Raw genomic sequence first — 71,588 nt, 5'->3', positions numbered from 1 at the left:
TTTGATCTACAAGTACATTTTTCATACGGTGATCATGTTGAACGGTTCAAAATGACTATTTTAACTTTGTAAACAATGATATTGATTCATAGTATGGACCAATGTGTGCTGTGCACAGTGCCATAGCCTCACTCAACTGTAGCTTTATACCTTGAGCCTTTGACTCACCATGCCTTTTTAAAATGGCAGATGATCTTTGAAGATTGTATACCTTTTCTCTCTTTCTTTACCTTTTCTACTTCACAGTTTTGTCAGATCTTTTTGAATCTCAGCTATGTTTTAGTTTTTTTCTTTTGGATCCCCTTGGTCACTATTGAATTCGCATCTCCTGAGAAATCTCAAACTTCGAGTTGATCCGTGGAAAATCTTGACCGTTCAAATCCTTTCTGCATGAACCTAAAAGTACAATAATATTAGCCCCTGCATTCTGAATAGGTACCAAAAATTATTTTGACCGGCTTTAGATAAACTGAAAATTTGAGATATCTCATAGGATACGGACTTGGCCATTATCAGCACTTCATTTTTGTCATTAGGTTCCTTAAAGCTACTATAAGTTTCTTTCTTTCCTTTTCCTCTTTTTGTTGATTCCAATGTTCAGTTCACGGTAAGTTTCAAAACTTAACCTGATGGGCAATATGAGTTGCACCTTATTATCCTAGAATTAAAAATTGACCCCTTCAGTTACTTTCTGTTGCAGTCCAGTTTAACTTGGGCAATCTTGGATTGTTTTTCATCTTCTCTCTATACCTCAGTTAACAGCAAGTGTTGAATAGGAAGTTACAGCAGGGTTTACTTTTGAATTCCTTAAAGTAGAGGGGCTTTTTGAAAATTCCAGCATAAGAGTCTTTCTGCAATTTTGATGTGTGAGGGGATTTATTTGAGAATCTGGTACCATGTTGAATTTTGAGAGGAAAAGAACTATTATAAGTAAAATATTTCCTATTTATATGATTTGCTAATTGATACTATTAAAGGCTACAGCTATATTTGCTAATTAATACTATTACATTGATCTCTAATTGATACTTTATCTTCTTTTAACTCACATAATTTGGTCTGTAAATATTGTAGGCTTTCCCGCGAGAGTCTGAGCTAGCAGTAGACCTCTCGACAGCAATTCTGAAACTGTCAGAGAATGGGGACCTCCAAAGGATCCACAACAAGTGGTTCACCCGACCCCCATGCAGTACCCAAATCGACATGCTCGAAGCGAACCGGCTCGAATTCAACAGCTTCTCTGGACTCTTTCTAATCTGTGGCATTGCATGTTTAATTGCTCTGGCAATATATTTTATCACTTTATTGATACAATTCTGCAAACATGCACAAGAGAACGAACCGGACTCATCCAGGTCAGCGAGCTCAAGCCTCAGTACACCGAAGTGCAGCCTTCAGGCGTTTCTTTCATTTGTGGGTACCAAGGATGAATCAGTGACCGGTGGATCGAGAAAGTCACAAGCCGATGCATCGACTGACGTGCATCATATCGAAATCTAAAAAAAAAGGTTTGAAATTACAATGCAAAATGGGAAAGAAATTGAAAAAAAAAATGTTATAATTTTGTTATTTATTGGGATAATTGTGCGTAATTGAAAGAGTTGAGGCAATGAGGCATGTAGTATAGCGTGTGTATATATATATTTTAATGTAGAAGGCAATATCTAAATCTATTTTAGAGGAACTGGCAGTATATGTAGTGATATCTAATTAAAAGCAGGTTCTGTACTCGGAATCCCTTGGTTTTTGTTTTATAACATTTTTTCATTGATTGCATGACCTTGTTATTTCTGTTACTGGTCTTAAATTCATTTCACAGTATCATCTACTGCGAAACATTGCACGTCGAGAGTTCAAATTTATATGTTTACAATTTATACAAAAATTAAACAATTGGAGCTATTTCCGAGATATTTGTATGATAATATATTCACATTTTTTATTATTAGAAAATATATTCTTAATTCTTTTTTTAATTTTTTATTTATTCTGACTACAAATTGCTGATGATTCTGTATGTTGAGTTGCCCTTTAGGCTATCGAGAGATCCATTTTGAAAGTTTATTTTTCAAGCTTCATTCTCCCAAAAAAAACACGTATTGAAGAAGGAATTCAAATTTTAAATTAAGACATATACATAAAAATAAATAAATAAATGATTAAATTTGGTAATCTCACATAGTCACTTATTAGTAAAGTTTTAACTAATTTTCAGCCATATAATATATTTGATGACATAATATGTTTTAGGGGTCTTGATATTTAACTATTTTTTTAGCAAGTATCAATTTTGATTTAGCACAATGTTATCAGAACTTGATCGGAGGTCGACTCAATAAAGCTTCGGGTCAACGGTTTACCGATTAAACTAGTGGGTCAACTGGTTCAGCCGTTGATTTTTTTTTTATATGTATATATTTATGATATATAAGTATTATAATAAAAAAAACATGTTTTATATAGTGAAAATTCACACATATATATTGAATAATGTAATATAAAATAAATTTATGAATCAATTAGAAATTTCTCCCACAATATAATAAAACTACTCAGTTTATCAACAAATGACAAAATGATATTTTTAGGGAGAGAAACATATAGCATTCCACTATTTTAAATTTTTGTACGATAAGTTTACTAAAATATTAGAGATATATAAAATTTAGGGCTTTCAATACCAAGTACCGTAGAAATATAAATATATAGATAAGTTCAAGTTCAAGTTCAAGTTCTTCAATAAATAAATTGGACTTTCCATGACAAATTTTATAAAAATATTAATAATAAGATAATAGCAAATATTTGTTTCAAATTATGTATGTACACATTTTATTTATATGAATAATTGTTGTGTATATAATATTTGATGGACTTTGTTTATCTCCATTCTTATATTATGCACATAGTTGTTCTGATCCGCCAACGGCTGAGATTGAAAGATAAATTTTTGAATTTAATATCAACCGTCCAATCACATAATTTGTCTTCTTTTGATTAAAAACGTCTATTTTACGTATAGAAGTCTAAATTTAGTTAAAAACATACTCGTCATATAGACTGCTACATGGTTTGTCATAATTAAAATTGAAGGAATCCCTAGCGATCTGTTTCCTTATTTCTCCTTACACCTATATTTGATTTCTATAATTAAATTATTTCCTTATTTCTCTGTTTTCTCCATTTCATTTATTCTCTTCTTCTATAGCTTCGACAATAAAAATTGAAGCAATCATATTTTTCCGAATTTTGTTTAGGACTATTGTATCTTTGTGAATAGATGGATAGCAGATCTTGTGTTGATAAATACAATCATATATTTTTGATCTGGAAAGAAAATGAAGAATATCTATAACTTTTGTGTAGAGAAATGATTTGTAGAGAAATTTTCATTGTTAAAATAATTTCCATCAATAATATATATGTAGAAAAAATTCTTATTTTAATTATTTAATCATATCTTTCTCAATTTTGTTTCTTTACAGATCATTTCTCATCTAAATCGTTTAATGACCTGCCTTGCTTATGAAGAAAATTAGATATTAAATCGCAATGATACTTCAAGAATTTTTTTTCATGTTATATTTGATCCTTTTTTTTCATTTGTTGTTTCTTTTATTATTATTTATTGAATTTTTTTTCATTTGCTTTTATTTTCATTTAAATATATTTTTTCTTAATTTTATGTGAATATCAAATAAAAAAGTCTCTTCATATTCTATTCAATCTTATAAAATGTTCCATTGCAACGCACAGGTACAATACTAATAATATCTAAAATAATAGAGTATTTTATAAAAGTTATATTAGATGAGAAAAAAAATATGCGTTTTTGTTCTCCTGACATGTGATTAAAAAAAATAGTCAGTTTAATTGAAAATATCCGGTTTCATTGCACATTCGATCTTAACAACTAATCAAACCGGAAACAAGTCCGGTTCCGATTTATTCCGACTGGACCACTCAGTCTGATCCGGTTCTAACAACACTGCTTTAACAATTTGTTAATAACATATAGAGGAACTTAAAATATATATACAATTTTGAAACACATTAGCTCTACCTTTTCTTTTTTTTTATTATTAACACCTTGTGCTAAAAATGTTGTCAAGTAAATTTATATTTCTACCTCTGCTCACAACTTGAAATAAAAAAATCACTTGCTCTGTGCTAGAAATATACACTGCATTTACATATCACTATCAGAGTTCATTCAATCTTTGATCAATTCTACATCAATCAAACTTCAAAGAACTACTTTTATTTTGCTAATTGACATTTCTAACACGTCTTGTTCTCTTTTTTTTTTTTGGTTATATAATTAAATTCATCGAAAAAGATGGTTTGGTATTTAACTCCTTATAATTAAATTTATATTCAACTCAAATTAGTTTTTGAATTTTGTTCCGAAATAAAAATACACATAAGAGATAGGATTTAATTTGTAAATTGAGATATATACTATACAAATAATCCAACATAAAAATATATAATATTTTAGAGAGTTCTCCTTTGATTTGAGATGTAGAGAAGGTGAACTCATCCGCATCTCTCCTGTTTTTTTTTTTTTCTGGTTCCTTTATAAAGCACTGCTAATTGTGAAGTTCATTCTTAATAAATCTAATATTATGTATAATAAGTATTTCCTATTAAATCCAAAATATTATGCTCTAATTTATTGGCGATAACTCCTCCTTGACAATTCAAAATACTTCTTTTTTAAAGGTTGTCGGCAAAGCGCCGATCAACAGATGTATTGATAAAAAGAATTATTTACATAGTATAGTAATTACATCGCACTATTTATGAAATAAAACCTCTAGTAATGTACAATAGACTCTCGTGTGGTCCTCTATCCCAATTCTACCTCTAATGTTACTCCAAGTTTTTCCAATTGTAAAAATCCATTGTCGTCTCATTTATTAATAGATTCGGTGGTTTTGTCTTCCCAGAGAAAGTTCTCCTGTCTCTTTCTTTTCATAGTGTTCATACCCCGACTGACCATACTAGACAATTCAAAATACTTAACAAAGTAGAACACAGAAAAATAAATATAGCCGCACTCCAGATAAACTGATTTGTCATTAACATACGAAGCATTACAAATATATGGTGCGTTAGAAACTCTATTTGTTTTGACAACAAAAGTGTGCCATCTATTAGACAAATATTCGTACTAATTTGCTCTTTATTGCAATATTGGTCAGGGGCTAAAAGGAGAAAGGTGCAGATTGTTATTTGGACTCCTGAGAATTTGGACATGGTACCAATTCAAAGCTTATCCCCTTTGTCGCCGAGTTACCTAGAACGGCACAATGCTAACACCACTCCAATGGTGCCGCTGTTGATTGCTAACTAAGCACTTGGGCATTGATTGTTTCATGAGAGATCACTTGCACATGCAATAATTGCTTAGTAGTACTTTTATTTGCTTGCTTTTAACAAGTATGGAGGGTTTTCCATGACATACCTGTTGATTGGCTCTCTTGTTAGAGCTTTTTAGTTATTTTTGTTTGTCGGGCACATTTGTGGATTGCCTGATGACACATTGCATGTTTTACTGTTGCACGTCTTTGTGTCAGTTCTTATTATAAGACTTTTTTTTCTATTAATGGATGGGCATTTCTACCTTTTTTCCAAAAAATACGAAGCATTAGAAAAATTTATATTCGTAAATTATAAATTTATAATCAATGTATTAAACATCGGATTCTCCCATAAAAGTTGGTATAATTGCTCCATTTAAGAAAAAAAAATATGTGAAGAAGAAAATAGATCAGGTCAAAATCCACATGAAGACAGTTGACCATAGAGTGAACGCCAACGCAGCGATCAAGTAGGTCCAGAGGAGGATGACTGAGCACTCTTCCTGGCCCACCCCGAATAGTTGCGTCATTGTACCTGTTTTTTAGTATCACTGTTAGTTCCTATAATGAATTTACAATAGGGTGTGAGAAGAATCCGTATCATTTCATTTGACACGAATCTCAAAGGAGACCCCCTACAACCTCAACCGTTATCAGATTGAGTTTGGTCTGAATGAAATTAATCTGGGCCATCCATTTATTTTAATTGCACCTGAGGTATCTGGGGGGACACGGACTCGTGTGAGAGATGGTATGATGTTTGGTCGGAACCATTCCAGTTGTGCGCACATGATCAACGCAATTTTTTAAGTTTTTAGTACGAATCTTGATGTAAATTGAACTATCTTGACCTAACATTGGATTAAATTGGGCCTGATCCGCATTATAATTCATGTACATTTGATTCATACGAATTATGATACTGATGGAATGGTCTTAACCTGGCACCAGACTAAATTTGGTTTGATGCTTCCTTATAATAGTCCAAAATCTTTTCATTGGGCTTTTTTCGGGTTTATTGGGCCTTTAATTGTTTAGATGCTTTTGTTTAGGGGTGGCAAAAAGGTTAGTAGCTTGTGTCTCGATCGTGGCTCGTACCTGACTCGCTCGCTTGTTAACGAGCCAGCTCGCCACTAGCTCAGTTCAGAATTAACAAGTTCAAGCTGAGGCCTAGCTTGCTCGTCAGCACGGCTAGGTATCAATTTGTGAATTTGTATGAATTTGTGTGCATTTTATACTCAGCTCAATCCAAAAATATTGTAAAATTTATTTTCTTCTTAAAATAAGATCCAGCCAGACCCAGTGAGCCAGCTCGTCAGCTAGCTCGTGCTAGCTTGTCACGGGTTCAAGCTGATGTTTTAGCTCGGATGTCCTAGATCCAGCTCGCTCGGCTGTAACTCGGTTCAAAATTAACAAACTGAGCTAGAGCTTACCTCAGACCGAGCCAGCTCATTGACACCCCTACTTTTGTTAACGTGTAGATGACAAAACTACCTTAATTGTACAGTTTATTTTTGTTCATTTAACTAAGCTATTCATAAAGATAAAGGAGAATGGTGATTACAGGAATCTGACTCAGCTATTCCCAAAGTGATACCACGATTTAATTTTAAAAATTTGGTTGCTAACCGTAGCATATGTATACAGACTAGAGAGCATCTTACCTAGGCTCATGCCTGGTGGTACAATAAACTGTATGAGCAGTACATATTGAAAAAGTGGAGATTGCGGTACGAGGCCGAGCTTAGCTGCAGAGAGTACTGTACCGATACCGATGATCGGAAGGAGCACATAACGCACTGATACAATTGCCAAGATTGCTGATGGCTTTACTTCTATTTTTCTTAATCCTATAATCAATTAACAAATGAAGAATGAGAAAAAAAAATTATGAATAAACTGATCAATTATCTAAAATAATGTGCTTAATTTGCCATAATATGAATACCTCTAACTAGATTTCCTCCTAGTATGAGAGTAACACAAGGTATGGCAGCATTTCTGCATCAATAAATTTGCACACAAAGTCAGAATATGTTTTATTTTTCTAATTTTTCTTCATATTTAGAAACAAGATTGATGAAGAATGGCACAGAAGTTTAGATTTTTGTTTTTAGAAATAAAAAATTTAATCCTTCGGAAAAGGAAATGATTTTTTTCGGAAAATAGATAACATTGCACCCATGGTATGGTTCCGCCAAGTGCAGATTTGGTGCGTTTCCATTATTTTTCACACGCTAAATCACATCTTGATCATAGATTTATTCAAATATTATTGGGACCGCATTATTGGTGCAATTCCATCTATTTTTTGAAGAAAAAAACAATCAACCTCTTTTCGGAAGATTTATATATTTTTTTAATTATAAAAAAAAAGGTATACATACCCAAGGAGTACAATTGAATCTTGAATTGGCCCAAGTATAGCAGCTTCTCCTACCAGAAGCTGTTTTAGCCAAGGAACTGCACCAGTTACAAGTCCTAGTACCTGCATCTCTCAGTAACAGTATACCTGTTATGTTACTGGCATTTCACTGTAAAAAAAGAAAAGAAGAAGAAGCTAAGTTTATAAACTTGAAAATGCATGTGTACCAGAGCTACCATCGGTGGGGTTAATAAGACTTCCTTCAATGGATCGATTGTTTCTTTCACAATTTCTCGAAATCTTCGGTAGATTTCCAACATCTCAGATGTCTTGTCAGATCGTAAAACAAGTGGAACACTCTGTATCAAGATAATCCAACAATTGTTGAACTAATCCTTATCTTAAAAAAATAAATAATTTATTTCTTCGGTGAGGCTATGGTAATATGCATATTAAACGGTGGCCTGTGCTATGGATATACATCCTGTTTTAAAGTCCAAACAGTCGATCTAAACCATTCAATGTTCAGATCATGTTTAACTGTTCAGATTGATTGTTTAAACTTTGAAAATAAAGAAATGAGTCCATAACACATTTCCATCCATAATATGTTTATTATCATAGCTAGCCTCATTTGTTTTATCAATAATATTGAAAGTTGAAACTCAACACTCACCATTTCACATTTATCTCTATTCAAGGAGCTCGAAGAGAGAAGCAAAGCCTCCTCAATGCAACTGCCATCCTCATTTTGATCTAAATTTTCATCAGTTTTCTCTGGTAAACTAGCATCAGGTTGAGTTGTTTCAAATGACATAGCTGATTTTCTCATGATATGGTAAGAAAATGTCCATATGTAGAAACCCCCAAGCTATATCAATGTAAAAACAATTAACATCTTCCATTTATTTCTTGATCAGAATATAGCTAATAACAAAGTATTCATATTTGTCATTTTAGAGTGCGGCTGGGATACTATGCATAGCGCATATTAGTTCATACTATGGATCAATATCTTTATTTTTAAAGTTCAAACAGTCGATCTTAAACCATTTAATATGATCTCCAGATGAAAATGTATTCGTGAATCAAATTTTACATTTTCTGAAAAAAAAATTACTAATTTTTGAAGTAGGTAGAAATCACTTCATCTAAAAGATTCTTAATCATTCAAAAAAAGTAATTTTCTACCTATTTAAAAAATAGTAAAACAATTCTAAAAAATGTAAAATTTAGTCTGCATGTACATTTACATATGAAATCATGTTGAAAAGTTTAGATCAACTATATGAGCTTTCAAAATGAAGATATAAATCCATAGTACGGACTAATCTGCGCTATGCGTAGTGACATAGCCTCACTCTATAATAACTTATCCATTTATTTGTTGATCAGAATGTAGGCTCAGAATAAATTATTTAAATTTGTCAACAATATTAGTTCCAAATGAAATGTCAAGTATTGAAACATCACTTACTGCATGAGAGAAGCATGCATAAGCAAGCCCATTTGTATAACATGTACTCGAGTCTCCGAATGGGTTATCTTTCTCATTGCACAATGCCGGTACTACCATCAATGGCAAGTACCCAAAGTTACCTGCAAGTGGTTTTACAGGATAACCAAACTTAAGGAGAAAAGCTGTTCAAATTAACAAATAGAGGCACTTGGGATGTAAAATAGTCACGCCGTGATTGGATAATTAAGTCACGGCACAGCACAACACCTGTGTCAGACACGTCTTGTGACTCGCGCATCTGTGTTGTAACCATTTACGTGACGTGACCATCCTTTGAAAAATTAGCACGGCACAACACGTCATGTGAACTGATCTGGTCACGACTCACGACACAGCATGCAGTCACGCGAGTCACATGTGATCAAATCGTTAGATCTTTGATCGAATAGTGAATTTACTATTGAAAAAAATAGTTAAAAGTGAGCAAACGTGACTGTGACTCTTCCTTAGAATTTGGTCACGACACCACACTTAAAAATATGACTTGGTCACAGCACGACACGACTAATCTCAGCAAGGCACGTATTTACATACCCGCAGTAATTATTTGTAGAAAATGCCCATCCTGTCTTATATGAAGCTCAATTAAGCCAGCTACTTGGTTGTACTTTTTTTGAAGGTTTACTTAGTTGTACTTAACTCAAGGCATAACAAAATAGTCTTAGAAATTAGGATCAGAGCGGTACTGTCCAGCAACTTGTACCAGTTGGTGTGATGATTATTTTCTTACCTGTTGCACAAGTTGCAACAATGAGGCCTTTGATATTGCTTCTTGGCCTCAATATTTTCACTGCAATCCATCCAAGAAATGCTCCCACAAATACTATAATTCCAAGATTTACCACCATAAACCACCTTAACAGATTAAGAACCAGAGAATGTATAAGTTCATCTAGAAAATACAATACATCATTTTATAACTACAGAAATAAATGCAGTTGCAACTTGATAAGTTACCAGGATATGAGATCTGCAATTGTGACCGACTTCACCAGGGCTGCGAAACCAAGCGCCGGTGCAAATACAACAAAGACCATCTAAAATAATAAAAATGTTGTTATCTTACTTGCTAAACTAGCACCTAGCTAGAAAGAGATAAAAAGTTAAAAATATTTATATACCTTGTTCATGTTTGTCAGAACTTCGTTCGTAAGAATATTTATCCGTGAAGACGCGAGCAATGATCCGAGAAGGCATATGATTAGTACTTGCAATACTGGCATGGAAGCAACCATGAACAAAGACCAAAACTCCATTTTGATATTTCTCTTACTATTTTACTTTTCTTTTTTCTTTGATTATTTCTGTAGATGCAACTGTAGCTAGTGTAGTAGAAGTTCCTTAGTTCTTGATACTGAGCACTATATATATATATATATTAGGAGATCTCTGTTTGTAGTAGATGCGGTTGATTTGTCACCATACAAATTTAGTTAAATTATCACTTGTCCTCAGTGGTAGCTCAAATTAGTTTGAGAGAAGGGGATTTAAAATTGGAAAATATCCTCTTAAAATATTACTATATGTCATGTGATGATGATGTAACTTCTTAGATTGGAATAAAGTTCATTAGTAATGTCTCAATTGGTGTGATCTTAGCAACAGTTCTCTAATTAGGTCCAAAAAAATTGGTTTTTTCTAGGCAAGGAGACAGATATACCAGGGCTCACATGGCAAGTTGAGGAGCAATGGAATTATATGCACTGAGATACTGGCATGAAGTTCGGAGAAAGACATGATGAAGTGTTTTAATTTCTTGAATCTTTAAATTTTTTTCCAGTTATTTTTTTGTATGCTTCGTTTTCATATAAGTGCAATTTTTATTTTACTTGGGTAGTTTTATTTTGTGGGACTCACATCATCACATGTCTAATTAGTTCAAGATCTGAACATGTATTTTACCTATTCGATCAGAATTAAAGCACCCCTTGTATCGATGCGAATATATTCGGAGGGAGGAAAATAATCAGGCCCATGTACTTACAAATTTGGCTCGTGCTCAAAGAATATCATTTGAAGGATATACTTATATTACCCTCTGTTTAGGAATATGTAATAGGGGCTGCAATGATATAGTTGAGATAGGTGTTACTAGTTTTTACTGTTTTTACTGTTTTTACTGTTTTTACTGGCACTTCGCCTAGACTGTAATTTTTCTTGTAAAATGCATCATATGTAACACCTGTACTCCCTTATATTAATTAATAAAATTTGCCCAAGGGCTTTAAACCAAAAAAAAAAAAAGGACTGGATCCTCATTTTACCACAAAAAAAAAGTTGTGATATTTTAAAACATGCTAATTTCAAATCTTCTCATAAATTATAAAACATACTCAACCTCATCATTTTTAACGCATAGTAACATATTTGTCAAATTCGGACATTATTCTCAATGTATATAAAATTATAAACCTTTTGAGTGAAACTGAGGCAATATGCATATTACGGATCAAATCATGCTATGAATCCATATATATATTTTCGAACCAAATAGTCATCTGAAGCGTTAAACATGATATATATATATATATGAAAAATGTATTTGGAAACCAAATTTTGTGATATTTTTTTACTATTTTTTAAATAGATGAAAATTACTACCGTAATATGCATTGAGACGAGTCATGAAAATTACTATTTTTTAAATATGCATGAAAAATGTATTTGGAAACCAAATTTTGTGATATTTTTTTACTATTTTTTAAATATGCATGAAAATTACTACCGTTATATATTTTTTAAATAGATGAAAATTACTATTTTTTAGTCCAACAATTTTAAATTATAAATATATAAATACATAACACAATCCGTAATATGCATATTACCATAGCTTCACTTAATTATAAATATATAAAAAGTTTAAATTTACACTTTTTAATTATCTCTTCATCCATATTATGTTATTTCTCTCTTTTTATTAACTTTGATGGGACGAGTCATGTATGTTTATTTTTCTCTCCTTGTCTAAAAGAGGTTAAATTGCATGAAATTATTAAAGCAATACAACTCTTTCGCAGAAATTCTCGCACAACTCATCGATTAATTTTTATTGTACAGGTCTTTTAGCATTTTGAATAAATATTCATTAATGTTTAAAAATTGCAAAATACATTTTTTTTTCCAGAAATTGTCTTACTTAAAAAAATTCATTTTTTTAATAAAAGTTTCTTTTTTCGAATAAAAAACCAGAAACAAACTCTAATTGTTTAACTCAAATAACATATGACGGTTCAATCCAATAATTAAAATTTTGATTGCGTCATTATTTATCTAATACATCTACTGTTTTTTGTGTAACTTTTTATGTGCGAAATGTAAGTATGATAATTTGTTGTTAAGAATAAACCTCAAATGAAGAAGCTTTATGCATCTACAAATAAACCTCATTTTTTTTTTTTTAGACAGAGACTGTTGTGCAATGATATAGGTCACCAAATAAATAAAAGTACAATGTCTTCATTAAGAGGTTACATTTATGTTGAACAAAAAACACTATGTATACTTTAAATATAAGGGATAAGGAATATATTAAAATGAACAAAAATGCTGACTGGACAAATCCACTAAATAAACTAAATCAGATCAGGGGGGAATAGTGGAATAAGCATAAATTAATTAATGACAGAGATTATGCAGAACCACTCAAATAGAATATTATATTTAATAAATAACACGTAATAATATATACATCTAGACCAAGTTCAAGCATCCCGACTGCAACATTTTCTAATTTAATTAACTAATTTTATAGCCTATGGGCATTTACCAAAAAAAATAAAATAAATCATAATCTCATTTTAGACTCTGTTATAATTAGTTACTGCACGGAAATGAGAGAGTTGAAGCAGGGGCGGAGTCAGACTTTCGAGGTATAAAGGTCAAACGTAAATAAGGATCAATTATATAAAATTTTCATACTGTGAATGGAGATCAATCTTACAGTATCCATAGCATTTTACTCAAAACTATATAGAAAATTGTGTACAAGTACAAATTTTTTTTAAAATTTAAAAATAAATGGGGGTCAATTGACTCCCATGAACATGCCTTTGTCTCTGAGTTGAAGGGTATCGAACTGAATTCATTAGACCGTATTGTGCGCTAAGATTTATGTGAACGGTTTAGATTTACAGAGAGAATTTAGGTTTGTACATAAATATGTGAACCAAATTCATTCTCCCTGCTCCCACTATCAGCGCTGACGTTAATAAATATACATATTGATTAATTAAATTCATAAGAAATAAAAAAATTAACTCATTTACATATATACTGAAAAATTAAACATGCAATTTTCTATATCAAAATTAATATCTTAATTACTAGTACATATGTGATTTTTTAAAATTAACCACATTTAAGCCGTTTAATTTTTTTCGCAATATTTATGCACTTGTCTTCTTGTAAAATATTAAGTTAAATGGGATCTTCCGATCTTGTCAAACATATTGTTTCTGTCTTATTCAAAATTGATTTGTTGTTCGCTTTAATTGTACCAGTGCGACCAGTCAGTGACGTGGCACGACCACATGTCCACATGGCTGAGCTAATGCAGTGATAATTTCCTGGATTAGGATCATTTCCAAGTTTTTTTTTTTTTTAACTTCTAAATTATAATCTTAATAATAATTACACAAATTATAAACTGATGCATGTTCAATATGTTTTGCATTTTAATCCTTCAATTTGTACTTATAATTTGATGTTGGTATTTTGATTTTTAAAAATGTGCATCCCGTTAGAAATGTAAGTGAAATTGACGCCAATATTTACATCATCGTATAAGTCTACCATTTTTTTCCCTACGAAATCTTCCCCAAAAAAAAAAAATTAAAGATATTGCCAACGCTTAGTTTAATAGTTTAAATACTTGGTGAATGAAATTAATTAAGTTTAAATAACGCATGGGAATATTTTACTGTTATGAAAGTATGATAAGATTTGCAACAACTAATATACATACATATGCGCGCACACACATACATACCACATACGGAAATAAATTATTATATAAGCAAATCTAGCAATATTCTCTTCGGCTCATGCAGTAGAATCTTGGAAGAGGCCAATGTTATTTAGTAAAAAATTAACTGTTTTTTAGAAAAATATATATATATATATATATATGAGTTTAAAAGTAGAATTTTATTATACGGATTATAAGTCAAAAGAATAAGAGAGAAAATTGTGTGATTTATAGATGCAAATTTTATTTAGTAATGTATATGCGCTGTATTTATATTTTATATTTGCTGTCTTTTTCCGAGTATATTACTTTTTGTGGTACTGTAGTAGTCGTTGGAGGCATTATCTGATGCTAGCATTAATGCAATTGATGACATCTCATTTATCACGTATCCCATCCCCACATTAATCATACAATTTAAGACAATTTAAGGAGGTTTTATATGGTCAACTAAATAAATGGCTTAAAATTCGAATATTTGAAAATATAATTTGCATCTGAAAGCTTGTATAATTAAAATTTTGAGTTTCATAAAATAATTTCTAACAAAATTATCAATCGTCATCCGGTTTTCATGAAAGGAGTTTTCAAACTATTTGGGCCTAATACAAAACCCAAAAGCCTGATTTCAACTAAAGATTGTAACCTCATATTTGGGCTACTGTCTGAGGCCCAATAAAGCCTGTTAGGGGTTATCGCTTAAACAAAAGGTCTCAACTCTCAACTAAGGATTTACATAACCCGGATTTAAAGGGTTTAGGGTTTATGTTAATTTCTGGTTAGAATATGGTGGTATTTCAAATTCTGAATATGATACCATTTGGAAATCTCACATCCCCTTAAAAATCAAAATCTTTCTTTGGCTCGTCCGACGTGATAAAATTCTTACTAAGGTTAATTTGACAAAAGAAAGGTTGGCCAGGAAATCTTACTTGTGCATTTTGTGACCAACATGAGAGCGCTAACCATTTATTTATACATTGTTCATATGTGCGCTTGATATGGAATTGGATTGCCACATACAATTCATTCCCCTTTACCTGTAATTCTGTAGATGATTTATAGTTACTTGATGCTTCTATTCCCTTAAAGGATAGACTCCTTGTGGAATTATTAAGGGAGCTATATTATGGAATGTATGGTTAGAAATAAATAGAATTATTTTTAATGATAATACTACTCCCATTTCTGTTAAATCATTAGGGTTTAAGATAATCTCTTTAGCTACTTTTTGGTGTAAGTCTAGCTCTGATAATTCATACTTAAAATTAAGTCTAATGCTTCCATGTGATGTTAAGGACCTTCCAGATCAGATACTGGAGGAGGAAGAGGTATCCATTCAAGCTCTTGGAGCTGGCAACCCCCCAGATCATATGTCTGGAGACGAGATGTCGGATGAGGATCTTTTGGATTACTAGTCTCCTATGATATGATTACTTTTTGAGACTTTTATTTTGCTTAGTATTCATTTTGTTTCCAGTTTTGCTTTTGATGTAGTACTATCTCTCCTTGTATGTTTTTATGTTTGTTGATGATGACTTGATGTATGACTTTTTATATTTGATTTTGGTACCTATTTTAGGTACCATATTAGGTATGCTTTGATTTCTATGAAATCGATGGTAATAGCACTATTTTTCAAAAAAAAGGGTTTATGTTAATTTCGATCAAATCCAGGAAAGGGTCGAACCAGCAGCATTGCTGCGATTTTTTGTGGTGTTCGTCGCTCTTTCTCTCTCTCACTATTCCTCTCCGCGCTCTTTGTTAGATTCCTTTTCTAACTCTTCTCTCTTTCTAATTTTCAGTCTGTTTTTTCATCTAATTTAAGCGTTTTTCTGATTTTTCTTAACAACAGGAAGCTACAGCGACCTTTCTCGACTTTTTTATGTTCTGTGCGAGGCCAGTTAGGAGCAGCGTTGCGATTTTTGGTTGTGTACATCTCTCTCTCGCCTGGTGCTGAGGTATTGCTCTCCTTTCTCTTTCTAACACCAACAATATTGGGTAAGACCCAGAACACTACAAATCCTAGTTGTTTCCTTTGATCTGTGTTGAGGTTTTGGTCGTATGCAAGCTCCAGCCCTTGCTGGCTCTTTTGCTTGAGAATTGAAATGGTTGTTGTTTTTGAATTGTGTCTTGAGCTTGAATTGTTAAATAGAGCCATTGAATTCTCTGATATTTTTTGTTGCGAAATTGATTGTCGGATTTCTGTTCAACACTGGTAAAATATTATGCTAAGTTATGTTTTGATGATATAAATTGTAGTTCTACCCAGTCTGATTGCATAAAATTAGGTATCATGCATTATAAATTAAAGTAAAATGAGAAAATTATTGCACTAAGTTGAGCTGTTCCTGTGATTATTACAAGTGTAGTTCAGTTTATATAAAATGTTCCATAAAGTGGTTATTGATTTGTGATATTTTTTATTTTGAGGATCTGAATTTCCTTATCTTTTGTATAAGAGATCTGTTCCTCCGGGACTCCGCCCCTGCCGCTCTTCTCCACTATCGGCTGATGAATCATGAAACTGCCAAAGTGAATCGGTGGTGGTTAGAACTAAGTTATCAAAATTTTCTAATCATACAAAATAAATAAAGTTGCATGTAATGGTTATAATGTTATGCTCCTTATTAATGTTTTGATAGAGTAAGATCGATGAAGTGTGCAAGGATCAACCAGAACTTGAAGATAAAGACATAAGAGCTGTATGGTGAGATCTTTGGAAAGATAAAAATGGGCATTTACAGGTCTTAGGTTAGGTCCTGCTCCAAACTGATGTCTGGGGTGATTGTGCCTAGTCTCATAGAATGGTTGAGGAGGCAAGAGAGGCTCAACAGAAAGCTGAGGGGATCAAAGAATAATGGAAGAAGAGCAGGAAGTAGAGTGTCAAGAACTACATGTAATTAGGGCACGACAGGTTGATATGAAGGCAAAAATAGATAAACTTATCAATGAGAAGCATAGTGATGCTCACCAAAACAATCATCCTCATGTTCCCGTGGCTAACAAAGAAGACTTGACATGATTGTTTTGGTGAGCATCACCATGTTTCCCATTAGTAAGTTTATCTATTTGTGTCTTCATTTCGGCTAGTTGTGCCCTAATTGTATGTAGTTCTTAACGCTCTACTTCCCGCTCTTCTTCCATTTTTTCTTTGATCCCCCTCTGCTTTTTGTTGAGCCTCCCTTGCCTCCTTAACCATTCTATGATACTTGGCACGATCACCTTAGACATCTATTGGAGCAGGACCTAACCCAAGGCCAAGTACACGCCCATTTTTATCTTTTCCAAAGATCTCAAATTTTTGTTTGCATACAGAAAAGACAGAGTGCCATTCTCTGCTATCCAGACAAAAGAGGTTTACCCATAATATTTGCTATCAGCATTGTTATTGCTACTGCTGTAATGAGCACTACCCAGTTTTACATTTTTTTTAACCAGATATTGCAGTTGTACATCTGTAATCATTATTTTATGTGATGCATTCTTCCATATCTGTAATCATTATTTTGATTGGATTTCAAGTCAATGTATGTTAATTTTGATTCAGAAATCATTTGGAATTTGCATCGATGCTTTGTTGAAAGGAAGAAAATGTTATATTTGTGCGTATTTTAGATGTGTGGTCGCGTCTTGTACTAATTAATAATGTAAATGTTGTGTGTAATTGCATGCACACCATCCAGTACGCTGTTGTAACAGCAATTTTTTTTTTGATATTTTCGCGACTTTTTGTGGCGTTTCAGAAACTTTATATCTATCAGATACTTTAGGCAGTGTTTTTGAAATGCTGGTGGAAAAAAACCTATCAGATACGTTTCCAAAATGCTGGTAAAAGGACTTGTAAACACCGGTAGCAGAATTCCAGGTGCCTCCAAACGTTGGGAAACTGAACTTTGGACGGTGTTTTGTAAACGCCGGTAAAAGGGTTTGTAAACACGGGCAATTGCTTTTGTCGGTTCTAACATCCACGGCTTGTCTAACCTGCTTTTTCAAATCCAACCACTCATTTATTTAGAGATTTGTGCATGAAAATCAATTGTTTTTGGGATTCGTGCATTCTAAAATATTGATGGTTAGATTTGAAAAAAGAGGGTCCTACAATTATTGTTGGAATCGTAGCAGATTTATTTCCTGTCTAAATGCGGAAAAGCTAGATAAAGATGCTTTATAGATATTTGGTGGCGTTTTTAAATGCCTTCAAGTGTTGTATTAGTTTTAAGTTTTAACAAATAGAGATGAAAACAGTTTGATTAAAGTCATAAAAGAGGGAGGCAGAGAAATTCTGAAAAAAGTCTTAGAGATATGTTCTTTAAAAATGGTTAAAGAATAGGAATCAATGAATATGCTGATACTGATATGTTTCCTAATTTTATAGTAGTCAAGCTTAACACAAAATCAGTGAGATAATTTTTTATTTAATTGATGTTTAATACAATATGAAATATGAAATATAAAACAATTAATACACTATTATAAAACAATATCAGTATTATGAATGGGAAGGAGAAAGGAGAGACGGAAGGGAGTAGTTAGGAGGGAGGTAAAAGTGGGCTCAAAAGAATATTTTGTTAATAACTGGGAAAGAAGAGTATTTTGCTTCATAAATTTGAAAGAAAGGTAATTTATTACATTTCGCCAAAATCATATTTAAGTATGAAGATTTTAAAAATAAATGAGAGTCAATTAATTTGTATCATTTCTTATTGAATCTGTCCTTGCATGCACATGCGTACATACACGTACACACACAGACAAATACATTATACATACGCAGGTAAGCACATTATTATAAAAAAAAAATATAGAACAAATTTATTCAATGTTGTATAAATGGGTCTAAGACCATTCTCTTCTGCTCGTGCTTTAGATAAGTGTATTTTTAAGTTACAATAAAAAAAAATTCCTAATAGTTTGATCATGGAGGAGGCCATGTAGTTTTTTTTTTTACAATGACAAGAAAATAACTTAACCTTTGCCAGTCAAGATTTTTAAAAAATAAATAAGAAAATAACTTTTTTTAGAAAATTATACGAACGAAAAAGTAGGATTTATTATATGGATTATGAGCCAAAGAATAAGATCAGAGAGAATAATGTGATTTATTTATTTATAATGAAACTATATTCAAAATTGATGTTATGTTCATTATACTGGCTGCCTTTTTCCGAGTATATTTATTTAATTTATTTTTGTGTAACTGTAACAGTCGATGGAGGCATTATCTGGTGCTACCATTTAAGGCAATTGATGGTAAACTAGACAAGGAATTTTCAAACTATTTTGGGCCTAGAAAGTATGATAAATTGATAATACACCTAAAATCCTGTTATCTCAACCAAGAATTGTAATCTCTGATTTGGGCTTAATGTGTAAGACCCAATAAAGCCCGTTGGAGGTTATATCGCTTGAACAAAAGGCCTCATTTCAGAGACATTAATCATGGACCACATTTTAGTTTCCATATGATATATCCGTTGTAATCCAAGAGTAGGACCAGTGGGTAGCTACTTACTCTTTGGAATTATGCAAAAAAGGTGACCCGTGCAAAATTTGAAAACTAAACGATGATATTGTCAGTCTAGCTAATCATTAATTATTGGATCGTGAAGAATAGCACAGGGTTAGCATTGTTTTTGAATTAGTGACTATTTTTCTCCACTATTCTATATTTGAATCACTCTAAGAATAGAGTTATTCTTGAAGTTAGCGCTACTAACTCATTCAAAAGATGAAATAACGCTAATCTGGAGTTACATCCAAACGCATCCTTTAAATTTTTTTTTTTCTTAAGTGCGGTTAACTTTTAGCCAATTGAACAGAGCTGGTTTCGCAATATTTCTTATCTGCACACAATTCTATACAATATTATTAATTGAAAAATGAGTGAGATGATCGTATTGTTTGTAGTTTATATTGATTTGTATTACAAATTAATATTTTTATTTTCAAAATTTAAATAATAGATAAAAACAGTCCAACATAATTTTCAATTTTCATATGAAATATACTTACAAACTAAAATTTACATTTTTTTTTTAAACTTTCTTTTTTGAAAACTTTGCAGAGACTGCGAAGTCATGAGGGGAATCGAACTCTCGATTTTTAGGTAACCAACAGTCATAGAACATTTTTTCTGGCCAACTATGCTACCTCCCCCTTTTTTTTAGAATTTTCTTAGATAGGTGAAAAATCACTACATTTGAATGCCTAGAATCTTTAGATCAATTGATTCTCTACCTATCTCCAAAATAGTATAAAAAAAATGTTTTGAAAAAAATATAAAATTTAATCTATATAAATATATTTCATATAAAGATCATATTAAACGGTTCGAATTGATTGCTTGAACTTTAAAAATAGAGAATCAATCTATAATTCAGACCAATATATTCTATGCTTTTGTGTCGTTACTGAAGTACTAAGGAAATTTGTATAGGAATTAGTTGCTGCTGCACAAATCTCAGAATCCCACGAGATTCAAGATATGATTAAAAGTGATTTTGAAATTGGTAAGTAATGCCATGCGTATACAGCCATATACTTTCATAAAGTAAAAACCTTTTTGCGATGACGACCTTTCTTTTAGGGGCACATGTGCAAATATCACACTTAAGTTTACCCACTTGCATAGTTGCATCAATTGTTTTGTCGTTGCTGGAATTGCACCACTGGCACACTGCTATCTAACTTCAATAATTTGTCAACTATCATAAGAAATCATACATGGGCATGTTATTCTATAATCTATCCTAATAGCATGATTTGTCTATATATATAAAAAATATTAGTATCTTATTAATCAAGATTCCACACCTTCCATTAAACAATGGTGTTATTATTGACAAACAAAACCAAATTCTGTCGCAAGCAATTAATCAATTTTGATCAAAGATGACGACAAAAATTAAATAAAAAAGTTGTGTGGGCTACGAAGGCAGTTAGGTTCTTAGGTTGTGACTAGCAGTGGCAATGAGCTGGCTCGTCATGACTTGAGTTCAGTTTGAATTCATTATAAGTAGGCTTGTTCAAATTACGAACAAATTGATTTTAGAGATCCGAGCTGAAATTTCAGCTTGAAATCATTACGAGCTAGATTGAGCTAGTTCATAATCTGACGAGCTGACTCACTGGCTTTGGTTTGATCTTGTTTTAAAAAGAAAATAAATTCTACAAATTTTTTGGACTGAGCTGAATCGAGCTGGACTAAGCTAGACAGTATAAAATGGACACAAATTTATACAAATTCACAAATTAATGCCTAGTTGATGAGCAAGCTAGGCTCTGACGAGAGCGAGCGAGTCACGGTTGAACCACGAGCTACGAATTTTTTTTGCCACCCCTAGTTGTAATTGATTGTTTAAAGGCAATAAATAGAATATTGGTGGTAATTTTTTATTGATACACAAATTCAAACTTATCATAAGTTTTTAAACAAGGTCAAAGTCAGAAAAAAAAAATAGAATGAGTCGAGAAATTTAAAATAATACGTATTTTTGTATATTAAACAACAAGTATTTTCTTTTAAATCTTCTTGAATAAATAACAAACGAAGCATCTTTTTAAAAATAAAATTTTAGATTACGAATAAGCAAATGCCTCTAAATCTTACTAGCTACTACTTGTAGAGGAAAGAAAATTCTTCAGATAGAATTTTCAAATGTCATATCAAACCACACAAGTTTCTCTTTAGAGAAAATAGGAAAAGTAATTAATACAAATAATACTCTAAAAAATATATTTTTTTTGTAAATTTTGAGAACTTAAAAAAATAGGAGTTACTCTATTTATTTAAACAAAAGGGCAAAAAGTAGGGGTGTAAACGGTCGGATAGTGGTCTTACCATATCCGTATCCATTATAATTTTTTGGATACAGATACAGATTGGATATTAAATGTTACGGATACGGATGTTTTTCATAATTTAATAAACATTTATTATATTATTAAAATATTAGTCACTAATTATGTCATAGTGTTATATTGTTCATAAAATATATATCTATATGCAATTTAATAAATTATTGGTACGCAATTTAATAAATTAATTTAAGAACATATAACACATTTGTTGTAGTTTAAAAGTGTAAACAGTCGGATACGGATAGTTAAAACTTAAAAGTCTTATCGTATCCTTATCCGTTATAATTTTTGAGATACAGATACGGATAGTCTCGAATATGAATATGAATCGGATAATTTTGATAATTTTTCAGATTCAGATCCGAATAAAATCGGATAATATCCGATCCGTTTACACCTATAATAGTTTAAAAGGCACGTTAAAATAAATATAATAATAATAATAATATCAACAACCCCAAAAGGTGCGGTCCGTGGCATTAAATGTCTTTACACGTGGCAATCTTAGGTTTCGCATTTCAACAAAAAAATATATATGTAAACAAAGTTGCCAAACTATGCTTTATATAATTTAAATATCGTCGTGATATTTTCTAAAAACCACTTTTGATTAAATTTTAATCACAATAAAAAATCTCAACCTATATAAAAACTTTAGATGACAAATATATCTTTGATCTGCTCATACTAATTTGAAGAATTAGTAAAATCTAAAATACGCAAAACTCACGGGCATTTGAATTCTAACTGAAAGCCAGCCTTCAAAATGGAATACGGATCTTCTTAAATAACTCAAAATTTGGGTTTGATTCTCGACTTGAAACTCTAAATTATTTTCATTCAATTAGTGTTTTTGAATCTCAAAAGTTAATTAATCGTTCCTCATGCTATTATGTTATTTTAGTTTTTTCGTAATGACGTAATAATACCTATTAAAAATATTAATTTTATGTGAAGTGGAATTCACGAAACTCATTTATTAGTGACCAGTGGCTAGTCATCAGTGTCACAAAAAAAAAAAAAAGTGAGACATCACATAAGCGGAAGTCGACACTCGAAAGACGCAAAAGTGGAAATAAGTAAAAAAAAAAAAAAAAAAGGGTAACGCAAAGAAACGAAAACCAGCAAAAGAAATTGAAGTCTCTTCGTCTCTCTTCTCGTCACATACTTCGGCGTGGCGGATACGTTCAAAAGCGGCGAGAATCCCGAATGCGTTGAGTCTAGTTTTTTATTTACTTTTTTACTGGATCGAAACAAAAGCAAACAAAAGAATCAGCGACAAAGGAAGAACGCTGCTTTTGTTTTGTTTTGTTTCCTCTCTGCTCCCGCTCCCTTTGTTTCACCAAGTGTTTGATTTGGATCTTGGCATCTTTTGTGGGTGATGTGGTTAGCTTGGCGCTGAGTTACCATGGCAAGGAGACATGGGTGGCAACTCCCCGCTCACCATTTTCAGGTTTTCACCCAAAATTCGATACTTGGTTCAATTTTTTTGTTTGCATTGTTAATTGCGTACTTAGTTTTCTTCCAAGATTTGAGAAAAGATTAAAACTTTAACTTTTCTCTTGGTTTATATAATGTGTTTTGTTTTAGGTGTTCAACTGTTCATCTGTGCAATTTTATATTATACCTTTTCTCTTTTTCTCTTCTTTACACATTTTTTTTTTCTCATACTTGAATTAATGACCGCAATTTAGCTTTTGACTGGTAGGTCGCACAAAAAAGGGTTTACAAAGTATGGGTTTTATCTTTTCTTTTCTTTTCTTTTCTTTGTTTGTACGAGATAGTGGGTTGCAATTGATTTTTTTATGAACTTCTTCTGTACTGCTTTTATGTGGAGAGATCCATGTTTATCCGAACAATTATGGTCCATTTTTTTTATAAAAAAATTTGGACCAATTGGGTACATAGTAACTAAGTTTACAAGTGATCTGATGTAGTTTCTACCAAATTGTATGAAAATTGAGCATCAATTTTATATATTCCGGAAATGTTACTCTGGAGTGCACAATTCTTTCCGCTTCTAAAAATAGTTCTTTTGTGTACTATTCGTAACTGTTAAATAATTTTTTTTCTTTCTGTATACCAGGTCATTGCCATAGCAGTATACTTCATACTGTGCATCGCATTCTACATATTTTTCTCACCATTTCTTGGAAACGATATTTACCAGTATATTGCTGTAGGTGTCTACAGTGTCTTGGTTAGTTACTCTTTATCTCACTTAAATGCTAGGTGTTTTGGTAACAGCACAATTTTTGTTTGTATTGTCAAAATTCATCTTGATTTTATCTCATAATGCAATTAAATTCACTTTTCAGGCATTGTCAGTGTTTATCTTGTATGTAAGGTGTACAGCTATAGACCCAGCCGACCCTGGTATTTTGATTAATATCGAAGATGATTTTGCTACTAAATCTCAAAGTAATTTCTGCTTCCCTGACAAAAATTACTATTATGGCCTTGATCTGTAAGATTACAAAATATTTACATGCTTCTTTTCTCTCATTCCTTTTTCTTTTCTTTCTTTCTTTTTTAAAGAGCAAGAAGGTGATGTAGAGGAGCCAGTAAAGATAGATTTGACAACAGAAGATAATACTAAAAATCAGAGAGCTTTATGTGAACTTTGCTGCTTCCCTTGTGCAATATTTGTCAAGGAGGATTGTAGAAAGAATTTGGAAACTTCTGAGGACCAAGATGGCGAAGAGGATGCATTATTTTGTACACTTTGTAACGCAGAGGTAATAACAAATGGCATTAATATTATTAGTCATTTTTTTCTTAGGTAGTTTTAGCATATTATCGGTATAATAATGCTCAGTCATTAAACTCTCTCTGTATCACTTAGGTGAAAAAGTTCAGTAAGCATTGTAGAAGCTGTGACAAATGTGTTGATGGATTTGATCACCATTGTCGGGTACTCTCTCCCTCTCTCTCTCTCAATCTCTCGCTCTGTCTATCTGAAATGGGTTTCTTCATTGAATGAGGCTATGGTAATATGCATATTATGGATTGACCCGTGCTATGGACTCATATTTCTATTTTCAAAGTTCAATTAATTGATTTGAACCGTTCAACATGATCTCCATATAAAAATGTACTTGGAGACCAAATTTTACATTTCTTAGAATGTTTTTACTATTTTTTAGATAGGTAGAAAACCACTGCTTTTGGATGGTCCAGAATTTTCGAATCAAAAGATTTTCTACCTATCTAAAAAATTCTAAAAAAATGTAAAATTTGGTCTACAAGTACATTTTCATATGAAGATCATGTTGAACGGTTCAGACCGACTGTTTGCACTTTAAAATCGGAGATATGAGTCCATAGCTCTGGCCATTATGTAATATGCATATTACCATTGAGAACCAGCCTTGGTCTAGTGGCAAAGGCAATGCTCTCTGTGTGGGAGGTCGCAGGTTCGAAACCCGGAAGGGGCAATCCTTTGTGGATATTTAATAGTTGGGTGGTTTGACCTACAACTTTACTAAAAAAAATAATTATGGATATTACCATAGCCTCCCTCTGCTTCATTTGTGACAGTGTGCTGACTTCTCTTTTAACAGTGGTTGAACAATTGTGTGGGAAGGAAGAACTACATCACCTTTCTGTGCCTCATGGCCGTAAGCCTTGCTTGGGTACGGTAGCTAAGATATATTTCTTTGAATTTGATTGTGAATTTTGTTAGTGTAAGAATTAATTATTCCATACTTTTTACCAAATTGAATATAAGCTTCTGGTTGAAGTCGTTGTGGGCCTAGTGGTTTTCACGAGGTGCTTCAAGAAAAAGGTGGAAATTGAAGCTCATATTTTAGAGAGGCTTGGAGAAGGCTTTTCACGACCTCCTTTTGTTGTTATTGTGGTACAAATATATGCAAATTTTGCTAATTGCATCTATTTTCTATTCCTATCTTATGTACCATTATTTGTCCTGTTACTGATCCTACAGATTCATTATGGCTGAACTTGTTAGTATCTCAAGAAAAAAAAACACAAGAGAAAAAGAAACCAAAAGTATGGAAAATGAAGATTGGTTAATTGGTACAGGCCAACATGTTTATCTGTTTATTTAAGGCAGGACCCCCCCCCCCCCCCCCCCCCCCCCCCCACACACACACACACCCCTCCGCCACCCAAAATTTGTTTCATTCATTGGATGGACCCATATTACTATGCCCAGTTGTCATGTCACCATAAAAATAATCGGACTAATATTCTATCTTTCCAAAATTTCTGTTTTTTAGGCACTGTGCACGGCACTCTCTCTTTTGGCATCGCTGCCTTTGTGGGAGCTCTTCTGTTTTCATATGATACTTGTCCGCAAGGTATCCTCAATTTACAACCTAACAACTCAATTTTAGGCATATGCTTGTATGTGCGTCATAAGTAAGAAAATGATATGTTTGCTCTGAAAAATGACCAATTAGAAGATAAAATATTTCTCTTAAATATGTTACATATTTTCTATATTTTAATAAAGGATAAAATGGGCACTTTATAACTTTTTAAATGAACTTTAATAGAAAAGTCAGTAAATTGGGTTACTTGTGAGTTTTTGAAATTTAGAAGGCTAAATACTAAATATGATATTATGAATTTTAGAGGGGGAAATACGTAATTTTGAGATTTTTGAATGATATACATGAAATTCCCCCCAAGTTAAATTGCTTATAACCAAAGTGGCATGCTATTTAGGGAATCACAACATACGAGTATGTTGTGGCAATGAGGACACAAAGCGAACCACAGGACAATGAAGACCAACAGAGCCTCCCGTCTTCTCCCATGAGCTCTGCCCCAACTGCCCTTAGCGGCAACTCTCTCGGGCTTGGGTTACACTATAGAGGAGCCTGGTGCACACCACCACGCATTTTTGTCGATCAGGTCTTAAATTTTTTTTGTTTACTTCTCCTGGGTATGATTTACTTCCAGAAGTCATCATTTGTATGTTTATGTTCACTTTAATTTTAATTGATTAACATACTCTGAATGGACAAAAATGCAGAACTTCTTTTTTCTTCATAAATGTTAACCCGCCCCCCCCCCCCCCCCCCCCCCCCCCCAATCTTTAATTAACCCCTCGTGTTAATATATCTAAATTTTCATGCCTATACGACCCTATTTTATGTAAAAGCCTGTACTGTTGAAGGTTCTAAATGCAAAAAAGAAAGAAACAATGTTGCATCAGCTTCACACTATATTTGACATTATTTATCAGGATGAGATCATTCCGCACTTGGAACCAGGTCGGGTCCCATCAACCGTCGACCCGGATGACCCGGCATCAGAGAGAGGCAAGCAACCAATACCCAAAAAACCAGTCCGTATCAGTGCGTGGAAGCTTGCGAAACTTGACTCAAATGAGGCCATGCGTGCAGCTGCTAGAGCCCGTGCTTCGTCATCCGTGCTGAAGCCGATAGGACCCCGCATCCAGTCAGACACTGACCCAAATTCAAGTGGCAATGTGAGCAGCCGTAGCAGCCAGATCAGTAGGGACTCCCGACCTGCTTTCCTCAGGTCTATATCTCCTCTAAGGGCCTCGTATCCGCCAAGCAGGGCCAGCAGAGAAGAGATTGAATCGTACCCGCAAACCCCTAGCAGTATTAGTACGCCCCAAAACCCTAATTCTATCAACAAGCAGCATTTCAACCCGATATACCAGTCAAGTGTGAACAGGTCACCATGGTCAACCCGGTCAGCTGAGGTCAATGATCATTCAGAGAGGAAGAACATCACTACTGGAAAGTCACGGCCATCCGTTTATTGGGACCAAGAGGCCGGGCGGTTCGTCTCATCTTATGGTATAGGTTCCGGTACCAGTACCGGTGGGGTTACTGGTATAGGTTCAAGGCTGGGAGGGACAGAGATGTTATATACTGGGCAGTCAATATTCTTTGGTGGGCCCCTCATAAATGAGCCGGTTGGGAGGAGCTTTAGGGATGCAGGTGGGCCCAGTCAGAGACCTGGCTGGGCTGAGAGGGGACGTGGGGGCCAGCAACAGATACCAGTGTTTGTGCCAAGTGATCCTTCCGTTATTGATCGATCTTCTGGATTACAGTGAGAAAGAAGAAAGAAAAAGAAAAGAAATAAAACAAAGTGATGGTTAATTGTTTAGTTTGTGCATTCATTTTCTAATTATTGCTTAATTTTGTTAGGGCAGTTTTTTCTTTTCTTTTGAATTTAGGTCTTCTTCTGAACAGAGGTAATTAATTGTCCTAGGAATTTGGTGGTAACTAGGTGATTCAATGTACAGAGTTATCTTTTTACAAGTGAAATGCTGGTATTTTTTTTCTTGCTCACAAATTCAGTGTTTTTCTGAAAGGAAAGGAAATTTTTTAAATATTCTAAAGCTCTTGGCAGTGCTTTATCCATCGAGGGGAGGCAAATGGTGACCGGCTCAGATATACTCGGATTTAATTGCTCTACAACAGTATTCTAAATAGCGATAAATAGCGATTATTGTGTTATTGCAGAAAGACTAAAAAAATGTTATCATAATAGCAGAAATTATCCGACATAATATTTTTTTTTAAAATATATTCTATATTTATGCTAATTATCAATATTATTTAAAGTTTTATATAATAATAAGTAATACTAAATTAATTAAAGAATTATAATATTCATTAAAGACCAGTACAATGTTCATCTTTTTATTCAAAATATCTCTAGTAATATTTTAAACTATCTTTTTTCTATTCAAAATAACCAAAGTATCATAGCATAACTATTTATATTTTTCTATTTAACATAATTTAAATACCATGACATAAACTATCTATATTTTTTTATTTAAAATAATTTAAGCATCATTGCATAAACTATCTATATTTCTCTGTTTAAAAGCAAAACTAATATGGACCTTAAAAAAAAAAAAAATCAATTTGGGTCTTTAAACAAAAACATATATAGCATAGTGTGTGCTATTTACACTACACGCTACATGCTATTACGGACTGTGGCAATCGTAGTTAAATTAACACACTTTTATCTCATAACTTACGGTTTAAGTTCTGACTAATTAATTTGGTTCAAAGATCAGACAACTCCGATCACGATCAGATATCCACCGAATTTGGTCCATTGTTATTGATGGACTTTTATTTTTCTTTATAAAAAATCCAAAAGTTTAGTTTAAAAACATATCCAGATTGACATGTAGTTTCCAATTTTTAATCTGCGTAGGTTCGCCTCATTTATATCCAAAACAAAACAATAATTGTTTTTCTAATGAGCATTTGTTGCCGTGGGGTTTGTGGCAAGCAAAACTGAATCTTGTTTTCTCTCTTTTATCAGTGGGAGAGAGACAAATCTAAAGATAAAGAGATAGGGTTGGGATCCTCTACAATTACATCACAATAATTGGAAATATTGATAGTAAAAACGGAGCAGATGTGAAATGGATAGGGGTGTTAGAATCGGTCGGTTTGATTAAAACTAAATAAAAAAAAATTATTCGGTTTTAAAAAATCTAACTGAGTCAATCGAATTAAAGTTGTTAAATCGAATAACAATTGAACAAAAAACACTGAAATAAATTTCTGTTTGTTAAGTGGAATCAAAATAAGAGAGATTAACTTTAAAATGGGCAAAACTCAATACATACACGAATATATTTATAAAATTAAAATCAAGATATATATATTAGTTGAACCGAAATAAGATAAATCAATCCAACCGAATATAAAAAACTAAAGTAACTCAAGTAAATTTATATTTGTTTGGTTGAATCGAAATAAGAAAGATTAAATTGAAGCAAATTAAAAATAAAATAAAAAAACATAAGTAATTCCAAAATTTAACAGAAATAAACCATTTAAAATGAAAAATCCGGTTCGATTGAAAATAAAATAAACCGGATCCAATAAGAATCCCTAAAAATGGATAACGTTACAACCATATTAATAGCCGTTTCCCATAAGAATATTATAACAACGATATAAAAAATAACAATAAGCAATTTTAAGTATTAACATCATAAGTTTTGAATTATAATATAAAATAAATAAGTTCACATTTGTTATTTGTGTGGCACATCCAGACTTAGCAAATGTAAACTTTTTTATTCTTAAAGCAAAAAAAATAAAAATTTATGTAGTCCGATAGAAATTGCACTGTGCTATTAAATACATGGGTTAATTTCTTATGTGTCATTCAACTCTTCTTTATTTTCTTATTTACCATTCAAGACTTCAATGTATTATATTTATCTCTCATTCTTTCTTATTTGCTCTTTACAACTAGTCAACACACTTTAATTTTAAAATTTCCGATTATACCTCTCCTTTATTTATTCTCCTTCAATTAAAGCAAATGAAAGGCATGTGAGAAAGACAATGGTGAGCTTAGCCATTTTTGAGCTGCTTCTTCACTTCTCTAGCGGTGCTTTTTTATTCGCAACAATTCGGATCAAAAAATGCGAGTTGTAGTGCAGGTTTAGATCTCTTGATTACTTTTTGTATTTGGTTAGAAAACAGTTAGACAAGTAGAGACCTTGAAGGTAATGTTATTAAACAGTAGTCTATTGTTATTGAACCGATTATCTTATATTAGTAATTGCTTGGCCTTAGGCTGGGATGAAATTTATTTCTATATATGTCTGTGTGCTTAGGTGGATTGTCAAGCTCTGATTCTGATGGAAGTCGGAAACTGGGGCGGCTTCATCTTTTTTTTTTCCCAAAAAAAGATTTGGAAGTTCCCAATTAATAAGTTACACACCTTCCATCATATTATTTTGAGTCCAGTAAGTGGTATAATGGTTTCCTATAAACCAATTGGTGCGGGATCAAATTGCGAATCAGAAATAAATCAGAATCTAGAGGATGATACAATCAAGCGATCCAAAAGAGGCAGAAATAAATCTATTTGGCATGGTGATTTTAATTTTTATTAGGTTGTCAAAAATAAATGAAATTGTCATGCAGGCAAGAGATGTGTGATTGTTATCTAACGCTGTCTATAAAAACAGTTATAACGGTAGCTCTTCGGTATACATAACTTATGTTGAGGAAGTGATGGTTTGTCAAAAGTACTATTGTCCCTCGTATCTCTATACGAGTTATAGTATCACTGAGCCCCTTCATAGAGTAAGATTATCTGCATGCGGTATGATTACAAAAGTAATCATATTTAATAATCTGCTCAAGATCAAGAAAAGATTAAGTTTGCAAGGATGATACACACCTACCTTGAAACTGATCTGATAGTTATGAGATAAAGAATTAACACGAGTAAAATAGTTTACTGGATCGTGGTATTGTATAGTACAGTATCATCTGTGTAATTGGATGGTCATAGTGCATTCTGTCAGGTGTCTTCTATGATTATAGAAGTTAGAACAGTTTTAATTCTATTTACCAACATAACACAGATCCTATTGGGTCACACCGTATATGAGCTAATTAGATAATCTTATTGATTAATTATAAATTGATTATGATTAATATTAAGGTGGTTATAATTAATTATACATGAAATAATTAAATTATAAATGTCATGTAAAAAATAGCAAAGCAAAAATAAAAAGGTTAATTTATAAACGTACTCGGTACATTGTATAAAAGTTACCGAAACAACAACCGAAAGAACTATAATTGTACATGACAATTATATATATTTGATTTGAATTTTAATTGTTAATTATGGATTTAAATTATGAGTTTAAAGCCCATTAGCATTAAAGTCTTAATTAGAATTAAAAGCCCAAAACAATTCAATTGAATTTTGGGCCAAAGTGCAAAAATCCAACTTTGCCTTCTCCTCCTTGAAACCACCATAAAAGGGCAAAATGGTCATTTGCCAAACTGCCACAGTTTCCTATAAATAGAGGGGTGAGGGTAAAAGGAAAATCACTAATTCACGTGTTATCAAATCTATCTGATCAGTTCGTTAATCTATTTTCTCTCTCGGTTATGGGTTATTGTTTAGAGTTGTTACGGGATCGGGAAATAATATATTTGCGAAAGTCGCGGTATTTCTGCCTTTTCTTATTATTGAATTAGAATAACTGCAGGTCGTGAATATTGTTATTTTGTCCTTTTCTCGATGAATAGTGCTTTGCAGAATCCCGCAGTTTAGGGTATTTTTAGCAAAAGAAATAAACCGCTCTCTGGTTAGTCATGGTGGATAACCAATAGAGGTATCAGACGCCTGATACTCCGAGGCGAGTAGTTCCCTAGATTCGTTCTTCTCGGTCGATCTGCATTCCAATTGAAATTTGGAAACAAGGTATAAATATTATATTAATCTATTTAATTGATAAGTAGATTAAAGTTTTAGAAATCAATCAAGGAGTAGATCTGTAAATGATTAAAATGGTCCTTGCAATGAAAGATTTGTGAAGGAACTCACATTTGGTCTTTCCGGCATATCCCTTTTAATTCATGGCTTGAGTTAAAAGTAAATTTTTTTGTTTTACGGTCTTTCCGCAGCTTAACCCTAAACGGGTTTTGGAGACCTCGAAACCCAACAGAATGAGGCCGCCAAACTATTATGTGGCCTGAGTGTTTTTGGAAATTCTCAAAATTTGGAGTTTTTTTTTTTTTTTTTGAATACGGTATAAATAAAAATTTTAAATATATTTTTTGGGATTTTTTTTTTGACATTTGATTCCAACTAAAAGCAAGACATTAGTCGAAGCAATTCAAATTTAAAATATTCAAATCAATTCGACAATCCCATTGTAATTTAAACAATTGGAGAAGATCATGAGCACAATAGATGTGGTCTCTTTCAAATCAGAATCACCCACTGGCCACTTCCAAGTATCATCTTCTTATCCTTTAATCATGATAAACTAACCTATGTTGTCCTTCTTCTTCTCTCTCTCTCTCTCTTTTTCCAGTAAATAAAATGCACTCTTCTGTCATTACTCATTTCGCATCTATCTTTACTCCTTTCAATCTGTCACTTTTGTGTTTTTAAGCATATTTTATTTTTTAGAAAATGAAAAATCAATTTGCTAGAAAATAGATTGATTTTTTTTTTCAAAAATAGCAAGGACTGAATCAAAGTTTTAATTCAAGCATGAGATGACAGAAATTATGGTTCGTCTCCTCCTTTCACAACGACATGCTCCGAGATGAGACGGGACTCGACTTTGAGTATAGAAGAACTAGCTGACTAAATATTATATTTAAGATTTGTTTTAACAAAAATAAAAAATTTTATATAACATAAGATATATGATTTTTCACTATTTAATTTTATAAAAATACAATAAGTAACTAACGCCAATAGAATAACTTGTCTATCTAAATAAAATAAACATATTCATATTCATATTTTCTTTATTTAAATTTAGACTTATAATTTTCTGAGAAATCAAATTATGTTAGGAAATGATAACTATGTAGTAATCTTAGCTAATTTTCTATAAATTCCATACACAAATTATTTTTGAAGTAGTAAAAAACTGGAGAGTTAGACATGTCATTCTTACATTCAAATTCTTTAAATTTCTTGTATTATACATAGAGAGGCTAAATGGCTAATAAATATAACATAAAATTTTCAGTTAAAATTCTACGTAATTGGTAATAAAAATTGAAAATTTTGAAGATGGCTTAGCCATTCATGGAGTGACTTACCTTTCGATCCTCATTTTTTTTAGAGGAAAAAAGAACAATAAGTATTTCTTGATAAATCAATTTTTTATTTTCTAAAAATAAAAAATTTGAATATGAAAGTAGAAACTAGCTTTATTGTTATTTCTTTTCTTTTCTTTTCCTTTTGCATTTTGCCTCTTTGGTGTGTATTACGCTTCAAACATTACAATGAGTCAATGACTGACTTAACAAAAAAAGTGACGATTTCCTAATATCTAATTATTTCAATGAAGACACGCTCTTTGAAGAAGAAAGTAAGGATAAGGATTACTATATATATATATATATATATATATATATATATATATATATATATATATATATATATATATATGAATAAACTTTGACCTTAATAAAACACAAACTTATTGGCTACGATTACTGGGTAGAAACAAGTAAACTTCAATCTGGCTGTGACTGAGTTGTACTTGACAGAGCTTGCTAGTGTTGGCCCAACTGCTAACTTAAGAAGGAAAAAATGCCGCGTGAACTTCTCAGTTTATTTCAAATTCGGTGTCAGTATCAATAGAGAATTAATGAATTACTTTAAGATTCGTACTTTGAAAATCTCAACAATTTGTATATTTAAAAATTAACTTCAATTTTGAAAGAATCAGTTTTTGGTATAGTGACAAATTACAACACCTTCCGTATGAAAGGTCGTAGGTTTAAAATTCATGGAGGATCCTTTGTAGACATTAAATAAAAATTAGAAAATTAGACCTCCATTTTTTCATCTCAAAAAAAAAAAACCCCCCTCTTATTTTGAGATATCTAAAAAAAAACCCTCTTATTTAGGGACCCAGGGATGGATCTGCATGGAGTGAATGGGGGCTTTGATTTCCATTTATTTTCAATATTTATGTGCTTGTGATTTTCTATATAGTTTATAGAGTATTTTATCAAAACAATATAGTTTAGAGTAAAAATATTGTGGGTACTGTAAAATTGATATTCATGTTCAGCAATAAAATTTTATATGATTGATCCATATTCAGCTAGCATTAAAATTTTATATGATTGGCTTCTAATGTATGTTTGATTTTCATAATTTTAAAATCTGATTCGCATGTAGATACATATAAAATAAATGGGTGTAAACACGCTACTTTCATGTTTGTTCTTTCGTTTTGTATTTATAATTTTTTTGTTTGATGTTCTGAAAGTATGTGTTCAGTCAGAACTCAAAATTGTTGAAAATATACGTAAAAATAAATAAATCTGATATTGGATTATATATAATTAAATTTCGAAATACTAATGTATTTTTTTAAATGGTGAATAGGCAAATAAATATTCATATCTCAATATATGACTAAGAACCACATATTAATTATTATTGGTGTCCAGTTTTCAAACTTACATTAAATCTTTTTTTTTGGAAATTGAGTATACAAGACAAATTATTTGCACTCCCCACCTAAAAGTACTAATCATAGTTGGCACATTAACATAGTACTCTTCTTAATTCCCTTGATAATCTCTTAAAGTTTTTTTTATACAATTAGAAGCAAACTTTCAATCACCTCTTATGCAATGTCAGCGACAATCTGTATCCTATGTATTAACGTATCGTTTGTGTTAATTTCTGAACCATATGATCAGAATTCGAGACGGGGCCATTAAATATTAGTGTGGATCTCAGTTGGACGGTTCAGATCTTAATTCAAAATTTGAGTTAATGTAGAGGATACAAATTCATGTTAGCTAGGAGTGAAATCATAAAATAAAATAGAGTCTAGCTAGTATGATATTAGTAGTCTATATACTATCAATTTCAAAATATATCGACTCAACTTTAAATGACGAACCTAGAATGTTCAAACCGATGTACTTGATCATTAGTTGTGAGTTTACAAGAAAAATATATAATTTTTCAAACTTATTTAGTATCAAGTCAAGCGGTCATATGTGATAGTTTTTAGGGTAAATTTGGTTTGAGTTTGATTACGAATTGGTCACTAAAATTTGATTTGTCTCAATCAAGTTACTTAACTTTTCATTTGTTTCAATTAAGATTAAGTCGCTCTATAATTTTCCGTCCAAAATACTAACTAAATATGCCTATTGCGTCCAAAATGCTAACGGAATATGCTCATTCCATCCAAAATATTAACGGAATGAACATATTCCGTCAAAAATACTAACATAATGAGAATATTCCGTTTACATTTTAGATAGAAAAATTACATAGTGACTTGATTTGGATAAATGAAAAGTTAAGTGACTTGATTGAGACAAATTAAAGTTGAGTGACCAATTCGTAACAAAAGACAAAGTTTAGTGATCTCCGGCAATATACTAGGTCTTAAGTTAATTTTAATACATTTATTTTTTAACATTTTTAACCGGTTGACTTCATACTAGAATAACTCGAAAAATATATTTTTTGCATGTAAACACATCATTCATAAAGGAAACCGGTTTAAACGGTTTAGATTAGTCAATTGAAGTGTATCCAATAATTTTTGAAGTTGGCATCATAATACTAGCAGGACTCAATAAAATAGAGTGGAGCAAAATTTCCAAGTAAAATATAATTGTATAATTATTTTAAACACAAACATACTTTTGTAATGTTTTCTAAAAAAGGTGATAAAAAATCATATTTAAAATCAAATTAGACCAAAAATAGACAAGTGTCTCCTTAGATAACGTGACAAAGAATAATAAGATGAAACAAAATTTCCAGAGTATGATATAATTGTATAATCATTTTAACAGAAACATATTTTTATAAATTTTTTTTCCGAAAAGGAAAAATGACAAAAAAACATTTTATTTTAAAACAAATAGTTTAGATCAGATATAGGCAAGTCAGTGTTGCATAACGCGGCATTTAGGCTCATAGTTTGTAAGTGTCCCTCTTTGTTGAATTTGTTGAAGTGAACCAATCCAATATGACAATATGACTTTCCCTAAACCACCTTTCTTTCAATGTAGCGGTTGGGTTGGCAGTTTTTGTTTGGTTAGTAAACATTAATTGTTGCCAATCTAAATCCCATCAAATCAAGCAGTTATGTTAGGAAAGCGTTTACAATATATATTTTGTTGGAGACTTTGGAGTATGAGAGGTCTTTCTTTTGTCCTGATTTGATTTTTTTTTTTTATTTCCCTTCAGACTTTCAAAGAAAACAAAAATAATACTCTTAATATATTGACTGTTCATATTATATTTATGTGAAATCTTTAATGATGTCTTATGCGGTTGTGCTACTGGTATTATATTCTGCTTTAGTTGAGCAGAAATGGAAGGCAAATTAGGTTGGATTAGGTCACTCACTCCTCAGGATAACAAAATTATTTTCGAATGGAGATCTCCATTATCAATATGAGGGAATGTGTATAGAGGAAACACTGGTAGGCTAATTTCGGAGTATATATACCCTCAATTTTTGTTAAGGTCGAGGAATTGTCTACGCAAATTTAAATCAAATAAATCTTTGATTAAAACATAATTATTGACAGTTGTTTTCATGTCAAAGTGCATTTTGACAGCTATAAATAACTATCTTGATCTTTTTTCAGACTCGTCTAATTTCAACACTTAAAAAATATACTTGAGAATTACACTCAACGGCGAAATCACAATAAAACAGGATAGGTTTATTTTTTAATTTTGAAAAATAATTATCAAATTTGTATATACCTTGTTTGAATCAGAATTCTGCCTAGGGATCTGGGTTTTGTTTATTTCTGAATCTCGATTTTGTCCGATTCCACTTTCAATAAATAGTATATAGCTGGTTTTGATAAAATTAATAATAATTTTAATAAATTAAAATAATTGATTCTTCCGATTCCGCTTTCAATAAATAATAATAACAACAACAATAATAAATAATAATAACAACAACAATAATAGTGATAATAATAAGTTCATAATAATGTTTATTGTCAATTCCTCGCCGGGGCTTTGTCCGGTTACACCAATATTAATTAGGAGGTGGGAGATTAATTAAGTTCTAATATATATTTTTATGACTAGGTAACTCTGTTTTCCATCCACGAACTACAAGAATGGAATAATATCCGTAAAAGTACGAAGTGACTATCAGCGAGGGTGTACCGACAAAAATGTGTTTTTTTCTATTAGCGACAAAAGCATCCGCGAAGATATACCGACAACATTCGCGAGAGTAGGGGTGTAAATGGATCGGATAATATCCAATTTCGTTTGAATCCGAATCCAACAAAGTACTTAAATTATCCTATCCATATCCGTATCCGAGACTATCCGTATCCTACCGTTTACACTTTAAACCACAACAAATGTGATATATATTCTTAAATTGATTTATTGAATTGCATATTGTACGAATAATTTATTAAATTACATATAGATATATTTTTAGATGAGAAGTATAACACTATGCCATAATTAGTGACTAATATTTTAATAATATAATAGATATTTTGTAACTAACAAGCTAATTATGAAAAATATCCGTATCTATCTGATATTCGATCCGTATTCGTAACATTTAATATCTGATCTGTATCCGTATCCGAAAAATTATAACGAATACAGTAAGACCACTATCCAATCCGTATCCGACCGTTTACACCACTACACGAGAGTATATCTCAGTAGAGACAAAAACAGACTGCAATCTTGACATATTGTATTTCTGGGTCGTCAAATATAAATACGATCCTATAAATAGTTTAACAGAAGGACTGGTATTGTTGGAATCAAAATCCATCATGTATTTTTTCATAGTAAATAATTGTGATATTTTTCCCTTTTAGCATATATATATTTATATCGTTATTACGAATTCAGAAATAACCCTAGCTAATATTAAAAATTGATTGATTAATTGGATTTCTAATTCACGAGTTAATTTTTAATTTAATTAACAGGATGCATATGGGCTATACAAAATCGCTCAAATTCGTAACTTGCTCATAAATGCTCACTTTAATTTGCTCGTTTACAACTCGAATCAGTTCCAACTCGAGTTGGTTGACTCGTTCAATAAATAAGCTGAGTTTGAGTATATCTCAACTCGCTTATTAACAACTCGAGTTACAAAAAAATCGTTACAATAAATCTCATGTCCTTTTAAATGACTCCTGAATCACTATTTGAATTGTTAGTTTGGTTAGTTGTCTTGTTAATTATGTTTGAATTGCTTGTATTTATATAAACTCTTACTAAGCTATTTGAATTGTTTGTGTTTAAATAAACTCTTACTAGTATATAACTATAACCAAACAAACTCTTACTAGTATATAACTATAACCAGTGTTGTAAAATACGGTTTTGTTCATATATGCAGAAGGCCACTGCATACCGCATATGCGGCATGTGGTCCCATATGCTGATTTGTATGCGGAAGTACATATGCAGTTTTACTATGCTTTGTTAAAGAAATATAGATAAAATAAAACTAATTTATATTTAAAGACTTGTTTAGTCTAGTAGTCTGTACTCTTTACCATATTATAAAGGTTATAGATTCTAATTTTTTTCAAGTCCACATGGACTGTATATGTACTCGTATATTCAAATTGCTAATGAGCTGAGCTCGAATTAGCTTTATAACTTGTTAGTATCATCCCAACTCGAGTTGATTCTCTCATTAACTAAATGAGCTGAGCATGAATTAAGAATAACTCCCTCAAATTCAAGTCATTTACATCCCAGATGCAGAACAATATTTAACTTAAAAAACTTCTTTAAAAGAAAATGTTTTCTAATTAACACCTTAGCTAAATTTATTAACTCAATTCTTTTTTCCAATCAGTATCATAAAAGAAATTAAAATTTAATTTCAAAAATGTATAAGTTTAGAAGTTAAAATTAACTTAATTTCTAAATATTACTTTATATCTGTTTTTATTTTCTTTCTGATTGTTAGAATGGAGAACTCTCGTTATTAACAACATAATTTTGACTTCATACAATTCTACGAATAATAAAGTAAAAATGAGATTGTATATAATTGGTGTGCTAAACAAAGCTAAAGTAAAATTGCTGGAAAAAAAATGTAGGTCTGATGGCTTTTGGACCTACCTTTGATCTAATGAATAAAGTAGTCGTCCGATACGCTTTAAAATCCGCACAAACCTGCTTGAAGATTCGTGCACATGAATTTTAAATATATCAGACGGCTACGATTCGATACCCATCAATTTTTTTAAAAAAAGTCCAAAATTCATCGGACCACCCCGTACTCAAAACTGCTGTGTTAAAATCTTTACCCCCATAATTCCTTCTCTCCAACTTTTGACCGTGAAATATACCTGTCATCTCCTATATATTCAAACCTCAATCTCTCTTTACCAACAAATTAATTATCAAACAAAAATCAAAACAGAGAAAGAAATATCGCCACTGATCCTTGCTGCTAGCTGCCATGAGAGCACTTCTCCAATTCGCTACTGCCGCCACGTCCTCTCAATTCCCTTCACCGCCGGCCTCCTCTGCTGCCGTCATAACCACAACCACCTCAAACGATGATATCCGAAACAATTTCACCTCAGACATAATAGTTGTTCTCGCGGCTTTACTATGTGCCGTTATCTGCATGGCTGGCCTAGCGTTGATCAACCGATGCAATAATACTCTCCGAGACTCATCTAGCAATGGTACTGCATCTACTTCACTGCAACAACAAGACACGGGAATCCAACTTCCGCTGCCGCCGCCACCAAAACGAGGCCTGAAGAAGAGTGCTTTGAAGGCTCTGCCAAAGACGAGGTATGATAAGGCGACTGATATCGAAAAACAAACCGCATGCGTGATATGCTTGACGGAATTTGAGGAAGGGGAGGAGATACGGAAACTACCACAGTGCGGGCATGAGTTTCATGTCGGTTGTGTCGACAAGTGGCTCCGGGCCCAGTCATCATGCCCCTCGTGTCGCCGAGTACTTGTTGTAGTCCCTCCGCCTAAGCAGGGTTTTGAGAAGGGTGGTCCGAGGAATAAGGTGGCGATCGGTGACAGTACAAGCACCTTCTTGCCATAGTTAACCAAATTAATAGTTTGTTCAATTTTTGCTCTTGGTTTTTCTTGCCTTTTTTCTTGTAGAGATGAAATGAGCTAATTAAATTAAAATCATTGCTTGGCAGACTGGCAGTACTTTTTTTTTAAAAAAAATTCAGAAAATCGTACATACACACCCAGTTTTGATTAATTTTGAAAGAAATATGTTTTATACTAAAATTAAAGAGGGAAATAGATAAGCACAAGTGCGACGAGGGATGAGTTGATGTGATCCCGTGAGGTGAATATTGGTTAGTACAAAATTAGTATATCTTATAGAATACTTTACAGAGATATTTATTGAAACTTCTAGAATTTGGTTGCATCGCCTGAAAACAAAAGCAAATACCGGTGGTTGTTAGTTGGGCATTAGGTTAGGCCACGTGGTACACTCTTATCCGTACGTACAGGTCGACTGTTTGTTTCTAACTTTTTGTAAGCAATTCAATTAAGTGACTCGTCGTCAAATGATCATTCGATTCCTCTTTTGGGAACAATTTTAACTTTAGTTTCATACCTAATGATTCGTACGATTGCTACATTTCATTCCGCTGTGGGAAAATAACTTAATTTAGTACCGATTATCTTATAAGTAACTAATAAATATAATCTCGCATAGGGGGAGAGAGAGAAAACCTAAACCTAGAAGCGCGCCTCCCTCACCTGCCACCACCCCCTTTTCCTAAAAAAGAAAAAGAATAAATGCCTCTATCTTGGTGATGTTAGCCGACTGGTGCAGGAGAGAGCAAGAAAGTGAGAGAGGAGATTGACGATTGCTTGAAGTCAATTTGCAAGATGTTATTGTTATGTTGTTAGTGGTTGTGTTGTGTTTTTTAGATGTTGTTGTGTGTTTTATATTTGTTGTGTTGTTTGGACGATATTGTGATGATGTTGCGATGATAGATGTAATTTTATTTTTATTTAAAAAATTATATTTGACAGCCGGTGTCAAGGTTTAAAAAAAAACTAACAAATATAAAATTATATATGATATTTTTTTATTTGTACATAAAACTATATAATTTTATTATTGTGATTACATTAATTTATATTATATTTTGTATAATTTTTATTTAGTAATTTATGATAAATTAATTCATCTAGCATTTTATATAACATTTTAGTTTAGTAATTTATGACAAAATTTATTTATATCTCCATTCTATTATTAAGCACGTTGGGTGTCCGATCCACCAACGACTACGATTGAAATATGAAACTTCGGATTTGATCTCAGTCCTTCAATTACATAATTTGTCTTCTTTTGATTAAATGCATATATTTTATGTATAGAAGTCTAAATTTAGTTAAAAACGTACCCACCGCATATGCTGCCACACGATACGTTACAATTAAAATTGAACAAATTTCGAATTTTAACGATATATTTATTTGTTTCCATATTTCTCCTCTTCAATTGAGAAGGCTCAACCTTCCATTTTCTTATTTCTTTGTTTCCTTACTTCTTCTTCGTTTCTATACGGATCACAATAGAAATCATTTTTTTTTTATTTTCTTATTTCTCTTTCTTTGTTTCTATACATATTGGTGTGAGCAATTTAGAATATATTTTCAATATAGAATATATCAATGTGTGTGTATATATTCTAAATTGGAAACAAAGAAGAAGAAGAATATAAATTGGAAACAAATAAAAATATAAATTGAAACTTGTGTGTGAATATATATTTCTCTTGTAATATGTGTGTCCTATGCATACAAACGATAACACTTTTTATTTATGTTTTTTGATATCATATTATATGTTGATATTGAATTGTTGTATGATATTTGATATTAGATTCGAATCGAGCTATTATTTGATATCATTTGTACTTAAAAATAAAGAATCATCACATCATCAAATTGTTATCAGAGATCACAATTAAAGTTAATTAAAAATACATAATCATATAAAGTTTCTATTAACATGTGTTTTAATTTTTAAATAATTATTATTTCATTTATATATTTGTTTCTTATAATATGTCCCGTTGCAACGCACGGGTATGATACTAGTAATATTTTATATCTCTAAAATAATGAAATAAAAAATTATAATTGTATATGTGATATTAGATACATAATGTATTTAATATATGTGTGCATTATATTTTCAAATTAAATTATATATATTATCAATTTATTTAATAATTATCTTTATTTGTTTCGTTATTCGTTATTTTGATAGGTAATAAAAATACGATATAATAAGCTAATATTTAATAAATAAATATTAAATATAAATAAGATTAATTTTATATAAATACGAATATAAAAATGTCTCCACCATTGACACTCCAAATTATACTAGTTAATAAACGTCTACAAGATCTACCTACTAAATTACTTGAAGCAATTTTGAGTTTTGACGGGTCCCTTTATGATGGATCTGTTGAACTCAAAATCAAAGGATGCTAGCTTTTTCTCCATCTGTCCTCTTTAGATTTCACTCTAGCAAAATATATATATATATATTAATTGAGAGACCAAGGATTTATACTTCCGACAATCTTTTTTTTGTCAAGACGCAAATATTTTCGCCAACAATTTACCTACCATGTGGTAGGAACCGTAATATTTATAGGGTTATAATGCGGCCATTTTTATTAATACCTTAAAAAAAATTAATTTTAAAAATAACTCTACATTGGATTTTTTTTTTTTAAAATGATCCAACCGCCAGACTCACGGGTAGCCCAAAAATGCCACCAGACCGCCTCCCTCACGGGCAGGTCACAGCACTAGCGGACCGCTCAATATAGTATTTATACTAAAATATGATTGGAAATGAAATTTTATAATTTTTGAAATTTTTTTTTTACTATTTTTTAAGATAGGTACAAAATCATTGTTTTTGGACAGTTCAAAAAACAATTAATGATTTTCTACCTATCTTAAAAAACAGTAAAAATTTCCGAAAATTATAAAATTTCATCTTCAACCGTATTTTAGTATGTATATCATGTTGAACGGTTTGGATCGACAACTTAGATTTGGAAAATGAAGATATAAAATATGAGATATGATGAGGTATGAAAGACATAAGATATTGAAACCCTCTTCTATTTATATACATTCAAAATAATAAGTATTAAATATAATTAAAAAAAATACAAATATGATATTAAACAATAAATTAAATTGTAGCATCTTCTATTATAGATAATTGTGTCATAATTTTTAATCTCCAAATCTAATTTCTATTGCTAAACAAAAGAAGACCTTTTAAGACGGGTTAAAAAAGACATTTGAGTAATATCGGATTCATTCAGTTTTGACTTTTGACTAATATCGGATTTCGAGTCATTTTGATAAGGTTCAAGCTAAATTGACTTTTTTTTAATCATCGGATTAAAGAAGACATTTTAAAATAAAAAATTATCCAAGTCAAATTGGGGTTTATTTAGGTCAAAATCGAATTGTACATGTTCTCTCAGTCTGACAATTTTTTGCCACTGTAGAAATTGTTGGAGTTGAAGACAATTAACAGGTTCACTCTGTTTTGCCTTTGCCGTCGGTTTTGAATTTAACCGATGCTGCTCGGTTCATTTCTTATCGGCAAGAAATTAAGCCGATGGAAGTTGGTGCTTTTGCCATCGGTAGAAAATTGGAGCCGATGGAAATAACTTCTTAAAGTTTTCAATTGAAGCAGCTGATATTTTGGTATGGAGGCGTCTAATTGTCCACAGCCTTTTGTCCACCATTTGTCCACAGCTTTGACTTGCGCGAATACTATAAAATTACTTCTACATGCTGTATAATTATACAATATATCACATAAAATATATCACTTAATCACAAAACATCCAGCAACTATTTGAAGTGGTCCCATGATAGTTAGAAAAATATTGCAACTTGCACAACAGGACAAAATAAATGTACTTTCAAACTGTACTTTCGGAAATTACAGTTATAGGAAGTTATTGGCAGTTAGAGTTAGTTATTAGCGGTTATTAGCACTGGGTTGAATCTTGTATACTGTAAAATTGAATATTGTATACTGTAAAATTGAATATTGTATACTGTAAAATTGAATCTTGTATACTGTAAAATTAAATCTTGTATACAGTAAAATTTTCAATTGAATCTTGTATACTGTAAAATTGAATCTTCTACACAGTAAAATTTACAATTGAATCTTGTATACTGTAAAATTGAATCAACAGAACTGTAAAATTGAATCTTGTATACAGTAGAATTTTCAATTGAATATTGTTCGGATGAGTAAGAAGCATTTCTATCATCTTTTTCTTTCAGATTTTCACAAGATGAATACTGTAAAATTACAATATGAATACTGTAAAATTACAAGATAAATACTGTAAAATTAACAAATCAATACTCCATATCGCCTTTCTATCATCTCTTTCCTTCAGATTTCCACAAGATGAATACTATAAAATGACAAGATGAATACTGTAAAATTAACGGGGCAATACTATAAAATTAACAGATTAATACTCCATATCGCCTCTCTATCATCTCTTTCTTTCAGATTTCCACAAGATAAATACTGTAAAATGACAAGATGAATACTGTAAAATTAACAAGGAAATACTGTAAAATTAACAGATTAATCTCTATCATCTATTTCTTCCAGATTTTCACAAGATGAATACTGTAAAATGACAAGATGAATACTGTAAAATTAACGGGGCAATACAGTAAAATTAACATATCAATACTCCATATCGCCTCTCTATCATCTCTTTCCTCCAGATTTCATTTGAAATGCTAAATCTGTTACTACATACAACGAAAACAACAAATTCAACAGAAATAACTTACTAGATTTGAATTTTGCCGTGCTCTTCAACAAAAACAACTTCTATTCGATCGCGCTCCACGATTGAAGGTTTCATTGCGATCATGTATAAAAAACGAGATCGAGTAAGTAATCTCAATTAAAATCGACATTGCAAAGGAAAAATGAATCAGAGAAGGTAAATACAAAAAAACAACAATTACGATTTCAGTGCCGTCGCGGCCGATCCAGATTTTTTTTCCGATCCGATCCGATCAAAGATGAAAAATGTCATAAGCAGATTATATAAGAAAAAATAAATAAAAAAGTTACAGATTATTATAGGAAAAAGAAAAAAGTTACAAATTGAAGAAAGCGGACAAATTGAAAAATCGGAGCAAATATTAGTTCCAATCCTTTTTTGAGTAAAGAATAAGAGATCGGAGCAAATTGAAGAAAAAAGTTCCAATCCTTTTTTGAGTAAAGAATAAGAGATCGGAGAAAAAAGTTACCGATTGAAATCGCCTCAGAAAGGAAATCGCCTCAGAATTGAAATCGCCTCAGAAAAGAAATCGCCTCAGCTTTACGGAGAAGAAATAGCGTTAGAAATTTAAGATATCGGAGAAGAAATCCTTTTTCAGATATCAATTTTTAGATTCAAAATTTTTTATCTCTGTAAAGTAAAAAAGTAATATCGGAAAGAAATCGCCTCAGTTGATCGTTGATCGGAGAAGAAATATTTTGAAAATGAGATTCAAAAGGGAATAGAGGCACGAAAGGAAGGTTAAATGGGCGGAGTAAGTGGTTAGAAGTGGGGACCGGTGTCCGTTAAAATTAGTTAAACACGGGGTGGATAGTGCTGTGGACAAATGGTGGACAGAAGGCTGTGGACAAAAACCTTTTCTCATTTGGTTTTCCTACCGGTAGGAAATATAGCACCGATGGTGCTTGTTTAATTGTTTGAGATCAATTAAAAGGTGCCGCTGCCTCCAGAGACATCTGAGAATTGAGTTGTTTCTGTTTGTCTCTGTTGCCTCTTCACTTAATCTTATTTAGAGTTTGCTTTCTTCTTTTTGAAACTTGTAAAAGAGTGTGTGAGAGAGTATCATTGAGAATTCTAATCTCCTTATACTTATAAGACTCTTTGATTTAGTAAATTTGTATCGTGTGCTCTGTAGTTTTTTCTGAAAAGATTTTTACGTAAAATCTTGTGTCATTTCTAATTTCTTGTGCTTGCTTGCTATTGTCTTGATTTTTTGTGTGATTCTCCATTTATTTGCTTACCTCTATTTTGTGTACCAAACAAGTAGTATTAGAGCTTATTGAAGCTCAACAGAAATGACAATCGAATGAGTCTGAGAGAGGGTTATTCACGCATGCATTTGAACTTCAGTCCACGGAACGGGAGCAATCTGACTTTTAACAGGAGCTAAGCTATTATGAAACGTGGTGTGAGCAGCGGGCGCTACATTTTCAAAGAGAGTTGAAGCTGTTAATTCCTCATCAGTATTCTCACTTCATTCATATTGATTTCTTAATTAAGTTCACTTTTAAGAAAAGCATCCATATTGATTTATGAGAATTTGCACTCAAACGTGTAACTTTCCTCTCACTTCACTCGAGAGTCAAGATTAATAATAAACCATATAATTAAAAAGAAAGAAATAATTAGGCTGCCATGATACACCCAAAGGAGCGGCTAGTTCGGCAGTTGACCAGCCCACCTATGATCTTATTAGATTAAATTAATCTCTTCACAAAATTAGGCTACACGAGTTAATTAGGTTTAAAGCGAGGGTTTTATTATTTCTAGTCAAACGCGGTTCATTTGACCGACAGAGGCCGAATTTGCGTCTAGTTTTATCAAGGTCGGGCCTCCAATTGAATTTCATGTGAATGTTACGTTAGGTATAAGACGTATGACTTAAAAAAAATATCAGTACCCATATGGATTTAATTTTAAAGAACGGTTCAAATTTACCTATTGCACCTCAGGTACCTGGGGGGATCTGAATTCGTTGTGTAGAGGTTGAGTAAGAATGAACCAGACTATTAATTTGATCACTCTTTATCTGAATCAAATCAATAGTTCGAACATTGATGTCCCTTTAGAAAGAAAGAAAAAATCAATCTTTTTTTATTGTTTTAAAGAAAATTAATTGTCTTATGTTATACAAGTCGACTGATCTCTTATGAAGAAATTAAATTGTATGAATACTTCTCTCCATCTGTGTCACTCCCGAGCCTTTTGTTTTCTGTTTCTATTTCAACCGACCAAAAGAGAGAGGCATTACCGAGAAGAATAAAGAAAGCGTTGAGCTTGGGGTCTTTAAATTTTATTTGTAGAAAGAAAAAGTGATTTGAGTTTAAATTTACATAATAATTAAAGCTCCACTATCAAATTTGGATAACTCAAAGTTGGTGATAAAATGTGTGGATAAATTAAAGATGGGTGGTCAGAGCTAATGTAAAGTGTAAAAGAGAAGAAGAACGAAAGAAAGAAAAGCGTTGGTTATATTAATATATTATAGGGATAATGTCACCCTAGTTGCTTACATTCGATCTGATCGGAAACAAATAGAGAATGAGAAATAAGTTCATTTCGTTAGGAAAATTTATTTATTTAGTATCGATCGGCAACTATTATTAATTAGAAGAATTCATTTTACAAAAGGAGAAAACCTAGTCAACATATTTATTGATCGGCAACTATTTATTTATTATTGATTGTTTTCGTTAAGAGTTTCATAAAAGAAGGAGAAAGAAGATTAAATTGAAAAAGAAAAACAAATATTCTGAAAACAATACAAGTTTGGAGGTAATTCTATATCTCGATCGTCAGTCGGAGCTCAGGGTGCGGAGAAGAGGGATTATGCTTGTGTAAGCGTCAAAACTAGAGAAATTATTCATTTGAAACATGCTAAATCAAGTGTTAATGTATTTATATGCAAAATTTATAAATTTTCGAATTCATTTAGTATCAAGTTAAAAGGTAAAAAAATAGTAAAAATATGAATGTATTAAAATTAACTTAAAGGTGGTAATTTTATACATACTTCTCAAAAACTTCGAAATTACCGTATTTCCACATCAAAAGCTCATAATGTTATATTTACCCTTTTAAATTTCAAAAACTCACAAATTTACTCATTTTATTATCTTTTCTATTAAAATTCATTTTAAATTTATCCTTTATCAAAAGTAAGAAAAGATATATGTAAACGGTGTGAATTCGTTATTCGAAGCCGAAATGATAGAATTGTGTAAGCTCCAAACACCTTAGTTAAAAACTTAATTTGTAGGAAGTAATTTTACTACACAAAAGAGCAATGAAAAATAATACTGGGCCGATCGAAAGCCCAATTTGGCCTACCAAACAATCCATTAATGAAGGGTCCATCAATTCATTTCTTGTTGTAGCCGAGTCGATGGCGACCATCGCCTATGGCCTATCGTCGTCGTCTTCACTCTCCCCAGTAATATACTAGTGAAAAAAAAAAGGCGACGAGCTCATGAAAACCCTAGACCTAAAACCCTACATCCTTCTATCATTTTCTCGATTTTGATGATTTAAGCAACAATGGCTTCTATTCCAACGGCTCTCTCGGTAAACCGCAAAACCAGCTCCTTTTTAATGTTCACAGTTTTAAAGATGTTTTCATCAGATTTAATTTAATTTTTTTCCTTCTATTTTTAGACTAAGATCGGTGAAGCCTCAATATGGAAAAGTAGGAATGTATGGTTGGGTTCTCAAAAGTTAGGGTGGAATTGTAGGAGATTGAGGTGGCATTCTGCGATTTGTTCTAGTAATGGCAATTCTTCTGATTCTAGTAAGAATCCTCTTGTTCCAGTGGAGAAGAATCTGCGAGAATCTTGCCAGGGAAGTTTTGGTTCTCTGAAAGCGACAGTGCATGTTCTCTTGCCAGTGGTTACTTCGGTGAGCCTGATATCTATTCTACCTTAACTAACTGATACATGGGTAGGGTTAAAATGCCCCGATTGTTTTCGTGTCCCAATCATGCTTCAGATCCTTATCTCCGTTTTCAAAATTTAATCAGGCGATCCGAACCGCACAACATAATCAATGTACTTGGAGACCAAATTTTATATTTTCTGGAATTTTTTTAGATAGGTACAAAATCACTGTTTTTGGATGGTCCATAAACTTCTGAAAATCAGTGATTTTATACCCTATCTGAAAAACATAGTAAAAAGTTTCCAAAAAATATAAAATCTGGTCTCTATTTTAATATGGGGATCATGTTGAGCAGTTTAGATTGACTGTTTGGACTTTGAAAATGGAGATAAAGGATGTGAGGCACGATTGAGGTATGAGGCATTGGAACCCTGCTCTATTTCTTATGTTGAATACTCTTTTGGGCCGCGGCAATTGTGTTGCTAACAAGCTTAACAATAACCAAAAAAGAATAAAGAAAAGTGTATGTTTACTGCAGAGTAGGTATCGGTCTGGACCTGTAGATATCCTGGTAACTCTTTGCAAACCGGACTGAATGGTATTAGCTTCTGAACAGATTAGTCATTGCTCTATAATGAAAATTAGTTTTGGTAGTTCTGGTTAATTTATATGCTACTATCATGGTATGATAAAAAACATACTGTCAAATAACTTTCTATTTTCTCTCCCAAATTGCTACAGGTTAGAACGAGGTTTTGCTCTAAATTTGCTATGATGGTGTATGTCACATTTGTAATCTTTATTATTATTGCGAGGAAAATTATGCTTAAACGAAAAAATCATGTTAATCAAGGTTCAATTGCTGATCTTGTAAGGCGTGGGCAGTTGAAATCCAACCGAAGAGGCATGTATGTTATTAAATTCATATTTATTAAATTTACAAATTTCTGTTTAGTTCAAATATGTACCCTTACTAAACCACTGACAAGAATAACCCTTTCAGAAGATGAAAATTATCTTGTGATCTAAAAAACAGTGCGTCTATACTTATGATCTCTGGTTTTTTTTTTTGTGCAAAAGAAAAAATTAAACCATCTACAAATTAGTTAAGGCCTTTTTTTCATGTAGATGGAAAAGACTAGAAATTATTTCTAACTTTGTAGGGATATGAGAGATAATATGCTTTTTGAAAATCATGCAGTGCAAAGACCAGCTTATACGACAATCCTTTTAACAATGAATTTGTGAAGATAGACGAAGAAAATTCAACAGCACAAATGTTTGGCAAAGTGTACCGCTTGGCCCCTACCACTTTGACCAAAGAGCAACAGTTGACCCATCAGGAGAGGCGGGCCCGGGCATACCAGTGGAAGAGACCCAAGGTTTTTCTCAAAGAAGGTGACCCGATGCCGCCAGATGTGGACCCGGACTCAATTAGGTGGATCCCACCAAACCACCCATTTGCCTCCACCTCTAGTGAAATAAATGAAGAAACGTTTAAAAATAATGTGTACCAGAAAGATGGCGTACCATTTCGTGTCAGAGCTGAGCATGAAGCATTGCAAAATAAACTAGAGGTATTACAGGAGGTAAATCTCTAATGCTTTTTTATTGAATCCTAAAGAAACACAAGGCAAAGTAAAGAAAAAGAAAAAAAAAAAAAAAGCAATTTTGATTTGCAATTTCACTTTGATCTCTTTGTCTGACTATTTGGCACCTACACTCGCAGATTATACCTTTTCCAATTGGCAAATGGCAACTAACCCTTTTTTGTAGATATTTTTAATACAAAAAACCTATCCACCAAATCAGTCTGATAAGAAAAGATAAATTTCGTTAGTAGTTGACAAAGTAACCTTCCCCTAGCAAGCAAACAGAGAAAATTTGTACTTGGGTCTTTTCTATCAGTTATATATTTAGTCAGTTCTAATTTGTCTTTAAATACTTTAAATAAGAAAGTTTACCTGCAATCTGATTCTACTGGGTGTCTTTTGTAAATATGGCATATATTGTGTGGAATTTGGAAAAAAAATGGCAATTTCAGAAGTTCCGGAGCACGTATTATATAATTTACTGACAAAAGGTCATGTTTAACTTGTTTTGGTTCTTTTTAATTCTTTTCTCCTCTTTTAGGAACCAAAAATTAAGGAGTTGGCTGTTAACTTGAAAAACCCGGAGAAGTTTGAAGAGCCAAAGCTGCAGCAAATTGAGCTTGATGAGACGAAAAAAGGAGATGAGAAAATCGACAAAGGATCAAAATCCTCCAATGAAAAATCATGAAACATTAATTTTGCTCATTGTAAAAATGTTTTGCTGTTGTTGTGTAGCACTGAGGTACCAGCCCTTGTAGATAGTACTGATCTTTGCTCCACATGGTTTTGGTTTGAAAGAAAATATCTATTATTTTTGGACATTATTCTTCTCTCATGTTTTATTCTCTCTCTCTCTCTAATACATTTTTCACTATTTAGAAATACAAAACAATTAAAAATCCTGGCCTATAATGGGAATTTTTGTATCGATTCTCAACTTTCTATTTTCAATATCGAATCTTAGAACCTTGACGCACTATAATTAATTCTTTTTAAACCCGCGCTATAATTAATTCAATTATGATTCAAGCCGCTATTATCAAATTGGTAGATACGGTGCTCTTAGCAATACCGAACATATCTAGGTTCGAAGCCAAATAGAATTTTGGAATCTTTACACAATTGATATAGAGTATAGACTGCCAATTGTTGGGTTCACACATTGCTGAGCTTGCAAGATAGCTCAATTCTCATCGATGAGCTTGTGACTGCGCTTTTAAGAAAAATACAAATAAACTTTATAAATGACAGCGTTTGCAAATTTTAGTGGAAAAAAAAAAAACAGAGTTGGAAAATGAATAAATTCACATATATATCCTGACAAGGACTAAAAAGCTTCAAGTACTAATATCTGAACACCCTCAGGACTAAAAAGCTTCAATTACTAATATCTGAACACCTAATCTGATGTACAGATTAATCAGCAACTCTGGGTACATCAAATTTAAACTCAAAATAAACTTCTATTATTTATCAGATTTCTTCCTCGTCACTGGTAGCACCAAACATAGCTGCCATTCTCATCGCAAGCTTGGCCGCCATCTCTCTCCTCTGAAAATCCGGCATCAGCCTCAGATTATCACGCACATTACCAATTTCTGACATCAGCCTCTCCATATCATCCAACCCGTAATGTTCGTTATCATCAATCTCATCATGACTTATCACAGTCGAAGTTGTATCAATTTGTGACATCTCATTAATAGACACATGTCCATTTTCACTTGAAGCTTCTCGATTTTCCATTATATGCACTCCTTGAGAGGTGGATGCACGAGAACAACAAGCAGCATCGGTGAAATCTGAATATTCATCTCCTTCGGTCCCTGATGCTCCCAACTCGCGCACATCATACCATGCCTCGTCAGATCCATGGGATAGTGTTTCGTATTCTAGCTCATAGTCAGATTCTTCGTCTGTGCTGCCTACAAAAGTTATTGATAAAGAAACATTAAGAGAAAAGATGTGTACCATGAGTTGTTTTTTTAATAGCAATTTAAAAAATGATATTTTAACCTTCTTTCTCGAGTAAAAATGGGGAAGGAATTCTACTTCCGGATTTGAGGATCATTCCAGGCCACATATGTGCAGATAATGCACCAAAAAATCTCTCCACTCCTTGCACATCTCCGTTTACAGATAAACCTGCCAAGAAACAATGCTTATTCTTTTAAGATTTAATGCAGAAAATCATGTTTCATAAAATTCTTCGTATAAAACAAGGAGTGGGTGATGATTTTCTGTTTTCAAAATTTTGAAAGTTTTGTAGCTCTGCAATTAATAACCAGAGCACCTAACTTTAGATGATTTCTCAAGAATATATTCCCATACAAAAATTTTAGTTCATGCCCATTGAAGTTGGTTAATGAATAAATAAAGAAATAAATAGAGTTTAGAATTACAAAGAAGGTTCAACTCACATTTATCAAAATCAACATTGGAGGCACAAGCCTCGATATACTCGATATTATTATCAATGCACCAATCCAAGGAGATCTTTCTAATCTCTATGCTCGTTTCTTCATCCCACAATAAACTACTTCCCTCTTCTTCATTTATGCCAAAATTGGAATGTTCAGGATGTGGGTCACTGGTTGACTCGCCACGCCTCTGCATGCGCCTTCTGTACTCAGCATGAGCTTGATGACCTGGCACCAGATCTGCCTTGTTTCCTATGCATAGAAGGATTTCAAATTTTTTTATGTCGATGCTTGAGATCCAATTTCGAAGGGTACTGAAAGATAATTCCTGCAAATAGCGGGTACCGGCAAAAAGAGAAGAAAATCAAGTCAGTAAGAATTCATAATTTATTGGTTCAAAATGAAATTTTTTACATAGAATTGTGTCCTATGAAGTCTTCTAATTGTAAAATTGGGAGTAAACAACCAAAATTTGAAGTCCGTATAACCACAACATTATAGAAAAAAGAAAAATGCATGGTAAAGTTTGAACATTATAGCAAACCATAAAACAAATAAAAAATTCAATATAAGTTCTAACATCACTCATGTCAAAAACCATCACAAGAGCAGCAAGTTTCACGCCATTTGGAAGTAAACCAAGGGAGAAATCTTCGCCAAGGTGAGCTGTCCATACAGAAATATCGGCCGAGTAATATTTTGTTTCAATTGTCCACCTAGCATTACATAAAAAAGGTTGCATTTCAGTAAGAAAAAAGACAAATATATATTACAGGAGCATACATATACTATACAATTTCCAAGTATTTATAGAGATACCATACTACATACCCTTGACATAGTACACCGGAGGATAGGTCATGCGTCTCTGGAATTTCAACCGACAGCAATCCTGGTAAAAAAAATTTAAATAAATACATAGTGTTTGTGCTAGAGTATATGGAAACACAGGAATGATCTAAGTTTTCACAACACTGAGTATGCTAAAAGTACAATGAATATGTTGCCGACAATACTTTCTTTGGTAAATTATTGGCTAGGTAATACAAAGGAAAAAAGTCAAGGGAGCTACTGCTAAATGGATTCCAGAGGATATGGACTGTGTACCCCTGAAATCTTGGGCACCTGAGGACATGTGTTTGGTGCCGTATGGGGAGTCTGGGACAAGGATCTTAAGAGGAAGACAGTTGCCGTTTTTTTGTATCTAGTTAATGACTGTGTTTTGTTGGATATGTTCAGTGTTAACATGTATTGTTCTTGCTTTATGCAACTGAAAATAAGTAGGTATGAGTTGGTATATTGTGGAATGGACGAGGATGCAATTTTGATAAGCTGAGATTACAATAGGTACCATGTAGCCATGTACCAGTGAGGTATGGTTGTGCTGCTATTTGCTGGTTCTATCAATGAAGCAATCTTTAGATCAGGTGGAATGGACGAGGATGCAATTTTTTTGTCTTGTATTACAGTGTAGAATAAATAATATATATATAATAACCTTGTTGTATCCTAGATTTTTGAAAATTCCAGTATCACTTATCCGTATCGTATCCGATACGATACCCGTATCTATGCAACATAGGTACAGAACTCATCAATACATGCATCAGAGGAATACAAAAAGCAAACAAAGAAATGAAGAAGAAAGAAGCAGAGGAGGCATACGAGAGAGAAGGGTTCGCTTCCCGACGTTTGGGGATCCGACAAGGAGAATTCCGGGTAGGGTCTCCAGCGATCCGCCATCTCCGGCTGTACTGGAGGCGGCTCCATTTACAAATTCCATCTCCATGCCCATTGCTCTCTAGGCCAGTCACCAAAAAACCCTAATTAAACCTTACAGAAAAGCCACGGAGCTCAAGTCTCAACTCTCAAGCGAGGTGCTTTTTCGCCATGACAGGGATCGCATCCGGCATCTCCAGGTAAACACAGGAGACCAGAAATGCTTGAATTCGTATCCTCTGAGATATCTCAAACTTTGCGTGACTTTATGGAAAATTCTAACCGTTTAACTACGTTCTGCACGAATCTCAAAGCACACATAATAATGATAATACTGACCCCCTACATCATCCCCGAATAGGCACCGGACACGTCGGTCACGCAAAAGTTGAGATATCTCAGAGGATACGCACTCGAAATTCTTTTGGTTCTTACCACAAGTTCTTGTGGCTCTATGGTACTGTAATCCGTATAAGGAGCTGTTTCTACGATTTAAGGTTGTTAATATAACCCGTTATACATATGTTTATATTATTTGAGATCTTTTGAGGATATTCTGATCGGCTTAATGGGTTATATATTTAGGAATTTTGTGGCCTGTATCCGGCCCATGTTTAGTTCTAACAAAAATAAGACCCGAGAGTCGAGATACAGGATTACAGGTTGAATTTACCACATCAAAACGGGCAAGGACACACATAAAGCCTATTTCGTATCTATTATCCGATCAAGTAATTATATTAAAAAAATGGAGGCTGATAATTAACCCCGCACCTCCCACCCCGCAATTAACCCCGCACAAAATGCCAAAAAACTCCAGCTGTCATTTTTTTTCATAAGGTATTAATACTTACGTACAGAAGTATTTATCTCTAAGAACGAAAGTATTTATCTCTAAGTACGAAAGTATTTAAGGGACCATGCACATTTTTTTCATGGAGAGTAGGGGGAATCTCAAATCACATGGGGGGACCATGCACGTTTTTAGAGGTGGGTTTTTTTATCTCATTTCAATCTCGTCCACATTTCTCACAATCTATGAAAAATTTTGCGAATCTAAAACCACGAACGTTTTCTACGTAATTTTCTCTTTCAAATGAGATCCATGATGACATACTTTCGAGCAAGTCGTTACAGAAGTATTTATCCCTCATCGTGTAAGTATTTATATCTATACTTGAAAGTATTTTTTTGCATATAATACTTATAATACATGATATTAATACTTTCATATATCAGTATAAAAACTTATAATACATGATATTAATACTTTCATATGTCAGTATAAATACTTATAATAATTGATATTAATACTTTCATATGTCAGTATAAATACTTATAATAATTGATAGTAATACTTTCATATGTCAGTATAAATACTTATAATACATGATAGTAATACTTTCATATGTCAGTATAAATACTTATAATACATGATATTAATACTTTCATATGTCAGTATAAATACTTATAATACATGATATTAATACTTTCATATGTCAGTATAAATACTTATAATAATTGATAGTAATATTTTCATATGTCTGTATAGATATAAATACTTGCATGATGAGGGATAAATACTTCTGTAACGAGTTGTTCGAAAGTATGTCATCATGGATCTCATTTGAAAGAGAAAATTACGTATAAAACGTTCGTGATTTTAGATTCGCAAAATTTTTCATAAATCGTGAGAAATACGAACGAGATTGAAATGAGATCAAACTAATTTGGAGAGAGATAGAGTGGGGGGATGGTGGGGGGATGGAATGGGGGGGAGTAATATAATTGTTCTAAAAAAATTTATATATATTGTATATCTTAATGAACATTGAATTATTATTTATCTCCAACAGCGGTGCTGATTTTAACCGTTAATATTTCAATTAGCGCAGACCTGAGATGAGAAGAAACTTTTTTTTGGTAACAAACTGTCCTTTCATAGTAAAGGTCGGATTCCAATTTTTCAAATACGATTAAAACATACTCTGTTCCCAAAAAAAGAGTTAATGAATGCCGTCAAAATTAATTGGAAAGTTATAGGATTCCAAATTATCGGATGCTGTTAAGTAGAAAAACTGTATTTTAAATGAGCAAAATAATAATAATTATCGGATGTCATTTAAATAAAAATTTAAGAATCACAATTATTATAGGAAAAAAGTTTCGAATTCACCGTGATATTGTGCTCCAATATACTTTATATTCTTTATCTTTGTTTTCATTTCAAACAGTTGATCCGAACCGCTTAATATGATCTTCATAATAAAATATTATTGGAGTTTGGAGATCAAAGTTTTTAAATTTTTAGAATTTTTTTACTACCTTTTAACATAGGTACAATATCACTTCATCGAATGATCCAGAATCTCCTTAAAACAATAATTTTGTATCTATCTAAAAAAATTCCAAAAAATATAAAATTTGGTCTCCAAGCATATTTTATTATGAAGATTATGTTAAGCGGATTGGATCGACTATTCAGACTTTAAAAACAGAAATAAATAATATAAAGCATATTAAAGCACAAAATTATAACGCAGTTGAACCCTATTCTTTAATATACTATATGTTCCATAGTATAGATCCTTGCAACTATAATTAATACAATATAACTAATAGACATTCATTCATACAAATTCAAACTATAAAATTAAAAAACAAGATATACAAGACAAAATATAAAAATAAACTGAAAAACATACGACTTAAAATAGAAATCACTACTCCTAAATTTTTTTTTTAACAACATAAATTCAAATAGAATGTCTTGACAGTTTATGTATTATAATTATTCAAATACCTTTGTTTGTCTTTTTTACCTCTGATTTTAAAAAATCAATTGATCTGACATGTTCCTGACTTCTTTTCTCTTTCATCTAGAGACACATCAAATGTATCACGATATTGTCAAAACAAAATTCTCACATGTAAAAACAAATAAATTGCATAAATTTACTCTTAGAACATAAATATTGGTGCGTACATATCAAGATAACTTTTTACTTTAAAAGATTTGGGTTACTATAACTTTCTAATTAATCAATGTTGATTAGTATCCATTAATTGCTTTCTTTTTTATAAAACAGAAAGTATGATTTGTCAAAAAAAAAATGGAATCCTATTGTTTCCTTTTCGATGGAAGGACAGCTTGGTCCTAAATTTTTTTTCCTCGGATTTCATATCTGCACTAATTAAAATATTAGCTGTTAAAATTTATACCCCTCCAACAGTCTAACTGGCAAACTACTATTGGTCTTGGAAAACAAAATTTATTAAATTTTATAACTTGAACAATTGACCATTTTACTTTTATTTGCATGCATGATATTTTTTAATTAAAGAACAGAGATATTTGTGTTTTTGAATTTGTGTTTTGATAAAAAAAAATAATTTAGTTGGAATTAATTTTCATATTAGTAATTTGATTATATATGTGACAAATAAATGCGTCTTAGTATTTTATTTAATAAATAATAAAAATAATTATTATACAAGTATTAACCGTTATTTATCCGCTACCGTTTAGTTATCTGACAACTACAACGGGTAAGGGTAGAGTACGGGTAAGGCAATTTGTAACGGATAAGGATAATTTGTGAGGGGTACGGGTATGAAAATACTTTCACTCGACTCTTACCGTACCCATTGACACCCCTAAAGGGTGGTTAGTCAAATTTTAATTTTTTTAATAATGTATATTGAAATTTAATTTTAATTTTTTTTAGAAAATTTTATATACTCCATCTCTTTCAAAATATTAAATGCATGCTTGAATTCTGACTATTAGAATTTCACAAAACTCTGTGATTATAAAGATTTAAACTCAAATTCTAACAGCCAGACATTATGTATTTGCCTTTCGGCCCTATCTAATTTTTAGTTCCGTGGATGCAAAAACAGCTGTGACCCCAAAGTCACCTACTACTTGTTAAATAAAAGAGTAAGAGGGGTCAAAAATTAGAGGCTTTTTGTTGAAGGTATAAGGTGTGTTTCCTCTTAGAAGAAGAAAGTTGACCAATTCATTCTCCGAACCAAAACTGTGAATTAACATGAAGAAAGAAGGATACATACATACATACATACATTAACAACTTTAATGGTTTAAATCACTCCATCTTATTTAAATACAGGCTAAAAAATAACTAACAACATTATCTCAAAGCACTGCAATGTCAAAAATTCAACACAAACTAATTCATTTTGGCTCTCGCACCGACTGCAAAGAACTCCGTGATAACCTCGAGCGGCATACCCTTCGTTTCTGGGACCTTCAAAAACACAAACACAAAAGCGAATACACAAACAACCGCATATATCCCGAACACACCAGCTAGGCCAATCGAATTAAGCAGCAGAGGCAGTGAGTACGTGACGATTATATCCCCGATCCAGAATGTCAGAGCACAGATCGCAATGCAGATTCCACGGACCCGTGTTGGGAAAATCTCTGCACACAGAATGTTTGGTACCGGTCCGAATCCCATGACGAATGTGCAGAAGTAGACAATCACACTCACGGTGGAGAGCACCGCATGTGGTATTGTGCCTAGGTCGATGAGGTTCGACAGTACCAGTATAATTAAAGATCCTATTAGAATTGGTATGGTGGCCAGTAGTAGAAACCTACAAACAGAATGCAAAGCATTCGGTTATTGACATTAAAGTTACTGAATTATTATCCTCAAGATGTATAAACCATAGAAGTGATTTTTATTTACTAAACCAAAGATAGGAGAAATGATTCTGTAAGAGAAAAATTTACCTTCTTCCGGAAATATCCATCAGTCTCATGGCGATCCCAATACTCGGGAGCATTAGCAAGGTTGTGACAGCACTAATAAGAATTGATGCTGAGTCAGAACTAATGCCGATATTTGACAGGAGTACCCCAACTCCGGCCTGTTCAAGAATTTGAGGTGTGTAGTACATAACTCCATTTATACCGGCAAACTACAAAATCAAAATTTAAAGGAACACATTAAGTAAATCAATAAAAATAACATTTAAGCTAAAAAATTAAAAAGGAAATTACCACACCTGTTGTAGAATCTGAATCCCAACACCGACAAGCAAAGCGTGTTTCACCCCCGGCTCAAAAAGACTTTTCCACAGGGAACCCTTTACAGCTGTCTCAGACGGATGCACCATAGCAGGGCCCACAGGATGCTGTTCAACAAGTCTTTCCGAGAAAAGCGCCGGTTGGCTTACGAGCGCTGATGCATGCACAAACTCCCCTCCCTCAGCACCTTCTACTCCGGCCAGTGACACTATTGATCCCCTCCTCGACGCCTGGGTCCCGTCCTGGTGCAAATAAATCCTCTTAAAACCGCCTTCTTTTTTACCATCGGGGCCCTCCTTCTCTGCCCATTTCCACGCTAACTGCCAACCTCCTCCAATTCCCATGCTACTCACAGCATCCCCTCCCATGAGACTGCTATTCCGCCTGATGCTCAGTATACTGCCATGTGGGTCCTCTTCCTTCCCCTCCACCTCAGTTGCCTGGCGACTGAGCAATGGGCTCTGTAAATTGTCATCGTAATCAGCACCGGCTGTATCCGACACATATCCTTCCTCCCCTTCTCCGTCGTGGTGCAAACTCTCTTCATCCCATTGCTCGGCTTTTATATGTTGCTGATCAGCTGCACCGGCAACACTGAACATGCTCCCAAAATTAGGGAACAGCGCGCTGCGCATGCTACCCATGGTTTCCGGAAGTTTCTCATGGACACTCCCAAAAAGGGTGACTAACGGGTCTATTAGACGCGTGCTGCCACGGCCTGCTAGGCTGCCCTGGCGGGAGGCTAGCGACAGAGCGCTTTGGCCGCCCTTCACTGGTTGGGCCACCCATGAGAGGCCGTCTTCAGGCCCGTGTAGCAGTATCCTCTCCTCCCCTCCTGCCGCATAATCACCTACATACTCACTGACTGGACCAATTATGTATTCTTCAACTGATGTGTCCCCACCCACAGCCAATCCTTCCACAAGGAGAGCCATCTCACCTGTTGTATCAATTTCAAATCACAGTATGAAATAATTAACAAACTTCCTTTTTTACTAGTAGTTACTGAAATAGAAACAAAATCGATAAAAATAAAATAACTGACCTGACACGTCTTCTCTTCCACGTAACTTCTGCAAGACGCATTTAGCCTCAGCCATGCGCCCTTTACTCACTAGCCACCTAGGCGACTCAGGCAAATAGAACACTGTCAAAAGAAAATACACCATCGAAGGAATAAACAAAAAACCCAGCATTATCCGCCAACTCGGTGAAGTCATGAGCGACATCCCGAATACCATGCAATAAGACAAAAACATCCCTACTGACCCACTGAACTGAGGCAGTGTGTTCAACAAACCCCTAATATCCGAAGGGGCGGTTTCGGAAATATACACTGGAATTAGTGTTACAGCCAAGCCAATGCCGAAGCCATCTATGAGTCTTGCCAGAAGCAAGATGTATACATTTGGGGACCACAGCATTACAAGCCCGCTGATGAAGTAGAGAAGTGATGAGGCTATTAGCATAGGTTTCCTCCCGACTGAATCCGACACTGCACCAGAAAATGTTGTGATGATTGTAGCACCGATTAGTGACATGGCGACGATCAGGCCTTCTATTGTTGGTTCACTTTCCAGTTCGAATTCTTTCTTTATGTACAAGACAGCCCCTGCGAAAATAAAGAACAATTGAGGTGCTTTGTGAAAAAAATTAGATGTTGATAGAACCAAAGTAGAATTTAATGAAGGTTTACATCAGATTGGTACCCAAATAATCCCATTTAAGAACTTGGTTCAAATTTTCTAGAAGAATAGAACAAAAGGGGTAAGGGAGAGAAAAGGAGATTCTTTTGTAGAATAAATTCTGGAATGATAGGTACAAACAAATCAAGAATATACCAGCAATTGTAGCATTGTCCCATCCTTGAAGCAAATTACCAATTGAAGCAGCAATAGCTATTAGAACAGCGCCCGCCATGTGTTTGACAAAATATATCCAACCAACAAATCCAAAAGCAAATATAAGCTGCTTGTAGAAAAGAAAATAATTAACAGATAAGAAATCTTATCTATCTAACAGTTCAAGCAAACCAATAAAATTAAATAAGAACAAAAGAACCATAAATAACCTTGCTGGTTACAAACAAACAACAGAGTTCTAAAATGCAAAGCCCTGGCAAGTGGCAAAGAAGCACACTTTACAATCTCCAGCTATCTTTCTCTCTTTACAAACTATTTTATATGTAAAATTTGCAACTTGCTTTTCTATTCAAAGGTGGTGTAAGAATCTTGACCGAGAAGAGAAATGACAAAAAAAAGAAAAAGAAAAATATCGAGAGCCACAACTAATCGGAAGCTGTAACAGTCTGGGGTGAAAAATAAAAGTACCTTTTGAGAGTAGTAGAATCGGAATCTTTTTATCCTCCTATCTAACCTCAAATTAGCACAAGAAGCCAAATTTGATTCCTGAAAGGTTGGGTATTAACCAGAAAAGATGGAGCAAAAACTGTCATTGGTACTGTCTACACCTTTTACAAACTTAAATATTTTAGAGAGGGCTAAATGGGGAATGCGCTCCGACCTAACTGTCAGATTGGATTGGAAGCGAAGAGGTGAGAAGAGAAGGCAGAAGGCCGCTTGGCGCATGTGCGTCAGTGCGTGTGGGTTTCTTTGTGGTGAGAGTCTGAGAGTCAGAGAGTGCAGAAAGCTGAGCGCGAGTGGTTTTGCCTTCATGCAGCGCTGTTTTTATTTATAGTATGTGCGCTGTAAGAAGTCAACAATGCTATGTTTAAAATGTTTACGGACCTTTGGTCTTTAAGGAAAACAAGGCTTCCGAAGGTACTGGAATGGCTGACTGGGTTGATATTTCTTGTTCTTTTGTTAAATTATTCAAATTCATTAGTTGTGCAATTAATATTGAGTGTGTTCAAAAGCTCTGTATCTTTTCATATTTTATTATGTCTTATATTTTTATCTCTATTTTTAAAATACAAATAGTTAATTTGAATTCGAATTGATTAACATGATATTCATATTAAAATGTACATCAAAATCAAATTTTATAAATTTAAAAAACTTTTTAATATTTTTTAGATAAGTGCAAAATTATTATTTTTGAATGGTCCAAAATAGTAATTTTGTATCCATCTAAAAAAAACTATATCAAAGTTAATCTTCAAAATATTGTAACTATGTCGGATAGGTACATTATTAATTCACTGTTTTCATAGCTAATAACGATGTTATTAAATGCGGTTTCTATGCGGCATGTGGAAGGTCACCGCATATTGCATATGCACTATACGGACATATATATGTTAAAATGAGAATTCATACATATATATAGAGAGAGAGAGAATAAGGCTACCATACATTGCAATGCATATGCATTTTTGTACATTGAACTATAAATCACCGGATTCAAAGTCCAAATAACCGATTCAAACCGTTCATCTTGTTCTCTATATTAATATGTGTTTAGAGACCAAATTTCACATTCTAAAAAAAGAGTAAAAAAATTAAAAAAATATATAAAATTTGATCTCCAAACTCATATTAATATGGAGAACAAGATGAACGGTTTGGATCAGTTATTTGGACTTTGAATCCGGTGATTTATAGTTCAATATACAAAAATGCTTATATATATATATAGAGAGAGAGAGAGGTTGGCTAAGATCAAAGTGGTAGTTCTTGAGCTTTGGTGCTACCAATTCGTTTTTTAATTTTTAAAGTTCAAAATGTCGATCTGAACCGTTCAAGTTGTTCTCCATATTAAATTGTGCTTGGAGACCAAATTGACATTTTTTTGATTTTTTTTACTATTTATTAAGCCACTTTGAAAACAACTGATCTAACGGTGGCTGCTGATTTTACTGTTTTGTTAAGCCACCGTTGGATCAACAATTTTGTAAAATACTTAATAAATAGTAAAAAAAATCAGAAAAATGTAAAATTTGGTCTCCAAGCACAATTTAATATGGAGAACAACTTGAACGGTTCGGATCGACGTTTTGAACTTTGAAAATTGAAAAATGAATTGGTAGCACCAAAGCTCAGGAACTACCACTTTGATCTTAGCCAACCTCTATATATATATATATATAGATATATATAGAGAGAGAGAATGGCTAAGTTCAAAATGTTTTTTCCTAGCCCCAGGAACAAACGACTTGGTTTTTTAATTTTTAAAGTTCAAACAGCCGATCCAAACCGTTAGATGTTTAATCTATATTAAAATGTGTTTGGAGACCAAATTTTATATTTTTTGGAATTTTTTTACTATTTATTAAGATGGTTTGAAAATAACTGTTTTTATTAAAATTCTGCACCATTAAAAAACAACGACTTTCAAGCCATCTTAATAAATAGTAAAAAAATTCCAAAAAATGTAAAATTTGGTCTCCAACCACATTTTAATATAGATTAAACATCTAACGGTTTGGATCGGCTGTTTGAACTTTGAAAATTGAAAAACTGAGTCGTTTGTTCCTGGGGCCAGGAAAAAACGTTTTCAGCTTAGCCATTCTCTCTCTCTAGATATATATACTAGTATCATACCCGTGCGTTGCAACGGAGACATATTATAAGAAACAAGTATATCAATAAAAATAATAATTATCTAAAAATTAAAACACATGTTAATAGAAAATTTATATGATTTTGTATTTTTAATTAACTTTAATCGTAATCTCTGATAACAATTTGATGATGTGATGATTCTTTATTTTTAAGTACCAATAATATCAAATAATAGCTCGATTCGAATCTAATATCAAATATCATACAACAATTCAATATCAACATATAATATGATATCAAAAAATATAAATAAAAAGTGTTATCGTGTGTATGTATAGGATATACACACACACACACACACACATATTATAAGAAAAAAATATATATTCACACACACGTTCCAATTTATATTCTTCTTTGTTTCCAATTTAAAATACACACACACATACACACATTGATATATTCTATATTGAAAATATATTCTAAATTGCCCACACCAATATGTATAGAAACAAAGAAAGAGAAATAAGAAAATTAAAAAAATTGATTTCCATTGTGATCCATATAGAAACGAAGAAATAAGGAAACAATAAATAAGAAAATGGAAGGTGGAGTCTTTTCAATTGAAGAGGAAAAATATGGAAATAAAGGAATAAGGAAACAGATAAATATATCGCTAAATTTCAGAATTTATTCAATTTTAATTGTAACGTATCGTGTGGCAGCACATGTGGTGGGTATGTTTTTAACTAAATTTAGACTTCTATACATAAAAGAGATGCATTTAATCAAAAGAAGACAAATTATGTAATTGGAGAGCTGAGATCAAATCCGAAGTTTCATCTCTCAATCGTAGCCGTTGGCGGATCGGACACCCAACGTGCTTAATAATAAAATGGAGATATAAAGAGAGAGAGATTGACTAATATACTTTCGGTAGCACTATGGCCATAAGTGCTACCGGTCCAAATTCTAAAAACTTGCGTTCGAAATTTCGAATAAATAGCTCAGTAAATTGGTTATATATTGAACTTGTAGAATACCAATTTTTACTATTTTTTATAATTTATAAAATATGGCAACAAATGACCTGAAAATAAAGAAAATTGCCACTAATTTAGGCCATTTTTTATCATCTTTCATAAATCATAAAAAATAGTAAAAAAAAATTCAAAAATAGTAAAAATTGGTATTCTACGAGTTTAATATATAACCAATTTACTAAGCTATTTAGTTCGAAGTTTCGAATGCAATTTTTTGGAATTTGAATCGGTAGCACTTCAGCCGAAATGTAATATGCAGGCAATATGCAGTAATATGCAGTAATATGCAGTATGTGGTAATATGCCGCCAAATATGTAGTAGTAATATACGGCCGAATATGCGGCCACATATACTAACCGCATACATATTTTTATGCAGATTACAATCAAATATACATATGCGGCCGTATATATTAATCCCATACAAATTTTTATGTGGATTACAACCGAATATGCATATGCGGCCGCATAGACCGTATTTTATTACACTAGCTAATAATGTCTTCAAAAAAATAATTAATTTACTATTTTTATAGATAGGTACAAAACCACAGTTTTCAGATGATTCTGAACCATCCAAAATAGTGATTTTGTAACTATCTAAAAAAGTAAAATAAAATTAACAAAAATAAAATTTGGTCTCCAAGCACATATTAATATAACAACTATATTGAGCAATTCGGAACAACTATTTGAACTTTGAAAACGGACATAAAGATGTGTATCATGATTGTGCATTTTAACACTCCTCTATTTTTAATTGACTTTTTGAGTAGTAGTTCCACAAAATTTGTAAAGAAAACAAAGCATCTCTAAAATACTTCAAAAAATATTAAATCTCTTTTAATGATTCTTAATTTCTTGATGGAGAAAGCTTTACTAAACGGCAGAAACAAACACAACATAAATTTTGTTGCGGTCCATATTAAGTCGTATTTGTGCTAAAAATATCTCATGGAATTACAAAATTCCAGTGACGTAGAAGGTGGAGGAAATGAGCGGCCATGGCCCCTTTGCGTTTAGGTCAAGTATTTTTTTTTTGTCCCCACAGGTTTTTGGCTCCTCACTGGTTCAATAATCATGCTTTGGTTGCAGTTTGCGGTATCAAATAATGAGTGGTGAAGCCACGTGGGCTCACGAGAAGCAATAAAGTATTTATTTATGACCCAATTTTTTTAAAATAATATTTTTTTCAAAGAAAAATATATATTTTTTGTTAAAAATAATTACCGATTATGTTTTATTATGAAAGTTTTGCAACATCCTATTCTATTTTCTGACTAATTAATATCAATTAATCAGATACTCACAACTAGGAATGAAAACGGAATGGATAATATCCGATTCGTATTCAAAAACTTAGATATAGATATCGGATATCCGAATATCCGTATAGATAAAGATACTATTATGATTTTACATTTAAATTATCTGTATTCGAATAATAGATATATACCATATATTTTAATATATATTATGAAAAATTTATGTTATACATCATTATAATTAGATAAATATTACAAACTTTAATATTTTTTAATATTTTTTAATATTATTTCAATAAATATCCGATCTGATCCGGACCCATATCCTTATCTATCTAATATTCACTTCGTATCCGTATCCGAATTTTTTTTAAAAAGAGATAGAGATATAGCTTTACCACTATCCGCTTCATTTTCACCCCTACTCACAACACAACAAGCATCTCTAATTTATATTCTCTCATTTGATATGCATTTTATTAAAGAGTAATATTGAATTGTTTATTTTCATTAAATTTGATGTAACAGGTAAATGTTGCCATAAAATTACTCTAAATATGATGCCTATAATGTACCATTAGCTTTCGCATCGATTTAATCATTTTTCCACTAATTTCTAATTTCAAAGCAATGAATACTTGTAACATTAAGTGTCATGATTTAGTTAAAATTAATTTAACTAATATGATGACAATTCATATTATAAACTAGTCCCCACTCATCTCTAGATCTTTGACTACAGAGTAAAATAGAACATGAAAGACCATCAATACAAGATTGAAGACAATTAGAAGAAGATGAAAAAAACTATTAGAAGATTAAAGACAACAAGTATAAGATGAAAATAACTAGTAGAAGATAAAAAAAAACAACTAGTAAAATATGAATGACAACTAGAAGAAGATGAAAGAAAACCAGTAGTAGATGAAAGACAACTTGCAGTATAATATGAATGACATCAATAGTAGATGAAAGAGAACTAGTATAATATGATGAAAAACAACTAGTATAATATGAATGACATCGATAGTAGATGAAAGAGAACATCCAGTAGATGAAAGACAACCAGTAGAAGATGAAAGACAACCTGTAGTAGATGAAAGACAATTAGTAGAAGATGAAAGACAACGAGTAGAACGTGATGTTTATTGTTCGAGCAATAATATTTTCATCTATTTGACTAATTTGTAAAAACATACAATTATTGAATTTTACAATTTTGTCTATTTTTGAAAGATACGTAGGTTCAAGTCAAATGGAATTGCATTATGGAATACTTGGACTGAAGAAATCATGAAGACATCTATCAAGAATACAAATTGTAAAATCAGAAGCTTGGTAAAGTAAATTTGAGGCTGTTTAAACAGGGATCAAACGTTGGTAACATTTGTAAAACGTTGTAACATTTTAGACCTTCAATTAGAGTGTTGTATTTCGCATGCAACTACCCTCTTCTTTAGCCATCTATAGACACAACAAGAGTGCTACTAAGATCTTCAAATGGTGTGTTGTATTATGGTTGCATCGACCCTCTTCCCCTACCATCTGGAGACACTACTAAGAGTGTTGCAAAGACCTTCAATTAGAGTGTTGTAATAGAGTTACAATTACCTACTTTCCCTTGCCATCTGTAGACACTACTAGAGTGCTACAAACACCTTCAATTGGAGTGTTGTATTTGCCTTGCAACTACCCTCTTCTTTTGCCATCTAGAGACACTATAAGAGTGCTGCTAAGACATTCAATTAGAGCATTGTATTAGGTTACAACGAGACTCTTTTCTTGCCATTCGGAGACACTACTCATGTCCTACAAAGACCTTCAATTGTAGTATTGTATTGGGGTTATAACTAGCCTCTTTAGTTGCCATTTAGAGATACTACTAAGAGTGTTGCAAATTCCTTCAATTCGAGTGTTGTAATAGGGTTGCAATTAGCCACTACTCGTGTCATCTGGAAACACAAATAGAGTGTTGCAAAGACCTTCAATTGGAGTGTTATATTGGGGTTGCAACGACCCTCTTCTTTTGCTATCTAGAGACACTACTATGAGTGTTGCAAAGACCATCAATTGGAGTGTTGTAATAGAGTTGCAATTACCTACTTCCCTTGCCATCTGAAGACACTACTAGAGTGCTACAAACAACTTCCATTAGAATGTTGTATTTGGCTTGCAACTGCCTTCTTGTTTTGTCATCTAGAGACACTACTAAGAGTGTTGCTAAGACCTTCAATTGGAGTGTTGTAATAGGGTTTCAATTACCCAATTCCCTTGCTATCTGGAGACACTACTAGAGTGCAACAAACACCTTCAATTGGAGTGTTGTATTTGACTTGCAACTTATTCAATTTTAGAGTTGAATAGAGAATGAATTAACAATGATTTTATTGATCGTTGTGTGTTTTTACATGGTCTATACATGAGTATATATAGCCTAAAATTCTAACTAGCCATTGGGTTATTTCCTAAATAACCTATGCTGTAATCTATACCCTAATTGTGTCTTAATTACAAAGATTCACTAGCCATTACATGAATCAAGCTATGTACCAAAAATAGTTGAACAGTTGTACAATTGGAGGCTAGTTTATTTGTTGCCTAAAACTGCCAATGATAAATCTTATGAGGCTAATGATCTTTTTTCTTGAATACTCCCCCTCAAGTTGAGTTCGAATAAATTGATTGAGCCCAACTTGTCAAGTATGTTTAGATGACTGGTCTTGTCGAGTGCTTTGGTGAAGATATATGCCAGTTGTTCTTTGCTTCTTACGAATGAAGTTTCTATTTCTCTTGACTGTACTTTTTTCCTGACAAAGTGATAGTCAACCTCTATGTGTTTTGTTCTTTCATGAAACACTGGATTGGATGCAATATGTCGTACAGCTTGATTCTCACAGTACATTTTCATTGCTCCCTTGTGCTCCATCTTCATGTCGCTAAGTAGTTGTTTGATCCATATGAGCTCACTCGCAGTGGATGCCATGGCTCGATATTCTGCTTCTGCACTTGATCGTGCCACCACATTCTGCTTCTTACTCTTCTATGTGACCAAGTTGCCACTTACAAAGGTACAAAATCCCGTGGTTGATTTTCTACCGTAGCTACCAGCCCAATCTACATCAGAGAAACCAACCACTTCATTAGAATTTTTTTTTCATCCAAATTCCCTAACCTGGAGTGCTCTTCAGATATCTTAGTATTCTATCGATAGCACTCAAGTGACTGGTGCATTGAGCATGCATAAATTGGCTTATAACACTAACTGCAAAGACAATGTCAGGTCTGGTAACTGTAAGATAGATTAATTTTCCTACTAACCTCTGATATTGTCCTATGTCAGATAGTGGTTCACCATCTTGTGGTCCAAGTTTAATGTTGGTTCTCATTGGTGTTCCGGCTAGTTTTGCTCCTATCTTACCAGTCTCTTTTAACAAGTCAAGGACATATTTTCTTTGAGATAAGAATAAGCCTTTACTTTAGTGGGCTATTTCTATTCCAAGAAAATATGAGAGTTGTCCAAGATCCTTGATATCAAATTCATCTTTCAAGGATTGCTTAACTCTTAATTTCTTCATTATTATTTCCAGTAATAATGATATCATCTGCATAAACAAGAATGATGGTGGTGGAATTTTGTGTATGTTTGATATGTTGGGTTTTGACAGTTCAAACCCATTGATTTAGCTTAATTGCGGAAAGTGCGTAAAACAAAATTTGTTTACGTTTAAGTTAAGCTAAGAATTAAATGGGGTATATTAGGAAACTTTCCAAGGCGGTCCACCTTCAGTATTCCTTGGGCATCAAAACCTCATTTAATTCTTTTACAGATCTATTCCATAATTGTTTTCTAAAAGCTTTAAATCTATTTACCAATTAAATAGATTAATATAACATGTTTATACCTCGTTTCCAAATCTCAGTTGGAATGTAGCTGAGCGAGAAGATCGATAAAAAATGGTTGCCTCAAAGTATCAAACAAATGATACCTTTATTGGTTATCCACCAGGACTAACCAGAGAGCGGTTTATTTCTTTTGCCAAAAATACCGTAAATCGCGAAATTATGTAAAAACACTATTCACCGATCTCGTGAAAACCGTAACTGAGGAAGAGAGAAATTCTAATTAACGAAGTAATCATATTAACTAGTGAATTAGTAATTTTTCTCTTTCACCTCACCCTTCTATTTATAGGCAAATGTGGTGGTTTTGCAAATGACCAAAATGCCCTTAGCATTTGGCCTAATTACAAAAAATTGCCATTGGAATGGCGATTCGGCCAATTAAGAAATAAAATTTAATTTTACATCTAATGCCAACATTCAACTTGATTTCATTTATATTTTATTTCCTTGGCCGACATCAAATTAAAATTCAATTTCATTAATTAAATACAATTGATTTTATTTGGCTGACATGATCAAGTGATTTTATTTATATATATATTTTGTTTTGGATTTTAATTTTAATCAAGGTTTTTAATTAATAATAAAATCCAAATCAAATATATATAATTGTTCTAAACAATTATATTTCTCACGGTTCGTTTCAATTGTTGTTCGGTAACTTTTATACAACGTAACGTGTACGTTTATAAATTAATCGTTGTTTCTACTTATCATTTTTATATGACATTTATAATTTAATTATATCACGTATAATTAATTATAACCATCTTAGTATT

The 71,588-nt window shown here is 32.5% G+C and overlaps 7 protein-coding genes across 9 annotated transcripts in view; 4 read left to right on the top strand and 3 right to left on the bottom strand.

Moving 5' to 3' along the window:
- The window catches only part of LOC144558605 (glutamate receptor 3.1-like), a 7,064-nt gene extending 5,288 nt beyond the window's left edge, over nucleotides 1-1,776 (top strand). Inside the window, exon 7 of the mRNA XM_078307450.1 lies at nucleotides 1,075-1,776. Within this exon, the coding sequence (XP_078163576.1) occupies nucleotides 1,075-1,500 (426 nt within the window). The 3' untranslated portion in view covers nucleotides 1,501-1,776. The remainder of the gene's footprint in view (nucleotides 1-1,074) is intronic.
- A 3,881-nt stretch (nucleotides 1,777-5,657) lies between these two features.
- On the bottom strand, nucleotides 5,658-10,607 carry LOC144558348 (protein PIN-LIKES 5-like). Its single transcript, XM_078307176.1, has 10 exons — nucleotides 10,372-10,607; nucleotides 10,208-10,287; nucleotides 9,981-10,105; nucleotides 9,209-9,330; nucleotides 8,408-8,602; nucleotides 7,959-8,090; nucleotides 7,754-7,854; nucleotides 7,315-7,367; nucleotides 7,031-7,216; nucleotides 5,658-5,901 (listed from the first exon to the last, which is right to left on the bottom strand). The coding sequence occupies exons 1-10, from the start codon at nucleotides 10,504-10,506 to the stop codon at nucleotides 5,777-5,779; spliced, it is 1,254 nt and encodes a 417-aa protein (XP_078163302.1). The 5' UTR covers nucleotides 10,507-10,607; the 3' UTR covers nucleotides 5,658-5,776.
- Nucleotides 10,608-23,185: 12,578 nt separating this feature from the next.
- On the top strand, nucleotides 23,186-28,382 carry LOC144557957 (protein S-acyltransferase 21-like). Of its 2 annotated transcripts, XM_078306629.1 has the most exons (10): nucleotides 23,186-23,535; nucleotides 24,169-24,282; nucleotides 24,401-24,503; nucleotides 24,621-24,820; nucleotides 24,928-24,996; nucleotides 25,646-25,717; nucleotides 25,813-25,941; nucleotides 26,324-26,404; nucleotides 26,775-26,963; nucleotides 27,298-28,382. In XM_078306629.1, exons 1-10 carry the CDS (start codon nucleotides 23,491-23,493, stop codon nucleotides 28,138-28,140), a joined length of 1,845 nt encoding a protein of 614 aa, XP_078162755.1. In that variant the 5' UTR covers nucleotides 23,186-23,490; the 3' UTR covers nucleotides 28,141-28,382. The 2 variants fall into 2 exon arrangements, with proteins under 2 accessions (XP_078162755.1, XP_078162756.1); XM_078306630.1 differs by lacking the exon at nucleotides 25,813-25,941 and having other exon boundaries at nucleotides 23,340-23,535.
- Nucleotides 28,383-39,942: 11,560 nt separating this feature from the next.
- LOC144558820 (putative E3 ubiquitin-protein ligase ATL44) lies at nucleotides 39,943-40,764 on the top strand. Its single transcript, XM_078307698.1, has one exon. It carries the CDS (start codon nucleotides 40,051-40,053, stop codon nucleotides 40,660-40,662), a length of 612 nt encoding a protein of 203 aa, XP_078163824.1. The 5' UTR covers nucleotides 39,943-40,050; the 3' UTR covers nucleotides 40,663-40,764.
- An 8,092-nt stretch (nucleotides 40,765-48,856) lies between these two features.
- On the top strand, nucleotides 48,857-51,755 carry MCD1 (multiple chloroplast division site 1). The gene is made up of 5 exons (XM_078307670.1): nucleotides 48,857-49,033; nucleotides 49,124-49,363; nucleotides 50,084-50,250; nucleotides 50,544-50,931; nucleotides 51,476-51,755. The coding sequence occupies exons 1-5, from the start codon at nucleotides 49,007-49,009 to the stop codon at nucleotides 51,620-51,622; spliced, it is 969 nt and encodes a 322-aa protein (XP_078163796.1). The 5' UTR covers nucleotides 48,857-49,006; the 3' UTR covers nucleotides 51,623-51,755.
- A 466-nt stretch (nucleotides 51,756-52,221) lies between these two features.
- LOC144558604 (GTP binding protein) lies at nucleotides 52,222-55,299 on the bottom strand. Its single transcript, XM_078307449.1, has 6 exons — nucleotides 55,020-55,299; nucleotides 54,186-54,246; nucleotides 53,935-54,070; nucleotides 53,355-53,682; nucleotides 52,951-53,079; nucleotides 52,222-52,859 (listed from the first exon to the last, which is right to left on the bottom strand). The coding sequence occupies exons 1-6, from the start codon at nucleotides 55,147-55,149 to the stop codon at nucleotides 52,408-52,410; spliced, it is 1,236 nt and encodes a 411-aa protein (XP_078163575.1). The 5' UTR covers nucleotides 55,150-55,299; the 3' UTR covers nucleotides 52,222-52,407.
- A 3,805-nt stretch (nucleotides 55,300-59,104) lies between these two features.
- LOC144558602 (monosaccharide-sensing protein 2-like) lies at nucleotides 59,105-62,861 on the bottom strand. 2 transcript variants are annotated; one of them, XM_078307447.1, is made up of 6 exons: nucleotides 62,466-62,861; nucleotides 61,977-62,103; nucleotides 61,181-61,747; nucleotides 60,114-61,075; nucleotides 59,839-60,026; nucleotides 59,105-59,699 (listed from the first exon to the last, which is right to left on the bottom strand). In XM_078307447.1, exons 2-6 carry the CDS (start codon nucleotides 62,053-62,055, stop codon nucleotides 59,267-59,269), a joined length of 2,229 nt encoding a protein of 742 aa, XP_078163573.1. In that variant the 5' UTR covers nucleotides 62,056-62,103; nucleotides 62,466-62,861; the 3' UTR covers nucleotides 59,105-59,266. The 2 variants fall into 2 exon arrangements, with proteins under 2 accessions (XP_078163573.1, XP_078163574.1); XM_078307448.1 differs by lacking the exon at nucleotides 62,466-62,861 and adding an exon at nucleotides 62,207-62,437.
- Between the last annotated feature and the right edge of the window lie 8,727 nt (nucleotides 62,862-71,588).

This window comes from Carex rostrata, chromosome 8, assembly GCF_964058835.1.
Source record: "Carex rostrata chromosome 8, lpCarRost1.2, whole genome shotgun sequence".
Taxonomy (NCBI): Eukaryota; Viridiplantae; Streptophyta; class Magnoliopsida; order Poales; family Cyperaceae; genus Carex; species Carex rostrata.
This window is presented reverse-complemented; position numbering and strand designations above follow the sequence as displayed.

What these genes read in the sequence shown, in the direction of transcription:
- LOC144558348 (XM_078307176.1), bottom strand. Translation starts at nt 10,506, where the DNA reads ATGGAGTTTTGGTCTTTGTTCATGGTTGCTTCCATGCCAGTATTGCAA. An exon ending in TTCTGACAAACATGAACAAG is followed by an intron (nt 10,288 to 10,371) that starts GTATATAAATAT and finishes TTATTATTTTAG; the next exon opens with ATGGTCTTTGTTGTATTTGC. An exon ending in ACCACCAGGCATGAGCCTAG is followed by an intron (nt 5,902 to 7,030) that starts GTAAGATGCTCT and finishes ACTAAAAAACAG; the next exon opens with GTACAATGACGCAACTATTC.
- LOC144557957 (XM_078306629.1), top strand. Translation starts at nt 23,491, where the DNA reads ATGGCAAGGAGACATGGGTGGCAACTCCCCGCTCACCATTTTCAG. An exon ending in TTTTGCTACTAAATCTCAAA is followed by an intron (nt 24,504 to 24,620) that starts GTAATTTCTGCT and finishes TCTTTTTTAAAG; the next exon opens with AGCAAGAAGGTGATGTAGAG. An exon ending in GTACACTTTGTAACGCAGAG is followed by an intron (nt 24,821 to 24,927) that starts GTAATAACAAAT and finishes TGTATCACTTAG; the next exon opens with GTGAAAAAGTTCAGTAAGCA.
- LOC144558820 (XM_078307698.1), top strand. Translation starts at nt 40,051, where the DNA reads ATGAGAGCACTTCTCCAATTCGCTACTGCCGCCACGTCCTCTCAATTC.
- MCD1 (XM_078307670.1), top strand. Translation starts at nt 49,007, where the DNA reads ATGGCTTCTATTCCAACGGCTCTCTCG. An exon ending in CTATTCCAACGGCTCTCTCG is followed by an intron (nt 49,034 to 49,123) that starts GTAAACCGCAAA and finishes TTCTATTTTTAG; the next exon opens with ACTAAGATCGGTGAAGCCTC. An exon ending in TCTTGCCAGTGGTTACTTCG is followed by an intron (nt 49,364 to 50,083) that starts GTGAGCCTGATA and finishes AAATTGCTACAG; the next exon opens with GTTAGAACGAGGTTTTGCTC.
- LOC144558604 (XM_078307449.1), bottom strand. Translation starts at nt 55,149, where the DNA reads ATGGGCATGGAGATGGAATTTGTAAATGGAGCCGCCTCCAGTACAGCC. An exon ending in TGGTTTTTGACATGAGTGAT is followed by an intron (nt 53,683 to 53,934) that starts GTTAGAACTTAT and finishes CGCTATTTGCAG; the next exon opens with GAATTATCTTTCAGTACCCT. An exon ending in CAATGTTGATTTTGATAAAT is followed by an intron (nt 53,080 to 53,354) that starts GTGAGTTGAACC and finishes GTTTCTTGGCAG; the next exon opens with GTTTATCTGTAAACGGAGAT.
- LOC144558602 (XM_078307447.1), bottom strand. Translation starts at nt 62,055, where the DNA reads ATGGCGGGCGCTGTTCTAATAGCTATTGCTGCTTCAATTGGTAATTTG. An exon ending in TGGAAGAGAAGACGTGTCAG is followed by an intron (nt 61,076 to 61,180) that starts GTCAGTTATTTT and finishes TTGATACAACAG; the next exon opens with GTGAGATGGCTCTCCTTGTG. An exon ending in GGATTCAGATTCTACAACAG is followed by an intron (nt 60,027 to 60,113) that starts GTGTGGTAATTT and finishes TTGATTTTGTAG; the next exon opens with TTTGCCGGTATAAATGGAGT.